This window comes from Primulina tabacum, chromosome 10, assembly GCF_025594145.1.
Source record: "Primulina tabacum isolate GXHZ01 chromosome 10, ASM2559414v2, whole genome shotgun sequence".
Classification (NCBI taxonomy): domain Eukaryota; kingdom Viridiplantae; phylum Streptophyta; class Magnoliopsida; order Lamiales; family Gesneriaceae; genus Primulina; species Primulina tabacum.
The window spans coordinates 6,605,963-6,678,051 of record NC_134559.1 but is presented as its reverse complement, the minus strand read 5'-3'; the positions used below and the strand labels follow the sequence as shown (position 1 = coordinate 6,678,051).

Sequence of the window (72,089 nt, the reverse complement as noted above, 5' to 3'; positions counted from 1 at the left end):
GCAGGGCAGCTAACATGATTACGCCACCATTTCTTTGACAAACAAATATTCGTGGCCGTCTCCTTCAACGGTTCAACCCATATTCAAATTTCCTGCAATTCTGTTCCAAGGTTTACCAATTGATTAATTTGTAAAAAAAAAAAAAGAAAAAGGACAAGTGCAAAAGATTTGCCGAAATACATACATGCTTCTCGGATAGTCGAACACACGTATATTGTGATAGAAAATATTATTGTTTTTACTATCAGTATAAATGGGCTACTCCACCAGTTCTTGTTTTAAAAAGCTCTTCGCAGCTAAATGGTTCGATCTTCAAGTACTCTTCCATCATTGGTGTTTAGGACCTAAAGATTATGGTCGGATTCCTTGTAATTTATTCACGATTAACATATTGAACTGGGTATATTATGATTATTCTTCGTATCTATCACTTCCTTGTTGGATTCCAGTGGGTGGCATTAGGAGGAAAAACGGGACTACTTCCATCCATCCATGCAACTGACAAGTGACACCATCATTCTCGATGACAATGTTTATACCCAAAAAAAAAAAAAAAGCAAAAGCATCGAATCGTGAATTAAAAACAATCAATTGACAGATTTTATTCACGATACACAATAAGTTTACACTCACAGAAGTGTTGCCATTGAATCAAAAGAAAGAACAAGTTTACAATATGAAAGAATTCCTTGCTCAACCGAAGAAGGTAACCAAGATTAAATGCAAGCCCAAAAATGTTTATTCCCACTCCTCTGATGCAAAGAAAATATATATATGGCGCACATAAAATAATTTCTACTAATTATTACACAATGAATTTCATCTATCTACTTCAAATGCACAACATATGATTACAATAAATGAACCTTGATTCATATATAGGACCAAAGGATAACCCAAGCCTAACCTCATTATATTTTCACTCCTAGAATTTCCGACGATAATATTGCTTGTATTTAAATGAGGCCGGAATATGGATTGTAGGCTTGAACCGGCATACCTGAGCCGTAGGAGTGGCCGGTGGCAACATGGGCATTTCCAAACGGATTCATGGCTGGTTGTTGTCCCATGATCATCAAAGGTTGTTGCGGTTGTCCCATAAACATCATTTGTTGTTGTGGATAAAACATAAAAGATTGTTGCTGATTCGCCATAGCCCCCATTTGAACAAAATTTGGCGCAGCAACTACGTTGGAGGAATAGAATGGGTCGTGTGCGACTTGTAGCATCATAGAGTTGGCCATTGGAGCTTGATCCCATGGATTGTAACTCACATTCTGCTGGTTATTTCTTCTGATTGCATCATCGTACAGGCTATCTAATGTAAGTTTGTCCAGCCCTCCAGCCTTTGTCAACATGAGTGGAAAACACAGAAGAGGGGATCTCATAAGTGAACTTTTAAAACAAAAAATAAACATTTTATCGGTGAAGTAACAAAAAACATTGAGGGAAGATTTGAGTGATACCAATTTACTAGAGGAAGTAGTGCTTTCATTGGAGCTTGGAGCCGTAACGAGTGCCAACTCCCAGCCTGAAGTTCCGTTTGTCAAGTTCGGTCCATTGGAAGCTGGTTGTGGGGGAGAACCTACATTATCAACGAAGACTTTACTCATATCCACACCATTCAGAAACATATAAACCTTGATTGGTGTCCATATCTGGAATATTCAATGAAAAAAAAGATGATCTTATTTACGTTCTGTTTCTCCCCAAAATATATTTAAACTGAATTTTCAAATCTTCCAACGCAATAACTTACTTTCACCATTTATCAAGACAGTATGTTATCATATTTTAACACAACATACTAAATATTGATAATTTATGCTGTGATGGACAGCACTATGGGATAATTTCTAAAGAACCATTTGCCATTTACTGTAAAAATTATCATATACCAAACATTTATCGTATTCCAACAGAACATTTTCTCGAAAGTTTTTCACTGGAATACAACAAAAGAACTCCAGAAAAGACCATACGAAAAGTTCAATTAAAAAAAACTCACCAACTGGTACAATGGCTAATGCCAAAGCATTCTTCTGGTCTAACTCTGTTGCAGCAGGAGTAGGATCATTCAGACCCTGTATCAAAGACAAATGTGGTGATTGGTAAAGGCTTGCATTTCTTAAAATAGGCATCTCCGAACTAACGGAGAAAAAATAGTCTTTTCCTATATCTTAATCACTTACGAGCAAATCTGGTGGCGGTTCAACAACTGGAGCTTCCACTTTTACCGGTTCTGGTGGAGGCGGGGACGGTGGACGCTCTTCTTTCACCTCTGGACTCTTTTTGTATTCTATCGCCAGGATCTCCTTGGGCTTATCATCAACCTGTTTAATAGGGTTCAATTATTTTTTGATAGGGTTCAATTAACTGTAAAATATATTTGGAAACGAACTTTCCAGCGGAATACATCAATTCAAGTAATGGGACAGCTTTAAGATGTCATAGAACTTCTCCACTAAACAAGATTTTACGAACAAGGTGTATCATGCAATATGCTCGCATGAGTTTAGACTTGCAAGCGAGACTCTACAATGTGGACTGTAAGCAAGTACTTCACATTTTACCTTTTTGCCGTATGAATATGATCAGGAAATGTTGCTAGAAAACCATTTTTCTCTTTCCGATTAACAGATGCAAAGACGGATGTTGAGTGATGGATATTATTTTTTATTGACAAAACAGAAATTAATTAATAAATATAAAATGTATACCGAAAAAATAAGACATTCTTCTAGACGGTCTCTCTAAAATATAAATGACATCCCATTTGAATACTATGTCTCCACATAAACAAGTTTAAACATTATTGACTGAGGCTAACCATACCAGACCCTTGCGAACTGCTGAGGAACGTGGTGCCTCTCTCACATACTCCTCCATGGCTTGAAGAAACGATGCAGGGGGCTATACAACGCACAACGAACAAAGCAATGAGATAGATATATAGGTCATAATGACTTACAAGAATCACAAACAAGTAACTACGAAGTCAAACCTGTTCAATTTTTATGTATCTTTCTCCACGTTGAACATCAAGGTTTTTACATACTTCATAGAATTCGGACAATCTTTCAGCCTTGAGAAAATCGTGATAAAATTAAATATATCATGACCAAATTTAATTCTAGAGATATTCCGAAAAGTAAAAATACCAATCAAGTTATCTTTAAGTTTAATGGTTGTACCTGCACGCTAGCTCTCCTGTATATATCCAAAGCCTTGAGAGCATCAGGCTTTTGCATCTCAAAGAACTATCAGAAATTAAATCGTCAGTACTTAGTAATAAAGTATTCGGAGAAAATCAGAAAAGCAGAGTTCACAAGGTACCTTGTCCACCAAATTAACAGTACCATCACTAATGGCATTGTAAATTTTAATACTTTCCGAAGCAACCTAGAGATAAAGAACATCAGATATGAGACTTATGTCGCTATGTCCACTGCAAGCTAGTTATTCAGAACATTAACATAAAATATGAATTAATTTACCATTGCAAGGGCCAACTGAATGACATGATTATGAATTGCCGCTCCTTGTGGCTGCATGACATCAACAACATACAAGTTCAACTATCTGATAGTCCACATATCGAACCAAGGTCATGGATCAGACCCTTAAAGCCTATGTTACTAAGATGAAATTTAGAAAAAAAATAAAAAAATATATATTTACCTGGCACCCAAGCACACGAAAGAGAAGTTGCTGCAAAGACGGTAGATGCTCGAGCAACTCTGGTGTGTCCAGATCTTTGGTTCTCTGAAATAAAAATTGCATTTAGCAGTAATCAAGAGAACAAATGACAAAAAAATATTCGTTTTCATGCCTCACTGGTTCAGACACAACGAGATTGTGATTAAAGTTCGGGAAAAAATCATCAATTACAAATTTCTGTAATTAGCACTGGCCTCCATAAAGTACATATTCTAACTCATACCATTACCTGACCTTAATATTAATCAGAGGCTTCAAAACTTATTCTAATGTGATAGGAATATAGATGTTAAAACAATTTCAAGCGGAGAGATATTATTGGAATTAAAAAAGAAAACAAAAGCGACAGGAAAAAAATAGAGTTAATGTAAAATATAAATAAAACTAGAGAAAAGGATAGATATCTCACCAGATGATCAGCCTCTATGTCATATTTCAGTATTCTAAAACACTCCAGCCTCTCCTCCAAATATAACGCATAACAGCGGACCCAAGCAGAATAATCCCAGGCTGTCCAAGTGATGCAGATGCATTTTATCGAAAAATAATTATTTCGTGTAATTCTGAAGGACTAATCCAAAATAAAACCCATACCATTTGGACTGGAGTCATCCTTGAAATGCGCTAAGTTAAGAATGTGGCCTCTGCTCCGACCATAATTGATAAGTTCTTCCTGGAACGTAGGATCCACTTCCTTTAATGCACGATGAATAACAATCAAAGTTTTCAAGGCCACCTGCAAAACAAGATCCACGAGACTAAGAAAAAGAACAACATATTCAAGAGCATCATGCGGAATCTCAATAACAATTTTGTTTCTCAAAATTAGAAGCTGAATGTATATGTGAACGGACATGCACAACATGTACCTATACAACCAAACAGAGAGATTAAAAATACTTGGCTACTTAACCATTTACCGTACATATAAACCTTCAGAACTACCAATATAGTAGATCTAAACCTACAAAAGCATCCTTTGCTTATCTGCATCACTATTCTCAACTAAATAGATAATGAGTAGAAGCATTTCTTAGAACAAGCAACAAGAAAAGATGTTTCATGGAGTGACCACTGGAAAGCCAAATAGCTTAGTGAAATAGCTATAGTTTTCTAGAAAGTTAAATATTAGGTTCATGTTATCTCGGATGCGTGTTGAATGGTTTTTTCTTTTAATAGAAAACAAACTAGTTCAAATGCATGCTAAATGAAAAAAGGGTCAAGAATCTGTGTCACATGCATTCTCGGTCTACATGTTTGCTTCGACAATTGATTTTAAGATGCGTGAAGGTGAGATGCCCCAAATTTCCCATCTTTTCCCAGTAATAATTTGATCAAAAATTCTGCTCTTGAAAAATGATCATATCTTTCCCTTTGTATCGGAGTTTTTAAGTTAAAACTTCCTATGACTTCCCCATTAATATTATAACAAGAAGCAGCATCCGCAGCATAATAGAAGTAAAATCATATACCCAACTCTCGTTCTTAGTTCAACAGCTACACCAAACTATCACTGTTAGAAAAGGTCAGAGAACTTAATATTATAACATATTAAACAAAAATCGTGATTAATGATAATTTTGATTCAGATTAAAATCATTTCCACGGACGCCTACCGCCCAATTTTGAGTCTTTGACAACCTTCTTGCAAGAGCATGTATGCAATATGCAACATCTGCTCGTGGCCGTGTCCCCAACACACAAGAAAAGACAGCTGAAAATAACAAACCATGGTCAGCAAATGAATCCTCCTTTAACATCCAATCATCAGGGAATAAGGGGCAGATGGGCAATATCTTTTAATGAATGCCCACCTCTAACGTGTTTCTCTTTTGCAGGAAGTTCGACGTGATTTGTCGCCCTAACAACAGCAATGTCCACTTCCTGTATGAGCAAAAACCCAACTAATATAAGGAAACCTGATGATTAAAAGTAATAATTTTTTAAAAATGAAAAAATATGGATAATTACCTTGTAGTCACTACTAATTTTTGCCAAATTAACAGTGGTGGTATCCTTAAGTGCACCAATAGTTTTTCTTAAACTGCTCTGTGTTCCCCCGCTAGACATCCTCTATCTTAACTATGAACTCTGCGGGGAAAAAATCCAAAAGATAAGTAATTACCACTCCCAACTTCCTTTAACCAATCTTGACTTACAATTAACCCAAAAATATTGAACGTACATAATCGATTACATGGAAATAATTCAACAAAACAGTCTGTTCCTGATATGAATAAAAATTTAAGCTGTCCTCATCAAAATTAAGAAAACAAACTATCAACACAAGATTCCAGATTATTAATCTTTTAGTACATCTTTACATAATAGGAAAAAAAATAAGCAGCAAATTTAAACTAAACATCACAAGAAAACCACTTAACAAAATTTCTACAACATAATTTCAACAAAGCAACACAAACCCACAAAAGATAAAGCACAATACCACCAAGAAAATCAATCTGATCATGAAACGCTGGGTCAACAAGAAAAAACCAAAAGATCGAACATAGATCAGAGTCTTCCAAGTATTGGAACATAAACCCACCTTACTGAATCAATCTTTCACCTCCCACACACACGCAAACAAAAACTCAAATTTTGAATGCAAAGACAAAATTTAAAGATAAAAAAACCAAGAAAAGTCAGACCCTGAGCTCAAAAATGAGGGACAGAGAGAGAAAGTTAGGGAGCTAGTCTTTTTCCTTGTTGGCTGTCAGTCTGTACCGAAGAATTTTATTCTCATAGCTCGTCGGCGTCAATATTATGAATATTATATTATATATATATAAACAAACATATACATATACATATACATATACATACACACAATGTGTGTCTGTGCATATAATATACGTTTCCAGCAGGCTATGCAGATGCAATCAGCCAGTTAACACGCGCATAATATACATGAATTTTGGCAAATCTTCCAAATGGCTCATAAATTTATAGCCTTCGTTCTATATATTTATTTATATGTTTATTTACCTAAAAAGATAAGATGCCCATCTATGATCTAGCATTGTAGTTAGTCATTTTAATAAATGATAGTTATTTTTTAAATAGAAAGAAAGCGAAGATCATAAACTTATATCTTCCCCAATTAACTTCTTTTTTGTATCTTGTCTACATTTAACTAGTGTCTCTTGATATGTGATGTGTGTATATATTTTTTATGTCAAATATTTTTTTTGTAAAAAATCTAAATATTATAATAATTATATATTTTTTATGTCAAATATTTTTTTTGTAAAAAATCTAAATATTATAATAATTTTTTAAAAAAATTATTATAATAATTTTTATATTATAGATAATATGATAATTTAATTAAAATTTAAAAAGTATACAAAAAGATATATTTTTTTTATTAGGATATGTTATTTATAAATTAGATTAAATTTATTAAAATATGTTTTTATAACATTTTTCTTTAATAAAAAGGAGCATTTTTATAATTTGAGAAGATGAATATTTTTGTTTATAAAAAAAATGACTAGGTCTCATTGAGACGGTCTCACGAATCTTTATCTGTGAGACGGGTCAACCCTACCGACATTCACAATAAAAAGTAATATTCTTAGCATAAAAAGTAATATTTTTTCATAAATGACCCAAATAAGAGATAAGTCTCACAAAATACGACCCGTAAAACCGTCTCACACAAATTTTTGCCAAAAAATATAGTAACATCGAATTTAGTTACTCTAAGTCCCTCGATTTTAATAATATAGTACAATATAATTTTTATCAACTAAAATATATACATATTTAATTTATTAATTACCTCTTTAATCTATATCTTGATATTTAGAGTGAGTTTATTTTTAATAAAATAAATATTATAATAATTTATCATTATAAGTAACAAAACATATTTTTATTGTCTGATACTCCCTAAATTAGATGATTTTTTTCTGACACCCGAAGCCAATATGTACAATTTTTTTGGACTTGGGATGAATCTAAAATAAAGAACAGAGTATTAAAAGGGGGTCGAGATGGTGTCCCGCAATATTTCCTCCGATGTTCAAGTTAAAGACAAGATATATCCTAAAAAGACACCTAATGGCGCTGCCAAATATCAATATATTGAATTTCAAATAAAATTTTCAAACTTGTAATTATATGAGAAAATTGTGGGGAACCACATGCATATAACTCACGCGTCTTCTCGACTGGTGGACTCTCTCTCCTAGGGCTAGCCAAATCGAGAATAGCTAGCCCATGGGACGAGATAACAACTAGGAGCTCCCCTACTTTATAGCTCGCCTTCTTACCTACCGAACCTCCTAGCTCACTTCCGCACATCCCACACCTCATAGTTCATCTCCATCTTTGTCACTTCCTTGGCTACAATTGACACAACTTCAACTCCAACTACTTCACCACCTTGCCACATCCTAAATCCTTAGCACACCACTAGCTCCTCTACTAGGTCTCCCCTCAACTACCCACCCTAGTGGACCAGTTCTTCAGGTTAAAGATGGGCTCGATCCTACCATCCAGTTATGGACACATTTTGTGGCTCGAGCATGTAATAGGCTTACTTGTGTGGTGGGGTATAACTAGTATCCTCATCCCAAGTCTAGATAAATCGAAGATTCAATGCTTCATAATTGCAATTCCACAGCCAGGACCCTGATAGTTACTTGAAACTCCGAGTTTTAGCCAAACAATGCATTTTTCCACCCACCCTCACGAATGACCGAAAAAGATAAGAGGAATTAGTACTTTCAAAACAACTTTTGTGCATCCTTGGTCGCATTTTATACCATCCATATGATTACCTGAATCCTTATTTAAATGAAGTACTAAATAAAACATGATTAAAGAGTTGTTAATTAAGCAATATTAAGGAATTAATTAATTGAGGATCAACATATTGGGATCTATCGAATATAAAGCAGACTATTATCCCGAAAAATCCAACTAGACGAATGAGATTATAACACATGATAGATAAGATTGAGTTCAGATCTTCTGAACTAGTTCGGATGCAGCCTATAAATAAAAGTTGATTTCATTTGTTTCCAACACTGCTTCCCCTCAGTTTCTGTCTCTCGAGTTCTAGCCATATACCTTAAATTTTTTAGCTTGTTTCTAGGTAGTTTAGTGTCGAGAAGCTTTGGAGCTAGTGTAGCCTCGAGGAGGGGTCGGTGAAATGGGACACACATGTCGAGACGTCATCAGCAGACTGACGACGTATGTAGGCATAATTCTAAAGCTTTACATAGGCATTCGAGGATTATTAGGAAGAATTTTGAAGCATATTTAATGATTCTGGATCTTGCTTGATGGTGATTTCAATATGGTGGTCTAGGCTCAGACGAATAAACTTTCGGTCATATTGTTTGAGTGAGGTATGTGATGTACTGACTGAAACATCCAAGCATAGTATACACACTTATATGTTGCATATTTATCTGTTGCATGATATATGTTTTACTGTTTTGACATATTATGCATGACATATCACATCGGGTCTGATATCTTTTAAGATATACCTCGTTTATTAGGGCCGCTCAGTCCTATTTTGTATTATGCACGTTGGGTATCAAGAGCGACAGAGTCCGACAAGACCTGTGGGCTCTGATTACCACACACTTAGGTGCATCTAGACTAAGCATGAGATTCTAGTCTCGATCCTTGATATCCAATTATATTGCATTTTACATTCATTAAAACCGTTGTCTTTTGGGGGTCAAAGACAACGATTTTTAGGGTCAATAACAACGGTTTTCATAAAACCGTCGCTAATGTTAGCGACAGTGTTATCTAAATCGTCGCTAATTTCAAATTAGCGACGGTTTAATTTTAACCGTCGCTAAAGTTAGCAACAGTATCATGTACAACCGTCGCTAATTTGAACTTAGCGACGGTTTAGATTACACCGTCGCGAATCTTAGCGACGGTTTAGCTAAAACCGTTGCTGATATTTGCGACGGTTGAAATCCAACCGTCGCAAATTTAAAAAATTATTTCAACCGTCGCAAATTTAAAAAATTCGATCTCGCCTAACATTCCCTCCATTTTCTTGTAGTGAATATACTCTTACATTCTCGTATTGGGTATTTTCGTTCACGTTCTTGTTTTCATCTTGGATTCCCATTCCCCAGGACATGTCTTATGTTGGACGATTCGAACAACCAGGGTAGTGGCTAGAGTAGTTGGGATTTCGGTGATGATTTAGTGGAGGTTTTATTTGGTTTCTTGTATTCTCGTGCATGATTATGATTATGATTTGATTGTATTAATTATTAAGACTAGGATTATTGTTATATTTTTTTGAGTTGTAAGATTATTAAGTTATTTGATTTCCGCTTTTTAATTATTGTTATCAAGTTTAATTATGTATGCTTATTAGTTTGTTTAGTAGTGGCTTGGGTAAGGGATCTACAATCTACTCTCTATCTGTTTAAAGATTAGATTTCACTGGGACTCTCTTTATAAGTATTATTTATCACAAATGGCGCCGATTGATATTCACTAAAATAAGAAGGTTCTTTTCTGAGACCCAAAGACAAACCGTATCAATGATCCTGACACAGGCAGAACCTGAAATCATGAACATAGTGTCAGAAAAGAACCAAGAGTGTGTCCCATTGTAGCACACTCCACACTCATCATATCCACAGCACCTTAGCAAACTCCTAGCTCCTCGGCTCATCCTTAACTCATTAGCATACCGTCGTCCCTAGCTTCTTGGCACATAATCAACCCCTTTGCTCATCCTTAGTTCCTTAGAACCTCAAAGACTCCTTAACTCATCTTTAGTTCCTTAGCACGTCCAACATTGCTTAGCATACCTCTAAGCTTCACTCCTCACCTGCCACACTTCATAACTCGCATTTTTATCTGGTGCACCTTATAGCTCACTTGCATCTTTATCATCATCAACGTCAGCATCTTTTATTAATCATATTACTCGTCAAATAAAATATAAGTAGACATATAGATACATATTTTCTTTATTTTTTCAAAAACTAAATCAAAAGATTTTTTTAAATGGTACAATTTTTTTTAAAGATAAATTGTCCAGTATTTTTGAAATAAAAAAAATTTATTAATGATCGGACCTTAGTGTTTGGGCTGTTGTACGATTTAAAATATTTGAGTCGTACTATTAACACTAATTATAAGTTTTAATAAAGCGATAAACTTCGTACCACTGTTATATAATTAATATTACAAAAATAAATAAAATACTTTTTTGCAATTGATGAATTTGAATTAAAGGAAGATTTTGAAATATCAACTGAACTATTTTGAATTGTGTCCAACTTTCACTATGTCCCACAAACTTTGTCTCATCTTTCTTGAAACTTAGATTTAAATTTTAGTAATCGTAATTTTTAACTTTCACCTGGGGTTGATCAAAAGTTGAAAAGGGAATTAAACACGATAATCGAGCTTCCACATAAAAAAAAAAAAAGAATTATGTTGCGTGTGAATCCAAAAATTTGAATGAATTTGATTTCAAATTTACTTTTTAAATCTATTATATGATTATCAATTTGGCTCAAAAATAGAAATACAAAAAGATTTGAAATATCTTGTGTTGCTCGATCAAATATACTTTTTACCTTATTTTCAAATATACTTCACAACTTAGTCATTTGAAATCATCCCACAAATCTAGATCCTTCAACTAAATACAAATATTTTCTGAATAAAGAGTTCATATTTACACTTCATTTCTTGTTAGTTTTACTTCATTTGTGAATAAATTTGACACATATTTTACACATTAAGTTGAGTGTGTATAACACAAAATGGAGGGTGGATATAAACTATCTTTTGAATAATATCGCAATAAAATATTTTAAAGATTGATGGCATACATTGAACTAATCATATAAGTTATATGATCAAGTAGGTCTCCTATGACGTCTCACGTATCTATTTTCGTGAGATGGATCGAATCGATTGATACTTGGAGTGAAAAGTTACACTTTAGCCATAAAAATCAATATTTTTTTATGAATTCACTAGAGTAGGAGATATATTTAATAAAATTGACATATGAGACGCTCTCATAGAAGTTTTTGTATAATCATGAAAAGAGGTTTTCGAATTTGATATAGAATTATTATGTATGCAAGTAAAATATGATTTTTTAGATCACAAAAACTCATATGAGATTATTTCACGGGTCAATTTTATGAGACATGTCTTTTACGTTACCCGACCAATGAAAAATATTATTTTTTATGCCAAAGATATACATTTCACTATAAATATAGATTGAATCAACTCATCTCGTTTATATAAATATGTGAGAGTGTATCACAAAAGACTTTTTTATTGTTGCTTGAAATGCTAATTCCCTTCGCTAAACGTCTACTTGTGGTAAAATTAGGTTCATATATTTTTGTGATTGATGAATACGTAATTATATGATATTGTATTAATCACGTAGTTTGCAAAATGTAGATATTTTTCCAAAAAAGCGTAACTTTAATGAGCACGCGTTTTGTCTATATAACTATATCATTCATATTGTTTGATACTTACTATATTATAATAGTTTAAAATGGGGTTTCATAGTTTGTTTTTTTGTTTTTTTTTTATGTCAAAATTATTCCAATTTATAATTCTATATAATGTCCAATATTGAAACAAAAAATGTAAATTCACTAAAATATAGTATCTCAATATTATTCAAATTTAACAGTAAAAAATTATTATAAAACAATAAAACATCATAAATTTAAATTTTGATAAAATCATCATATTTAAACAATTATTTTAAATAATTATTGGAGAAAATCATCTCTAAACTTTTTAATTTTAATATAATCTCTATAGGCAAAAATTAATTGTTATTAAAATATTATGCATGAATCATGGGCCAAATGTTAATGTAGTTTTTGTTAAATGAACACTAAGTTTATTTATAGACAAGAAAAAAAAAGAAATATCCGAAGTTTGCTTTAGATGTAGATACTTTAATAATCTTAAATCATATTTCCTTCGAATACATCAACCATGGTTGAAGTGTAACAATTGTCTCGACGTAAAAAGCGATCGAATCATCACGAGGTACAACTGGTTTTATACCCAACATCACGGGTTCACTTCTCAGAATTACAAGGAGTTCAATTATTTGAAAGAGATTAGTAAGATATAATAATTAGTAGCTGCTGAAAGAGCGATTAAATAGTGCCGTTTATTACATCATTTTCACATACTATAATTTTTTAGTAAAATAATTAACATTTGATCGATCTTACGTACAACTAATATATAGTCCTCTAATAACTCAAATGCAACATAAGTCACTTTTCCATTTACATGATATGATAGTTACAAGCTGAAAGTTTCAGAGTCTATCTATTTCCCTAAAAAAATAAAAATAATAAGAAGTTTTTTTTAATTAGTTTCTTGCATAAAACATAATATCTAGAATGTTATAAATCGTTTACTTTTGACTTTCTCTTCTAAACTTGTCCTTAAAACGATAGTAATTATATTTTTCTTCAGTTTGACTTCGCAAATAGGAACTATATATTATTAATTTAAACCATGCTACTCAAATTATTATTATTGAGCACACATAGTTGGACTTTGTCCTTTCAAAAATAGTGGCAAGAATCATATTATATATATGGCTGATAAGATCACGATAATTAAGGCCCATGTCCCACGAACGACATATTATTAATTATTATTTAAAAATATTTAAGTATCATGAAATTTTGTTAAGAGAGTTCACGAGTCGTGCTCAAGCCTATGATCCGTCTCGGACCTCGAAATCTTTGCTCTAAAAGATTTTATCTCCATGTAAGTGATCAAACAAATCTCTCGCGAGTCGCGAGTACCATCATCATGTAGTTGGCCAATTCTTATTTTGGGAAAAACTCGTTTGTGGTTTTGTGCTGACTTAATTAACCAGTCGACCATGAAGATTATTTCGAACCATTTAGTTCTAAGGTCAATAAATTAATTAGTAAGGAATATTAATTGTATCCCTCAGATCTCAATGACTACTTGTTTGATCTAAAAGAATTGTGTTACAAGTACAACTACCATTTTAATTTCCTACCGAACTCACTATTTGAATCAGTACTGTTTGTGAAAACCAAGAATATTGCATTTTTCATGCATGCATAACTCGAAAATTTCAAGTCGTGTATGCCAAAGAACTCGAAATTCATGCACCATAAATCTTGACGATAAAAAAAATCAAAGGCTAGAGAAAGATGCAAATTTATAACCACCCTTTTCTCACACACTTTGACCAAGCAATTCAAACCTTGAGGGATTCGAAAATAAGGCCTGAATTGGAAGGGTTTCAACCACCATATTAACATCTAATAAGCAACCATTTTTAATTTGGTGGTTTTGACTCTCTCTCTCTCTCTTTACTTAGAGGGCATCGCACCTTATTTCAGTGCTATATATGTCCTCACGTTTCATTTATGACATGTTTTAATGCTTTTTTTTTCGAGTTTTGACCATGTCATGTCATGTCTTGAACCAAGTTATGGCATGTCCTACGACATATCACTTCCATATAATTATGTCTATATGTATATTCTACCTTTAGTAAACCCTGAGTTTACATGTATATATGTTTTGTTGTGTACGATCAGCCCCCACGTTACTGATTATTTCCCCAATCAATCACCCCTTATATTAACTTCAACAGATAAGAACGAAGATCAAGTATAAGAGGATGAACAAGACGTGTTTTGGGGTAATTCATGAAATGGAGGTTGTGTTAAAATGGAGGTTGTGTTAAGGGACGGATCCAAGAATTAGAGTTGTCAGGTGAGTTTGAACTTAATGTAATAAATAATATATATAACAAAAAAAAGTCATTAAATTTTATTTTTCAATGAGTTGTGCCCTAGAATTATAGAAATGGCCAATCTTTGTGTGTGGAAATGATGACCTTTAATGAGTTGAGTAAAAAAACTCACGTAGATAATAAAAAAAAATGTAAATCTGGTTTTGAGACAAGAACGGACATGTCTCGAAAATGTTTGATCGAGTTTTAACTCGGTTCATTGTCATACCTAGTTTCACCATAGCAAGTTTTTGGATTTTAGAATGGCCAGTAGGCCTTTTCACCATTTATAAAATTTTTAGGTATGTATCTATATATATATATTTTTGACACAATGTTCACTCACCATGTCCACTTCCCTACTTGGCATTAATTTGTTTTTGCAAGCAATAATTAGTGAAAATATGATTCTTAATACAACTTTAAACTAATCAATTCAATCATAGAATTTTTATGAAAAGTAGCTTTGCTTAAAATAAGATGCTTTGTATATTAAAATAATATGAGTATATTTAAATTAAAAACCATACTTTTATTAAAATGTGAATATAAAAAATAATAAATTTTTAGAATATAAATTTCAGAAAATTTTGATGTCGAAATTTATTTAGTTATTTTTTAAGGTTGTTAGAATAAATATTTTTTATACAAATAAGTAAGAAAACATCTTCGTCTAGAGAGATTAAATAAGGCGGGCCACGCCGCGAAACAATTTTGTCTTTTTGAGATTTGTACCGCGGCCATAAGGGGACTGGGCCTCAGAGATTAAATATTTATATTATGCGGACAAAAAGAGACTATTTATATATTATATTCAGTTTTGATATGCTCCAAACCTACCGTGCACACCTATGTGAGCACCGATGAATTGTCACTCACTCATTGGATGCGCAATTTTTCTATACTTCATCTCATGCATCCAATGGGCGATTGACAATTCATCGGTGCTCACATAGGTGTGCACGGTAGGTGTATATATATATATATATATATATATATATAATGTTTGATATCATACCTCGATTGAAATAAATTTTTAGAGGTATTTATATAAATTTAGACAATTTTTTCATTTTATGTTTCACGTAAAAAAAAAAAAAACCCCGTATATCAAGCATGCTTTTAAAAGGAAAATACAAAAATAATTTCACATAGATTCAATTTTCAAAATATAAGCCCCTAGCTCGTTTTATAAACAATATTTCTATCATGCTTAAGAATATGTGTTTATATAATATCTTCAAGTGTGAAAATTATGCAATGCTTTTATTTTTCTGAATCATGCAACCATATATCATAAATGATGGTTGGGTGCCCATTTAGGTTTTTATTTATTTATTATTTAATTTAGCATCTGTTTTTATTTTTACTTTACGCAACATTCACAAAATTAAGTAGATTTTGATCTTCGATAAAAGTGATATAAATTTAACATAGGAATTTTAATGGATTAAACGACTCCATTTTGTTAAAATTCTGAATTACATTGATTTATATACAAAAGATTCAACCATAACAAAATATTACTTTTTATATAAATATTGACGTGGTTGACCTGTCTCACGAATAAAGATCCGTGAGACCGTCTCACGAGAAACTTATTATATATATATATATTTATTTATTTATATATATATATATATATTTATTTATTTATTTATCACACATCAACAAAACTAAATTAAGCTCGAAAAAAATATACCAGAAAATCAATAATTATTAAACTTGAGCAATAATAAAAGAAAGAAAAAACTGTATTTTGGTTTGTATGTTTGCTTATTTAATAACTATAATTTTGGTCCTCTGTTTTCCAAATTCACTCATATGTCCGTTTGATTTTTGATAATTTTAGTCAGGTTTCATCAAAAAAAAATGTTGATGTGACCTGCACACATCAGTATTACGTAGGAAAAATAACTAAAATTGCTATATAAACAAAAGACGACAAATTAATTAAAACTGAAATTACGATGACATTAACTATGAAATAATAAAAATAGATATTTAAGAAATTTTCTGCAAAAGAAATAATGAGTAATATGCCCACAAGCATGTACTCTCCAAATATCTCCACCCCACCCCCCCCACCGATAAAACTTTATAAATGCACCTGACCTATCCTCACACCTAGCAACCCACTTTAAATTACCAGAAACAGCTCACAATAATTTCCCCACTTTGGTTGTGTGAGAAATGGGGCGTTTTGCTAATTTTTTCTTGGTGTTCATGCTTGTCACGCTCATGGGTTAGTTTTCTTGCCTTGTCATTGAACTCATTAATTGTGCATTTGTACAATTTTTAGAACTCGTTCCTTCCGATAACTTGATGTTTTCATATATGGGATGGCCTATATATTATTTAAGTTCATACAAATTTTTAATCTTTTAACTCGTCAAAAAGTGTGTGACCGAAAGCCCACACCGATCATTGCTGATGTGCTTCGGCTAGAATTGATCAGACCAAATGTATTTTCAAAATATTGTATTAAGATCAAATTTTCACATCCGAAAAGCTAACTTTAGAGGACATTTTTTTTGCTAATGAATTGATGTAAAGTTGCATAATAGGGATAGGGCCAATGGTGGGAGACGCGAGGTTATGCGAGTCCCAAAGCGTGCGTTTCAAGGGACCCTGCGTGAGCGATGCCAACTGCGCATCAGTTTGCCACACCGAGGGCTTTCCCGGCGGAGACTGCCGAGGATTCCGCCGCCGTTGCTTCTGCACCAAGCCTTGTTGAAACCTTAATCTCCTCTAAGAATATAATATAATAAATCAAATTCTTGTCTTGATTTGGTTATGGGTTTTGTATGCATGCATATCTATCTGTCGCGTGAGACCATTAATTTTTCTTTTCGATCGTTTGTGTTGTTAAGGATCCATGATAGTCTCTCGTGTGGAGACTAGTTCATTATAAGGTGTAATAATAATCCATCTTTATGATGGTTGATATTGTAAGATGCAGATTTTAATTTTGGAGCAAGGCTTCTTATATCCCATTAATCGGCAAAAACTTGTGTGAGACGGTCTCATGTGTCGTATTTTGTGAGACAGATCTTATTTAGGTCATCCATGAATAAATATTATTTTTTATGCTAAGAGTACTACTTTTTATTATGAATATCGATGAGTTAACTCATCTCACAGATAAAGATCTGTGAGATCCTCTCACAAAAAATCACTCTCTATTAGGTACTAAAGGACTAAAATCGTGTTCGGAAATTTTCCATCTATAAGACACGTAAATATATTATAAAAATATATATAAAAGAGGAAAATAATTCATGATATTATCAAGTACTTTGGACAAGGATGTGGCAGCTAAGGCTCGAAGGTTCCTGACTCATTTTGATTGGACAATTCGTCTTCCACCGCCGAAAGTTAAAAGGTGCCTTGGCATCATTTAGAAAACGAGGTATCAAAATATTTAGTGAAAGGTGTCGATGCTGGTCTACGCGTAGGACATTTGAGATATCCAAAATAATTGAGAATGTGAAACGAACGGTTCACCTTTGATATTGAAATTTTGTTATTGTACTGGTTAGAGAAGTAAGAATATGTCAGACTCGTCCCGTCGTATAAAATAGATAGATAAGATTGAGAGCTAATTCATCTCGTCGTATAAATCAAATAGATGGATAAGATTGAGAATTTTTAACACAACAAAATGGAAGGTCGGCACAACTCGTAAGATTAGACACAAAAATGACTAATTCGTCGGGTCAACACACCACATTACTCAAAATAGATGAATTGAGTCGATAATATCTTGATATGATCCACCCACTTGTACGTTTTGACATGTCTAGTAACACGGGAGAATAGTAGCCAGAATGCCAAAATTTTAGTTATCAATCATGTCTAGCTCTTAGTAAATATATACATGTATACATTGAAACTCGTTCATGAATAAAAGAAATAACGAAGGAATATGCTCAAATAAATGTACTCTCAAATTAAATAATGAAGGAATATGCTCAAATAAATGCACTCTCGAATTATATCTCAGTGACCCACCATTCACCAAAGCCTCAAAACCCTACAAATAGAATAATATTGTAGAACATGATTGATATTTGTTGTAATTTAGTTGGATTTGATATAACTAAATGAAACTCTTGTGAAATGCAAAAGATTTAATTAAATATTATTGGATTTTGCTTATACGGACAAAAATAGTTTTTTTCTATTTTCAAAATTCGTAAAAAAAAAATTCCAAAATGCAGTACATTCAATTCACACACTTTATCATATAATTGAGAAAATTATTTTGAAATAAAATTTAAATAATTTTATATAACAATTATGTAATATATATATTTATTAAGGATCTCGATTATTTTTTAATTCTAAAAACCTAATTTATCATAATTTGATGGCTTTGTTTCAAATTTCTTTTAATGAACTTTATCTTTTTCATTATTAAAAAGTATTTAATAAAAAAAATAAGTTTTCTTTGTGTCTATAAATTAATTTTCTTGTGTATCATAATATACAATAGACGTGTATTAAATTAGAGATATAAACTAATCGAGTTAGCTCGGAAATATTTGATTTGAATTTGAAATTATAGAACTAGAACATATTCATATTTTTTTACAAGCCGAACTATATCACAAATTATCTTGTTCAATAGAATGCGAGCCGCTCATGAACTTTTGATTAATATTTTTAATATATTTATTCTATTACAAAATTTATATTATAACATATTTTTTAAAGTAAATAAACATATTCTTAATAATAATTTTGATATGTTATCTACCTACCATTATCACCTAACGTACTCACATATGATGTGACATTCACCTATTAGAAATAATTAAGCATATAAAAATTATACATCTAATAGGTGAGTCTCACTTTAATAATGGATACATAAATAAATACGATGGATGAACAATATATCAAAACTGTTTTTAAGAACGAGTACTAAACATTGGACTCCAGGACCAGCCCATCTTCACTCACTCTTGCTAATGTCTCAAGGCCGTAAAGCTAAAAAGTTTGTTTCGTTTCGTTTCTTTTCTTTAGTTCCTCTATGAAAGGAATATTGTATTTCGAATTCATTTAAGATATTATTTTGATTTTGCACTTCTAGACAAATTTAATAGATTTGTTTTCCAAGATATACTGAATCCTACTATTAGGAATGATTTAATTAAGTTGGAAACTTATCTATAAGATATAAGATATTTACTTTAAATTAGAGTTTGATTCCTATTAAACGCTAGTTTATTTGATTATAGGTGGGAATGATCTATGAAGATCTAGGTCAAAGAATGGACTATATATATAAGAGGGTCAATTATCAATAAGGGGTGAGATGCAGAAAAATACCTTGACGGCGACATGAGCTTTGCTGAAGCATATTCAGTTCTTGAAGATTTGCATAAGAAACAAGGGTGGTCCGTCTATCGAGTGACCGTGTTGCCGATTGGTGTTGCCAACACTCAAAGAACAACACTGACGCAGAGTGTTGATCGAAGAGTGGATTCATTTGGTTTTTAAGCAATACGTGTTTGTTTTATGCATCTAGATTTGATTTGTGTTTTTTATGCATATTTTAATTCCTTGGAGTGTCAAGTAATTTAGCTTTATTTCTTTCACTAGTATTATTTTGGTGTGAACAATTTACATAAGTTTTCTAGTGAAATTTTTGTCATGAGGCGCCGCACAAGTCTTTGTACTTGTGCATAATTTAATCCAAGTATTTATTTAGTAAAGTTATATCCGTGTTAAATAATAAATTTCCGCTACTATGTTGTGTGCAGTGTTGACAACACCGAGCACAACACCCAATTCTAATATACCAGTTTTTAATATTTATTTCATGTTACTTTATGCGCAAGTATTCTTTCAAGTGGTATCAAAGCCATCACTTGATACACTAAGTGATTGATTCTGGTTTATTGCTGTCTTTACAGGAAAAACATCGATAGCTTAATGGATCCACTAGCATCTAACACTGTTTTTAGACCACCAGTCTTAGATGGTTCGAACTATGCTCTCTGGAAAGTCAAGATGATGATGTACATCAAATCTATCGAAGAAAGGGCATGACAACGAGTCTTAGATGGTTGGTCTCCACCAAGGATAGTTGATGATGATGGAGATAGTAAAAGTAAACCAGAGAGTTCCTGGTCCAATGATGAAGTTCAAACCTCGAACTTCAACTCAAAGGCGCTCAATGCTATATTCACCTCTGTTGATGTCAACATGTTCAGTCTCATCACCAACTGCATTTCAGCCAAAGAAGCTTGGGATATTCTTCAAAAGCACTGCGAAGGATCTAAAAGTGTTCGCAGAACCAAACTCAGGATGTTAACCTCTAAATTTGAAAGCTTAAGGATGGAGGAGAACGAGACTATTGTGGAATATGATCGCAGATTGCGTGATATTGCAAATGAGGCCTTTAGTCTCGGTGATCCTATGTCAAACGAAAGACTGGTTAGCAAGGTCCTGAGATCCCTTCCTGAGCGTTTTAATATCAAAATCTGTGCTATTGACGAATCCAAGGACATCTCTACACTTAATCTGGAAGACCTAATTAGCTCTCTCAGAACATTTGAGATGAATCTAGACCTACAAAAAAGAAATACTGGGAAGGCTGCTGCTTTACAAACCACTGATGACTCTGTGAATAGCTTGATTCAAGAGGCAAAGGATTCTGATCTTGGTAAGGAATCAATCTCCTTAATCACAAAGAAGTTCGGCGACTACCTAAAAAGAATGAGAGATAAGAAGAAGATTGTACCAACATCAAGAACACACTTTGTTCCTTTTCAAAGAAATAAAATAACCGCCCCATCCCAAGGAAATTTCAGATCAAGAAATGATTCATCAGGTCGAACAGAAACAAACAAACTTGATTCAGTCCAATGTCGAGAATGCTCTGGATTTGGCCATTATGCAAATGAGTGTGCAAACCGACTCCGCAAAAATAAAAACATGGCAGTCTCCTTAAGTGACGATGACTCCGATGAAGAAAGCGACTTGAAGGAAGGTGATGACTGCACTTCACTTTCTGTCATTCAGAAAGATACATGCAAACTGCAGGTCAATCCTTTTGGTGTTGCCACCGGTGTTGCAACACCAGGCCGCAACACTGTGTCAAAATCACTGTGTCTTAATGCCAAATCAATGGTGAATCCTAAATTTGAAGAAATCCAGGAATTTGACCAAGAAGAACTCACTATTGAGATTGTGCAGATGATGTACGAAGAACTGTATGGTGATTGGCTCAAGAGGAACAAGATAAATACAATGCTTTCAAAAGAAAACACTGATCTAAAAAATAGTCTGTCTCGCCTTGAAGTCTTGCTGAGTAAGAAAGATCTTGAACTATGTAAAGTCAAGGATGACCTAGAGAAGGCATCGAAGACACTTGCTAAATTCAATTCAAGCTCATCTAAACTTGATGACATGCTAACTATGGGAGGACGGAAGAACCGGTCTTGGATACGTTGAAAGTATATATGAACACGGTGAGTTATCCAATGCTGGTTCAAAGAATACAGTATTTGTGAAAGGTGTAGAAGAATTCTCTGTCCCCTCAATTCTAGATCCACCCATGAAAAATGTTCCAATTCTAAAAATGACCACTGAACAGAAGCTGAAAACACCAAGTTCAGTGCTCTCACCTTCAAAAGGTCTCCATTCATCAAAAAAACCTCAAGTCAAGAAGACTGTGCCAACCTCTCAACCTAAGCAGAGAAAGCATCATTTCATCTGTCACTACTGTCGTAAGTCTGGGCACATCAAACCTTTCTGCTACAAACTCAGAAATGACTATCTCAGGTGGCATTCAAATCGGGTTTTGCATAAGGTGTTGACCAACACCAAGTTCAACACCGCAGTCAAAAGTTCTTCCACTAAGAAAATTTGGGTACCAAAAATTGTTATACAATGCAATGTCATTTATACCTCGCTAAAAACTAACATTGCAGGAGCATAATACTTTGACAGTGGGTGTTCCCGTCACATGACAGGTTCTAAAGAACACCTCATTGATTATTCTGAACTAAAAAGTGGACGTGTAACTTATGGAGGTGGTGCCAAAGGGAGAATTGTAGGCAAAGGAACCCTGAATGTTGATGGGCTTCCCACATTTCACAATATTCTACATGTTGAAGGACTTAACTCGAATTTAATAAGCATAAGTCAACTTTGCGACGATGACTTACATGTTAGGTTCAACAAAAATAACTGTAAAGTTTTTAATGATGCAAATGTTTGTGCTATGTCAAGAACGCGTTCTGCTGATAATTGCTATATTGTGGGAGAAAGTGATAATTGTCGAAGTGCCAAGGTAAGCAATTTGGATCTATGACATCAAAAACTGGGTCATGTGACCTTCAAGACCTTGAAAAATCTCTGTAAGTATGAAGCTGTGAGAGGTATGCCTAATTTGTGTTCAGATAATGCATATATCTGTGAATCGTGTCAAAAAAGAAAACAAACCTGTGTTGCGCACCCGGTGTTGCAACACTTTGGGACAATACGGTGTCTTGAACTTCTGCACATGGATCTAATGGGTCCAATGGATGTTGAAAGCTTGGGTGGTAAGAAATACTCACTTGTCTGTGTTTATGATTTTTCTCGTTTCACTTGGGTAAGCTTTATAAGAGAAAAATCAGATACTTTTGATGTCTTCAAGAAATTGCATGCCAGAATAACTAATTTGCATGATGAGAGAGTAGTTAAAATACGGACTGATCATGGCAAAGAGTTTGAAAATTCTCTTTTTACTTCCCTATGCGAAAAGAAAGGAATTTCTCATGAATTTTCGGCTCCTAAAACTCCTCAACAAAATGGAATAGCCGAAAGGAAGAATCGAACTCTTCAAGAAATGTCACGAGTCATGCTGAGTTCAAAGAATGTGTCAAAAAGGTTTTGGGCTAAAGCCTTGAACACAGCTTGTCACATTTCCAATCGTGTGTTTTTAAGGAGTGGTTCCACCATGACCTCCTATGAAATCATCATGGGGAGGAAACCAAACCTCAAATACTTTCATGTTTTCGGATGTATTTGCCACGTTCTAAATGATCGAGAACATCTTGCAAAATTCGACTCCAAAAGTGATAAGTGCTTATTTCTCGGATATTCAATGAATAGTCGGGCTTATCGTGTGTTTAACTTAAGAACAAGAACAACCATTGAATCTATTAATGTTGTTTTTTATGATCTTGCAGGAATAACAGGAAAATCTAAAGAGGATGATACTGAGGGACTGCTGGATTCAAGTGAGCCATCAACCAGCATCGGTGTTGAGACTGGTGTTGAGACCAATGAGGCAACACCATGTACAACACCGCCACTAACCAGAACAGAAGCCATGGAGAATGAAAAAGTCGATGATGATGATGTGATACACAATGAAGGAAGAAATATTCCCAGCAAAATTCAGAAGAATCATCCATCATCACAAATTATTGGTGAAATACATGAAGATGTGCAAACAAGGAAAAAGGAGAAGGTTGACTACCGTAAAATGATTGGACTACTGTGTATGAACTCCACATTCTCCCAGGTAAGCCACTCTTGCTTTGTGTCTTTAATTGAATCTAAAAATGTGAATGAGGCACTAAAGGATGAATTTTGGGTCAATACCATGCATGAAGAACTAGAACAATTTGTCCGCAATGATGTGTGGGACTTAGTCCCCAGACCTTCGAACGTCAATGTTATTGGATCAAAATGTATATTTAAAAATAAAACAGATGAATCCGGTAACATTATTCGAAATAAGGCTCGATTGGTAGCTCAAGGGTATACACAGGTTGAGGGGGTGGATTTTGATGAAACCTTCACGCCTGTGGCACGAATGGAGTCTGTCCGATTGTTACTTGCTGTTGCATGTCATATGCGTATTAAATTGTATCAAATGGATGTGAAAAGTGCTTTCTTGAATGGCATTTTAAATGAAAAGGCCTATATCTATCAACCGAAGGGATTTGAAGACCCTCACCACGTGGACCATGTCTACAAACTGAAAAAGGCCCTGTATGGACTGAAACAGGATCCACGGACTTGGTACGACAGGTTAGCTGACTATCTGATAAACTTGGGTTTCAAACGAGGTGAGGTTGACAAAACCCTCTTCATTCAAAAATTGAAATATGATATTTTGATCTGTCAAGTGTATGTAGATTATATCATTTTCGGTGGGTCATCTCAAATACTTGTGAATAACTTTGTGGAATGTATGTCTTCTCAATTCGAAATGAGCATGATAGGAGAACTAAACTTCTTTCTTGGATTACAAGTTAAGCAATTGCATGATGGTATGTTCTTGTGCCAGTCCAAGTATGCAAAAAATTTGATCAAAAAATTCTCTACCGACAGCTTAAAACATGTGAGAACACCTATGGGGTCAAGTGAAAAGTTGTCTAAGGATGGTGTTGCCGAAGGTGTTGACAACACCGTGTATCGCAGCATCATTGGGAGTCTTTTGTACTTAACTGCTACTCGTCCAGATATTATGTTCAGTGTGTGCTTATGTGCTAGGTACCAAGCAGATCCTAAAATTTCACACCTCAAAGCAGTGAAATGTATACTAATATACATTGCAGGTACACTAGAATTTGGTTTGTGGTACACTCATGACACAAACACAAACTTGGTAGGTTTCTCTGACTCTGACTAAGCAGGTGATATAGATGATAGAAAAAGCACCTCGAGAGGGTGTTTATCTTGGAAATAATCTTGTATCTTGGGCTAGCAAGAAACAAAACTGTGTCTCCATATCCACGGCCGAATCTGAATATGTGGCAGCTGCCAATTGCTGTTCTCAACTCGTGTGGATGAATCAAATGATTAATGATTATGGGTTTCATAGTGACATAATGATTGTGTATTGTAACAACTCTAGTGCCATAGAAATTTCTAAGAACCCTGTTCAACATTCTAGAACTAAACACATAGATATAAGACATCATTTTATTCAAGACTTGGTTGAAAAAAGTCTTATACGACTGGAGTTTGTCAGGACTGAAAACCAGCTAGCCGATATCTTCACGAAACCGTTGGATTTTGACAGATTTTTCAATCTTCGGAAATCTCTCATCATATGTGTACTTTAAAATCATTTGTTCAGTGTTGTCCGTGGTGTTGCCAACACCATAGACAACATCCGTTTGTGCATGACTATTACTAGGATATTAGGCATACTGCATATTCATAATCATCCTATTTATTTGTGCAATGACTGAACAGTGAAGGCAAATTTCTGAAAGGTACCCTCTGAGTGTTCATACTTCCAATCGTATGTTGAGAAATAGATTTTGCTCAATCCAAGACATTGAGTAGTTGAGGACATTCATGAAAATCGTGATCTTGTCTAAAGTGAAAAAATGACTTGGAAAATGTGAGCATAATGATAAAAACAGAAAAGAGGAAAATAAATAAAAAAAAAAGTTTAGAAGAAAATGGATGTGGGGACCCGGACGCTAATTCAAGTCTTAATCATTATTAAGGTCAAATATAACAATTAAGAAAAGTGGGACTAAAATTTTTTTTTTCTTTTTAAATTATAAGTGCGGAAACGTAATGTAAATCTATTTAATATACATGTCAATATAAAAGTACAAATCATGTACTACAAGTCTCTATCTCAACTAGGTTCAACGACTATACATCCAGTGCTGAATCCAATTCTGCTTCTGGGCCAGGATCTCCACGCTAACTATAATATCTCATCCTCTTCCTGATCCTGATCATGTCTCACCTGTTGTCATGCACACATACAAACAAGACAACAGCCGGATAACTCCGGTGAGAATTACATTCTCAGTATAAATCATGTATACATGCAATCATAACAGGTATAAAAGCATGAAATAGATATTCATAACATGTATCAAATCAGAAATGTAAATCAACACAAACTCTGAATATAACATGTATCAAATACGACACATAAATCAACACAAACTCTGAATCACACTCAGTGACTCATGGACTCTAACTCGACTCGTCCTAATCTAGGGATCCCGATCGGAATAAGAACATACAACCACCTACACTCCCGATCGGGGTGGTGGCATGTTCTTATTCATGAACTTTGGCTCTTTCCATTTCGAACATCAGTAATAGAAGAAACTCCAATTCTATCCACTCCGATATAGCCAAACGTCCGGCGTCTTGGCAAATCAGCCACAGACTGGTCCTATCGACCCTGGCGTCCATATCGAACATCAGTAATAGAAGAAACTCCAATTCTATCCACTTCGATATAGTCAAACCTCGGTGACAATGTGCAATGGGCCAGTGACGATTCCATCAAAATCAGGCACCTCTGTCACGAGATCAAATGTATACGACTAGGCACATCCGCCTATGACTCAATACATACATTGTCTATAAATCCATAGACCAAAGATATCAATCACATTCAATTGCAAATAACAATGCAATAACATAAAGTATGTGATTTTGGGAAACTCAAGTCGAATCCAACTCGAGTTGTGCAATCCCGCATCAACATCAATTTATACATTTCGTTTCGTTCTGTCGATCTGACTCTGTCGAAGTCTCGAACTCCCTGCCTATCAAATCAATCTGGCAATAACAATATCGAATACACTGTATCAATGTATAACTTAATTCAAGACCTGTTCTGATAAATACGCAAATTAAGACATAATCTGATCAATGTCAATGATATCATGATACAATCTCAATCAATACTGGATCTGATCAAATCAATCTACTGATGTTTCGACTGCATAACAATACAGTCTCGGTAACCCCGTCGATCTCAACATCACAGATATAATACCACAACTCATAATCGATATTAATACGAATCATAATCTTCAATAATCATAGATGACAATCGCAAATCTGCATAATCTTGATCATATCAACTCTAAAAATCATAACAATTATATAATCAGTCCGTTCTTCGATCTGACTTCAATTATATACTGATCAGTATACCCAGAACACAAAATATCAGTCAAATCACAATTTCCCCAATATCATAATCTCAAACGATATCCGAATTCAATAAAACTTACGTCCTGTTGTAGCTGTCGTCGCTAGGAACTCAGTACTGAAATCATATTACAAATCAGACGGGCGGATTTCTCGTAAATCATCAATTGAAACCAAGGTGAAGTTTTAAGATATTTCTGAGGATTTCTTCGATTCTTCCTCGTAAAAATGCTGAGTAATACAATATATATACCTCCCAATGCATGGCAAGAAAACGTGGCTCGTTGCATGTTCTGCACGTCTCACCGCGGGTGCGCTCGCTTTGCACCGCGGGTGCACTAAGCGTACTGTATCACATCCAACAATTCAGAAGACACAACCGCGGGTGCGGTGCATTTTTGACCGCGGGTGCGGTGACTCTACTGTACCAACACCGCGGGTGCGGTCACTTTTATGGCGCGGGTGCACTGACTCTACTGTACCACCTCCAAAATTTCAAAAGAACCATCGCGGGTGCGCTGGCACTTTTACCGCGGGTGCGCTGGCCTTTCTTCTCCAACACTATACTTTGCAACTAAACTCAAATTGCACGTCGCTTCTCCATGTCTGTTCTTCCATTCCCTATTCATAATACATGGTAACTCAAAAGTATTAAGCTAAAATCTCGGGCATTACAATGGAAAAAGCTACCTAGAAGAGTCCATTGAAGACCGTTCCTCTAGTGTGGGAGCTACCACTTCTAAGTAAAAAATTAGTAATGGAAAAAGCTACCTAGGGGAGTCTATTGAAGACCGTTCTTCTAGTGTGGGAGCTACCATTTCTGAATCTAAATAAAATTTTATGGAAGTTTGAAGACAGTTCTTCTAGTGTGGGAGCTACCCCTTGTTGTGACTTGAATTGTCTTTTACCGTTGGATATGGGGGTAAAATTGTGATTAAGTAGGATACATTTCGAAAATGGTAATCGTTGAGTTCGGAAATTTTTACTGTTGCTGTGCAACGTTCCGGAATTAAAAATTATTTGTTACCGTTGCTGCAAAATTATTCGTTACCGTTGCTGCAAGGGTTTTTATACCAAATCCATTGAATTTTAAACAATTTCGTTTTGTCATCTTCTTTCGGACTTATCAAATTTGATTATTGCTCCTTGTTTCCTCCCTTAACTGTGACAATTGTCCTTCTTAATTTACTGTCTCACACTCTCCCTCTTGAAAACAAATGGCAGATCATCAATTCGATCCTCAGGACCTACAAAGTGAAATGGCGGCAAGTCACGGTGTTTCTCCTCCGGCGACAACACCTCCAACAACACCACCTTCTGAGAGCCCTCTTGAAAACCCATTGCAGATGGTAGCTGTTGACACAGAAGCTGTCCCGTTGGAAAAAATTCTCCCTGGATAACCTGGAAATCCATTGGATGTTGAAAACCCCATTGATAACGAGATTTATCGAAGTGATTTTCCCACTCAACCTCCAATTTTTCGAAGGCAATCAAAGCGACAAGCAGGGTATAGCCCAAACATCGATGCACCAAAGAAACCACGACTGGCAACCTATTTTACTCTTGATCCAGACTTTTCGTCCGGAGATGACTCAAGTGATGATAATTTTGAGTTGGTTCATCGGAAGCAGTCAGCTCGTACAAAGAAAACATCAGCTCCGTCATCCTCCTCCGCTCCTCCAACTGATAAATCTTCTGAGCCCCCTAACGAGGTATGTTTCTCTTCTGAGGATGAACAATCATTGGCAGAATTCATGAACAGTTTGAAAGAGGAGAAAGTCGGGCAGGCCGTGGGGTCTGCTGGGGATGAAGCCTCACCAGTTGTCTCTGAGGAAATTGAAACAAACTCTGATTCTGACTCTGAAGCCAAAGAATCTGAGAGTGCCCCTGCTCCTGAAGTTGAACCTGAAGAACCTACTGATGGTGTTGACATAGGTGTTGAAGATAATGTTGACAACACAGAAACTATAGACTACAATCTTGCCCACTCCTTCTCGACAAGATTTTACTGTGAGGCGGCTGTTAGCAGATGGGCTCTTTATGCTCATCGAGAATTTATCGAAGAACTAAATATCGACTTCGAGGCGTACGGAAGGTATAACGTAACTACGTTTTTGCAAAATCGAAGGCTGAGTTCTACTGTTAATTCTGTCATGCCTTATGCAAGAAGACCGATACTTGAATTCTACTGCAACTTGGTCTCTGCTATCAGAAATGGGCGTTCTGTCAAGTACGGCAGAGTGTTTGTTCGAGATATCATTTACGATTTCTCTCCGTCCTCCATCAATGAATTCTACAAAACCCCATCGGAAGACGATATTGCTGACCTTCCTCACATTGATACAATCACTTCTGTTCTTACTGGCGGAATTGTCACTACATTTCCATACCTTCCTCAACGCCTTTCTGCAGCAAACCTGACTTCGTTTTACTCTGTGCTACACAAAACGGCGATTTGTAACTGGACCCCATCTACAAACTCTACTGTGGTTACACGACCACAAGCGATTGTCTTGTTCACTATAGGCACCGGACGTCCTTTTAATTTTGGACAGTTGGTCTTCACCACTGTCATGTAGTTTGCTCAAGGACATATGAAGTCTGTAAAATTGCCATTTCCCTCTCTTATATTGGGGATCCTTGAATCTCAAGGGTTTGTGCCTGATGAAGATGATCAGCTAACAGAGATTGGAGAACCGTTAAAAATCTCTCATGCTTTTCTCCGAGGAAATCGGAAAGTGGACCTTCCCTGGTCGGCCAACGTGGAAACTGATGTTGCTGCCCTCACTGCGGGTGTTGCTCCTGGTGTTGCCCCTGGTGCTGGCAACACCACTACTTCGTCCATCTCCAACTCTGATGACTATATCGTTTTGATGGTCCCCGAGGTCCATGAACAAATTGCTTTCGGTCTTCGACAGATTCAACAGGCCCGGGATACCATTGCCTCTGCAACCAAGCTGATCAGCCAATCCAATGCCACAATTTCCTATTATGAGAAACTGATTCCGGATTATTGGCTGCTCCTCGAGGTAGACGTACATTCTGGCCAAAAAAGGGGAGATGGAGATGGAGATGCGGCACCTGGATCGGAGGCTGGTCCCTCGAATGCTAATCAGGAAGACAGTGATAATGAGGAGGACACTGATGAACAAGCTGATTAGGCTTATGAGTTGGTCTTGTTTTATGTTTACTTTGCTTTTTATTTTTGTTCCATATATGATGTCGAAGTAATGATATCGTGTCTTTATAATTCAGGGGGAGAAGCAACTTACAACTCAGGGGGAGTCGTGACTCAGGAGGAGTTGGGTTATTTGTGTCAATTTTTTTTCTCGAGAAGTTTTTGTCCAGAATTGCAAAAAGGGGGAGAATGAAAGGAATATTTTATTCCGAATTCATTTAAGATATTATTTTGATTTTTCACTTCTAGACAAATTTAATATATTTGTTTTCCAAGATATACTGAATCCTACTATTAGGAATGATTTAATTAAGTTGAAAACTTATCTATAAGATATAAGGTATTTACTTTAAATTAGAGTTTGATTCATATTAAACTCTAGTTTTCTTGTTTATAGGTGGGAAGAATCTATGAAGATCTAGGTCAAAGTAGGGACTATATATATAAGAGGGTCAATTATCAATAAGGGGTGAGATGCAGAAAAATACCTTGACGGCGACAGGAGCTTTGCTGAAGCATATTCAGTTCTTGAAGATTTGCATAAGAAGCAAGGTTGGTCCGTCTATCGAGTGACCGTGTTGCCGAATTGGTGTTGCCAACACTCAAAGAACAACACTGACGCAGGGTGTTGATCGAAGAGTGGATTCATTTGGTTTTTAAGCAATACATGTTTGTTTTATGCGTCTAGATTTGATTTATGTTTTTTATGCATATTTTAATTCCTTGGAGTGCCAATGAATTTAGCTTTGTTTCTTTCACTAGTATTGTTTTGGTGTGAACAAGTGAAATTTTTGCCATGAGGTGCCGTACACCTCCCACCATCGACCTACTATAAGACAAATTTGGGTCCCAAAGGCAAAAACTCACTGTAAAGTTGTCTATACTTCATTGAAAACTAATACTGCAGGTCATTGGTACTTTGATAGTGGAAGCTCACGCCACATGACGGGATCACGAGAATATCTCACCGATTATGTAGAGCAAAAATGTGGTAGAGTGACTTATGGAGAGGGGGCTAAAGGAAGGATTGTTGGAAAGGGAACATTAAATGTTGAAGGACTACCAAAGCTCCACAATGTGCTTCATGTTGAAGGATTAAATTCGAATTTGATAAGCATAAGCCAACTGTGTGATGATAATTTGCATGTCGAGTTTGATAAACATACTTGTGAAGTTTTTGATGAAACTAACATGTGTATTATGACAGGTACAAGGTCTTCGGATAACTACTACCAAATAGGTGAGGAACTTTCATCCAAACATGCACAAATCAGTGAACTCAACCTTTGGCATCAAAAACTCGGTCATGTAAATTTCAAAACCTTGAAGAATTTGAGTACGAGGTATGCCTAACCTATCATCTAGTACACCATATGTTTGTGGAGACTGTCAAAAAGATAAGCAAACTCGCGTGTCACATCACATGTTGCCCTACTTTGGGACAACACGTTGTCTCGAATTGATACACATGGATCTTATGGGTCCTGTGGAAGTGAAAAGTTTTGGAGGTAAGAAGTATTCCTTTGTTTGTGCTGATTATTTCTCACGGTTTTCATGGATAAGTTTCATTAGGGAGAAATCAGACACTTTCAATGTGTTTAAAAAATTGGTCACAAGGATTACAAACTTTCATAATTTGAAGGTGAGAAGGATAAGGACTGACCATGGTAAGGAATTTGAAAACTCCTCATTCTCATTTTTTTGTGACAAGAAAGGTATTTCACATGAATTTTCTGCTCCAAAGAAACTACAACAAAATGGGATAGCCGAACGTAAGAATAGAACACTTCAAGAAATGGCAAGGGTGATGTTGACTTCAAAGTGCATTTTAAAGCGTTTTTGGGCAGAAGCCCTTAACACCGCATGCCATATTTCGAATAGGGTGTATTTAGAAGTGGTTCAACCATGACTTCTTATGAAATAATCATGGGAAAGAAGCCTAATTTGAAATACTTTCATGTTTTTGGTTGTATTTGCTATGTTTTGAATGATAGGGATCAACTTGCAAAGTTTGATTCAAAGAGTGATAAGTGTTTGTTTTTGGGATATGCCACTAATAGTCGAGCCTATCGCATGTTTAATTTAAGAACTAGGACTATTATGGAATCCATTAATGTTGTTTTTGATGACCTTGCAGATCTCAAAATGAAAACAGCTGAAGATGATGTGGATGAGTTTCTGGAAATTCCAATATCACTGGAAAATGCAGATGTTGCCCGAGATGTTGCAACACCTGACACTGAATTCACTGAAGATGCGGACGAAACGAATAACGATGATGATGCAGTAGATGACGGACAGAATATTCCAAGTAAAATTCAGAAAAGCCATCCATCATCTCAAATAATTGGAAGTATGCATGAAGGTGTCCAAACTCGAAAGAAAGAAAAAGTGGATTACCGAAAGATGCCTGGACTTATTTGCATGAGCTCCTTATACTCACAGATTAAGTGAATATCTACTGGAAATTGGCTTCAAACGAGGTGAGGTAGACAAAACTCTTTTTATTAAGAAATCTAAAGGTGAGAGTCTTATTTGTCAAGTTTATGTTTATGATTTATCACAATTTTCATGGGTTAGTTTCATTAGAGAGAAATCGGATACTGTGATAATTCTAGTACAATTGATATCTCAAAAAATCCAGTAAAACACTCTCGAACAAAACACATTGACATTAGACACCATTTTATTCGAGATTTAGTAGAAAAAGGATTGATTCGAATTGAATTTGTTGGTACAAATAACCAAATGGCTGACATATTCACAAAAACATTAGTTTTTGAGAGATTCTCCAACCTTAGGAAATCTCTCAGCATGTGTTCTGCCTAATCATACATAGATGTTGTCTCAGATGTTACAAGATCTCGGACAACACCTAAAATGCATGTGCATTTCTAGGACTTAGACATACTGCATCTGCATGCATACTGTTATATGATGTGTTATCACTATGTTGCATAAATCTTCTGGTGCACTTACAATTTCTTGTTCTATCTAAACTTAACACACTTGGATATGCTTAACAATCTGATTAAATCACAAATTAGTTGAAGGATGATCATGTACTCCATGACATTGTCTCATACAAAAAGTGACTTGAAAAGATTTAGTACAAAGAAAAATCAATTATGCATATGCTCTGTATCAGAAGAAAAGATGGGAAAAAGCTACCTAAAAGAGTCCAATGAAGACTGTGTTTTTAGTGTGGGAGCTACATCTTCTGAATTTAATACAGAAGGCAAAAATAGAAGAAAATGGAAAAAGCTACCTAGAGGAGTCCTAAAGAAGACCGTTCTTTTAGTGTGGAAGCTACCACTTCTATGATCAGAAAGTTGATAAGTCTCTAAGTGTGCAAAAAAAATCGAAATATATTTTGAAATTGGACGTGTTGTCAGAAGATGTTGCCAACATTTGTGACAACATTTCATTTGTGAACATATCTCATATTTGTTTTCATGTTTCTATTTCTGTTACATTCTATTATTAGGCATAAATAGGTCATGCATAAACATAACATTGAGAATATTGTTGGTCAAGAGGGTATGCGTATTTTAACAGAGAAAATTCGATGAAAATCCGGATTTTGCTAGAAATCCAATATTTGTGATTTTTGATGGTTCAGTGGTGTTAAAATCGATGTGAGTTTCAATTCTAGAAATTATTTTGAAATGATTTTGGACGCAATTATCTTAGTAATTTTGGTAAGTGAGTACGGGCCAAAGCTGATCTGGTCTCCTACGAGAACTTAGTTTATGACTATCGTCTGGCTATGGAGGTAGATGTCCATTCTGGACAAAAAGGGGGAGAAGACGTGACTCAAACTCAAGGGAGTGTGAATTGAAAGGATCAAATGATACCATCTATCTGATACCTTTGCTTGATTTCGTTTTTAATGTTCTGCTTTGTTAAGGTTATGCTTCCCTGATGTGTTTCTATTTTAATGAACTTCTAATGATTTTTTTTTTTGCATGTGTTGTCTCAGGTGTTGCCAACACAACAAACAACACCCGTACTAACTTGATTTTATTCAGTGGGAGAAAAATTATCATATTAAGGGGGAGTTAACTGGAGTTCAACTGAGAAATTGAGTTTGATTTGATTTTGTCCAGAAAGGCAAAAAGGGGGAGATTGAAGGGAAATATAATTTTCATATTGAATTGATTTCCCTAATATTATCTTTTTCTTGTTGATTTGATTGAGTATAATATTTAATTATGGTTTTGCCTTTCTAGATAATTATGTTAAGATTTTATTGTGATATAATATTTTCCTTAAGTCTAATTTCATTCTTGATAAAATTATGTGGAATATTGGATTTGACTTTTCTAGATATTATATTTATGATAAAGATCTTGAAGATATTATATTATTGATTTAACTCTTGATTTTTTTATTTTGTAGATTTTCTTGTGAGATGAAGTGAATTATAAATAAGAGATATGGAGATTAAAAAGAAGTGAGAGAGTTTTAGTGGAGGAGTTCACGTGTAGGATTTTCGTGGAGATGATTTTCTTGGGAGCTTAAAAGAAAGAATTTTCGTGGGAAAAATTCAGAGAGTTTATGTGTAGAATTTTCGTGGAGTCGAAGTGTTTTTCGTGGGAAGTTTTCGTGAAGAGTTTTCACGTGAGAAGATTTTCTTGGAGTTTTTAGTGAGTTTTTCTTGCGGCTTCTTCCTCCCGGTCAATATTCACTTCTGTGTGCACGTTCAGAAATTCAGAGAAAACCCTTATTCGAGAAACGTGCTGTGAAGAGGGTGATAGAGTGTTGCTGTGAATGTTGAGAAAATCTGCGGACAACATCTGGGAAGAAGTTGACCGAAGATTGCTTCTCGTGGATCTACTTTTTTAGCAACGTTTTTGCTTTCTTGTTTTAGTTTTATTCTAGTTGTTTGTTTTAGAAAGCATTTGTTTTCTCAACTTGTTGAGGAAATTGATTTTTGTCATAATCACTAGTGTTAGGTTTTTGTAAACGATTGAGTTTTATAGTGATTAATTTTTGCCATAAGGCACCGCACAAGTATAAATACTTGTGCATATTTAATCTCGTCCATCTGTTTATTTAAAGTGAATTTGTGTTACAAAATATAATATTCCGCTGCATGTTGTCCGAGATGTTGTAACATCTGGCACAACATTTAATTCTGATAAAACACGAATTTACTATTTCACATCGTATACTGATATTCTTATTATTTTGAGCATCTGTCGGACAAAATAATCCTAACACAACCGATTAATGATTAAAATCCAATATATTTCAAGGAACAAAAGATGATTATTTTCCATATAGTGAAACCCGTAATGTTGATATAATCATTTTAATCTGGTTTATTTAGACAACTCTTAATACTAGTATTTCGGATTGATGCTCCTGCTGGAAATCCTGAGTTCCCTTATGTTTGTTATTGCAAAATCTTGAGTGTAGGGTGATATTTATTGGATCGGATCAATCAGGAAGCGATCAAATCCAATATAGAACCGATTCCGATGCTAATATTGAATCGGATTGGATTGAAAATCGATCTAGAATCATTTTATTCTGGTTTGACCCTAGACCAATTTCATAAATATATACAAAGTAGATAATTAATTTTAAATAAAGAATTGAGAAGTGAGGATCAGGGTGTGTTAATATAATACATTTTTTAGTAGTTTATTTGACATATAATTTACTTAGGTCTACAACGGTTGAAAAATATTGATTCAAAATTAGTTCCAGTTCCAATTGGTTCAGTTCAGTTTCTGCTTTGGATTGGGGTTAGACTCTCAATCCGATTAATCTAGAACCGGTCCAATCCGATATCCTACAAGATTGATTCGGTCCCATCACCCCATAATCCAGAACAGGTTTAATCTGGTCCGATCCTAGAGCATGCCTACTTGGGTGTGTAACTTCACAAAACATTTGTGCATAAAAATTTGGTATTTATTTTAAGCCAACCGATCGTTGAAGAAGAAATTAATTGAAATTATTTTGTTGATAACAGAAGCTGCAGCTACGTACATGATACAATCCTACGATTATCATCACAGTTACTTTTCATCAGTTACAAGAAGACCCATTGATGAGAAGCAGCAATCACCTCTTTTATGAAGTGATCAATATGTGACATTTAGACCACTCTGCAGTTCAAATTATTTGTTTTGTAACCTAATCACCAACTACAACTTTCGATAAACTATAGAAAGATGATAAAGAATAAAAATTTTCCCTATCCATTTGCAGCTTGTGTAGATGAATATTTCAGAAATGAAACAATAGACGAAGACAAAGAGAAAACATTGGAGGATCCTATCTACAAGGGCTACAGAGCTGTTCTGGATTCAAAATCCATTGATGAGACACTGGTAATGTATAGGCGCACATAGATTCAAAACTACAGATATGCAATTGTTTGTTCATCTTTCTTAGATCATTTTCTTCATGAATGCACAGGCTTTGCATGCTAGTTGGGAGCCACCACATTCAATACACTGTTACAGGTTGCCATGGCAGCAGTACGTCAAATTGGGAGACGTTCTTCGCCATTTCGGGGATACAGTCGTGGCTCTACATGGATGCATTCAAACTCAAATTCAGGTCATCATTTTGATTACAAGTATCCTTTGTAGCCTTTTCTTGGACTATATCCAAATCCCAATGTATGCCTACCAAATATGTTGATTATTTGGCTACCCGTTACGCTACGTTGAGCTGTCCGCGAACCGAGATAAAGAGTGTAGCTCGGTACGAGTCAAGATAGAGTAGTACCTCAAGACGAGATCAAGCACTGACGTCTCAGAACCCCATCTAAGTATAAAAAGTATTTAATATAAAAGCAGCTGGAGCAACTTTGTTTTTAAATATTGTCTAAATCGCTAATATTTTAAGATAAATTGCTTGTCCTAACTTGTTTTATAGAAGTTCATTGAGATTTCGTAATTCTTCACACAAATATTAAGCTTTATCTAAAAAAATTTGAGCTGCTTGAGTTTAAGCCCAAGTTACTCAAAAAATGCCCGAATCAATTGCAAGCTCGAAAATTACTGCTCAATCAAGTTCGAGCTCAAACTCTAAGCGTTGAACTTTTTTTTGATTGAATTTGTCTAGTTTTTTGTTCAGTTGTACTACACTTAGATGTAACATATATTGTCAACTTCTTATTCACTCAATTTATAACTTGCATAACTCAAAGACTCCACGGTCTGTTCGAGTTCTTTTCAAAGATCCATGCATTCGAGTAGCTGCAGAAGTAACCAAAGCATTATTGGAACTAGCTGAAAATATTAAAAACCATCGCCAATGCTCGCCCGAGATTCTATCCGACCACCTACACCAGGTCCTGCAAGACTTAGATACCGCCCTAAAATCCCAGCCGAGGCTCTTTCTCGGATCCAAAGCCACCAATGCCAAAACCAATATGTATGCCTTAGCAGCGGCCACCGCCAGAAAAAGTCTTCCCAATACTACGGATCCCTGCTATCTAGCGTTAAAACCGATACATCATCATTGCTCAAGTGGAAGTCACAAAGGGTAAGGGAACAAGGGAAGGAGGCCGAAAAAAAGATGTTGAGGCCAACCTTGAGCAAGATTTCAATCATGAGCCTCGAGTTCTCAGAGGCACTTCCATTTGCTGCCTTTGCCTCCTTATTAGTCGAGGCAGTGGCAAGGCTCGATCTCGTGATAGAGGAGGTTGAAGAGTTGGGGAGGGTAGCTAACTTCAGGGAGTATAATTCCAGTAATGATCAAGTGGTCGTGATTCGCAAAAAACCTGGGATGGGGAATTCTGCACCATCGAAGAACAATTTGCCTTCCCATGGATCAGAATGACGGCAACATTTAAAACACTGCTAGCATACTTATCAGTTATCCCAATCCATATGGGTTGTTTTGGAACTTCTGAAAATTATTCATCTAAACCATATTTATTATAAAGGTAAAGGTGTAACTGCTAGTTGAATCAAATAACTTGTTATGGTATTTGAGTTGCTGACATATTCCTCGTCACATCTTCAACTCTTGCATTTGTATAACAGTGAGTAAAAATTACATAATCTTTTAACATATAGCATGATCCAAAAAGAATTGAAAACTACTTAAAATGTTATTATCATGCACCATGATTTTATTACATAATCGATTATTCATGTGTAAAAGGAGTCTAGCTCTATTCTTTAAACTCTAGCCCAGACCAACTTTCCCCTAAACATCTTACAGGAGATGGAGACTAAAGTTCGAGCTAAACTCGAGCATAAGTGTAAAATGATCTGGTAAAGACTTTACGGAAATTGGGTCATTTACCCCCTACTCTAAGTCTCTTACCTTGCTTGGGCCAATTTCTTTTCGCTATCTGCACATATATTAATACGTACGCATTTTATGGCCCGTCTTGTAGAATCTGCGCAAAGTAGACATGATTTAAGGTGGGAAAGAGGGTCTGCCCTGCCCAGTCCTTCCCATCTTCATGACTATCAAAGGCATGCTAAAAATAGCACATAATGACACTCTTGGGTATAACATGTTTCTCAGCATATGCTAAGGCGATATTTATACACGTGAATATGTAAATGTAAAAATAATTTAGTATGATAGAAATCTAACTCAATAAGCATACAATAATGATGTGTAGAGTCACCAGATATTACCTGAAACACTTTGGACTATTGAACTGAAGAAATTGTCAAGAAAAATGCTAAAGTTGATTTCCTGAAAGCATTTGCAAAAAGAAAAGAAAGATACATGGCCAGAGAGAGAGACCTGCAGGCATGTGGACTTCACATAAAACAACCACCTAGATGGCTAATTCAAGAGGCTTACAAAGATTACATACCTAAACAGGGGAAGTCGCAAACCATCACCGTCAATAGTCAGATAAAGGAGTAAACTAGCAAAACATTGGATTATAAGCACAAACAATGGCACTATTGTAAACAAACTTCTATTTTAGTAATGCCAGCTGTATGACAAGGTTCAAGTGCCATTACACTTCATAAAAATGAAAAAGAATTTAAGTGAAACAATAGAAGCACCGTCCACAGAAAGTTGAGCCATTATCTTCATGGAATACATTGATCTTGAGATGGTGATACTGTTCTTCTTGTTTGATCCAATGTCTCAGTTAGGAGACAGCCGAGCGATTGCCTTCGGATTCATCTGGTCATTGAGATTTGTGACGATAAGTTTATTTACGAAAGATTTGTTCGGAATATGATTTTATTTTTTCATAGGAATAAAATATCTCATAGATTTGGTAGGATATAATCTTACAGATTTGGTGGGATATTATTCTGGTCGTCTTTGCCAATTTAAAGGTGTATCAATTGTTAAGTTTAAATATATACAAAAAAAGAGATGATAATTTTCTCTCATTTTATCGTGTTGTGTAAATTCTACAATCTGCTCCCAAAGGGCTATGGAGTTCGAGGCATTTGCTTCATGGAGTAAGATGATATACACAGTTGTATGGTTGTCGTTTTTTCCTCGTTTAGACATGTTCAGAATTCATAGATTTCTCCACAACTGACAGTCTAGAATAATATAATACAGGTGGATGGTGTCAATGTATTTTAATAAATAAAACCAAGAAAAATCATAGAACCTGTTCATAATTAGAAAACTGGCATCTTTGCCAGACCTGAATGCATACCAGGCCAACAGATGAAGAATGAAAGTCCTGTATGCTGCTCTTGAATCCAAGAAAAAGAAGAGATTGGAACAACATTTGATTCGAAGCCAAGGTGATTCGTTGAGCTTCGAAATCACTTAAGGGATTAGCTGCAATTCCCTAGATAAGCTTACGTGATTGAGGGAGCTGAAATCTCAATCTTTTCCATCTGCTGGTCACCAAATGTGGGTATAAATTAAGGATGTGTTCTGGCATGAAGTCATGCCTAGTCAATATACCAACAACAGGAACTCTCTGCAAAACAAAATAAATAAACAAATGGCATTTTAATAAAACTGGTGAAGTCGTTTAAAAAGATCGAAAGTGAAATATTAAACTTAAATTATATGTTATCCTACAAGACTGCAATACCCGTGAAAGTAAAGATGCTCGATCAATACATCATGACTAGCCATGTACTAAGATGGTCACAAATAATTTGGAGTCACATCCCCCACAAGAAATAAAAATACATGCTCTTGAATCTTGATAGCCTTAGAAATTAGTGAACTTCCAAGCAAACAGTTACATTAGCACGGGTACTATGAAGGCATTTTGTTCCTCAACATGTGTCAAATGGAAGATTAGTTCATACTCAAAAATGCCCAACTGATATTTTTTAGACTACCTGGCAAAGGAAAATAGGTTATATAAACCAAAATAACGTAGAAATAATATTGTTTACCGTTACCAGAAAAAGAGAACAAGGATCAACAAAATGGTGTATCAGTTATAAAATAAAAATGTCTTACATCAGAAATCTTGGGAATAACCAACAGGTGCCTCAAACCAACTTGACGAAAAAGAATGAGCGCCTTAGCTAACGACATAGTCTCTACAACAGTATAGGGTGATGTATTTGTAAAGGGGTGCAAGTCTATGAACATTTCCATCTCTTCCTCAGATAAATCTACATCTTCAATTTTGTCACCAAGGCCCAATCCCTTCTTCGAAAAATCACCAGCTGAAAACTGTGTAGAGGCATCTGAGCCAACAGGTGCCGGGGTTCGCAAGAAAATCTTCGTTTTTAATAATGTGATAAGATGAGCGCGGAGGATTAAACCAAATAAAACTGGAGAAACAGAGAATGGGGGCTCATCCACCACTGGAAATCCATTGTGCCTTGTCGTTTTGAGGATATGGACTATATTACTTACTTTCTCCATTCCATGGAAGATCCGAAGAGGGCCGGTAACCACATCACCAACTGTCAATTGCCTCATATATGGCTCAACATGAGATTCTAAGTAAGGAAAACCCTTTGATGCCACAATGAGGTCGTATATATTTCCATTGAATGCATCAGCAACAGTTTTGGAGATGAGAAGAACAAGCATACTAAGTGGTAACAGTAATAAATTATTTGTGAGTTCAAGAATAATTACACATAAGGAAACTGTTGTCCTCATAGTCCCCCCAAGAAGAGAAGCAGAACCAAGAACTGCGAAGAGGCCATGGTTGAGATTCGAGTTAGAACCAACTAACATTCCAACAAATCGTCCATAAGCTGCACCTGTCACAATAACTGGCACAAAGAGGCCTGCAGGAGCCACGATACCATAACTGAAAATGCTGAGAAAATAGCATGTGACGAAGAAAATAAACATTGATGCAAGATGAAACTCAGAGTCTGTGTTTTTGCTGAAGAGATTTTTGATAGCATCATCATTTGTATTAAAAAAGAGGCTGGCAAGATCATTGTAGTGACCGGGCTGGCACTGAAATTTCTTGTAATTTCCAGAACGGCCAATCGTTGGACAAGGCTCTGAAGTATCAGATGGGCATGGACGACAATATGCAAGCCATGGCAATCCAAATAGAAGACAAGAAGTGAAAATGGAGATAGAGCAAGCCAAAATTATCTTGTAAGCAATTCCCTTCCTGGCACAGACAAAGAAGAAACAATTACAAATCCCTATGAGTATAGGTTGGTGGATTAAAAAGGACATTTAATCACTTCATTATCAAATTGAAAAACAAAGAATCAAAAGCAAAGACATACTCGTTTATCATATTATAGAATCGGAGAATTTTATTGAGTAAAAGATTGTAGGAACTTCCAACAATGCCTCCAATAACTCCGAGAAGAAGAACGGGAGGTACATCCCTCAGGTGATAGGATATATTTGCTGAGGTGACATCAAACATTATGAGACCCCCTTTACCAAATAGTCCGCATTCACCCCTCAAACAGACATCAATCAGAGCTCGAAGGACAATTGCAACAACAGCTGTAGTAAAGAAAGCTCTCCACAGCAGAGCACTTCTCCACCTGCAGAGAAAGTCAAGTATAACTAATCTTAGTAGCACATGATACAATACATTCTCAGAACCACGCATTGTTTACCATTACACATACCTCCTGCCCAATTGTCATGTCCACATACATATTCGTCATCATAGATTAATAAACCATTTTTTTCTCACTTGCACCTCGGATAAGGCTTAGTATGACCAAATTGCAAAAAGGATACGTACCAAAAATTTGATTTTTAGCTAATTTATATCAAAAGGTCACGCACAATTGCTAAATTAATCCAGGCTCCAAAGTTTTCAAATTAGATATTGAAAGTTGGCTAAATAAGAACTTAAATGGAAACAGTTGAGTCGACCAAAAGAATGATAATATCAAGTAGAGACAAAGTAACCAGTAAGGACAAGTCAAACAAAAGATAAAAGGTAAAAGAGAGACAAGATAACCAATATGGATGATGTATCTGGTAGGAATGGAAGGAGTTGGAACACTGGCAAAACCAACATAAACAATGGAGACGATGCACAAAGCGGAAGCAACATGGCCTATAAAGCCAATAATGCTTAAGGTGGGTGGATGAACGATTGACCATGATCAGCCATTTAATGACTCCATGATGACCAGTAATGACTACGCAGCAAACATGTACACCACAATAAACACCTTTTCACAATAACAGTTTTCTCGTAAGTATTTAGTAGTACTGACATGTTCAGATTTTACGGAACTGAAACATGGGCACCTAATGATAAGACAATGTTTACTAAAAATAACAATATTTTACCCTACAAATATGGGATCGTTATTTCACAAGTAAAAACTCGTTTCTTTGATCCTCGTATACAGTTTATACACAAGAATTAAGGAACGAGACACCTCAAAGTCACAGAAAAACAGCAGTAAGCAAATTTCAGGGAAATTCTGATATTTTAAGTTTTGGTAAGCAATTATGATTACACCTCTAGAACTTTAGGAATAAGATACCAGTTAAAAGATAAAATTGCCACATTAGTTACAGCAAAAGTAATAAATAAACACCGTAAATGTAACAATACTGAATAAATACAGATAGAATTTACGACACACATAGAAACATGACATCAAATACATGCTAAAGAAGCATCGTCAATAAATTAAAACAACAATGTTAAGAAAACCACAAATAACAAACAAAATTCCACCCATAGAAGCATAAACAAGAAAAACAATCCATCGATTCTATTCACACTTATTTTATCCTCTCAGTTCTGACGTTTTGAAATTTTTAATTCAATAAGTAGCACTTTCAATATAGATAACATGTATGCGATATAATCAAAATGCCTAGCATGATTACATCTTTCAGAGATATAGGAGGTATATTGATCAACTCAGCCGTATGACATCAATTTTCAAGCTAACAAGGCAAAAACAACAGGGAAACTTAGGAACTTTTTGTCCGAAAATTTAATATCGATCCAGAATCCTAGGTGAGTTAAAACAATAGCACCTTTGATTCTTGAAATAGTACCAAAAAAATCCTAATCTAGATTTGGGACTCAAGGAAAGCTAAAGGACATAAGTCAAGTTATACCAAGATGCCAATTCCTCAAGAGCAAACAACAAACCACCAACTGGAGCACGAAATGCAGCAGCTATTCCTGCAGCAGATCCACATGTAACAAGATCTCGCCTGTCTCGATCATTGTTGAAAACCCGCAACCACTTCCAGGTAAACCCAAACTTATTTGACCCACCCTCACCTATTATTGCAGCTACGATGGCACCTGTATGAACCATTGGCCCTGCCTTTCCAATGTTAAGTGATGATGACACAGCACATATGCTTCCAACAATCTGTGCACGTGTAAGACATTTTAATTTTTTGAAGAACACTTAACAATAGTGGATTTTATATCTCAAGCAATTAGCAATCTACACAAAGATTTTCTATTCACTTTTGAAGTACAATTTAATCATACAGATAAAAAAAATCTTAGGTTCCATTTATTTGGTTTTCCATAGAGATTATTTTCCACAAAATCCAACTGTTTAGTATCATTACCTCTCAGAATCAAGTTGCCTCACTGTCACCATATCATTCCAAAATATACATCCAACAATTTCAAATTTTATAATATCTCACATTTAAAATTTAAACCAAACACATTTTCAAATAACAAACATCACATCGACTCCAAAAGTTTCCAAATAAAATTACTTTTCAGAAAATTTCAAAAACTTCTAAAATTGAGTCGATGATTTTGATCATTGAACATAGCCCAGCTAGTGCCAATTAAGTTACGAAATATGGTTAAAGTGATTTGCACATCATTCGGATGCTAATTTCAGTTAGCACATTGTTAATTTTAAAGCATTTTGGAATCATATTGAAATACGATCATGAAATCCAGTAGGGACAAAGTAAAAAGAAATATAAACAGTATACTTGAATTGAAGAGGGCATAAAATTAACTTAGAATGGAGTCATCAAGAAAAAATTAGGTGATTTGGTGACAAATGAAACTCTAATTTTTTTTTTGATCAGAAACTATCATTTATTATTATAAAATTAATTTAGGTTACATAACATCGTGGATGAGCAATCCACAAAAGAACTCATGAAATACAATCTAGAGACTCTTCAAAAGCGAATAAAACACCAATCCCTAGCTAGGCCGGATAAATGCAAATAATGATACATTGGTACGATCAGCGCCCATCTCGCTACTCTAAATCTGATTTTCTCCCATAAATCCTCGCAAGAGTCTTCCATGTCGTTGAAAATTCTGTTATTTTGCTCCGTTCATATCGACCAAAATAAACAGTGAATAATAATGCACGAGAAAACATTTCAGTAACACATAAACGGAACATTCCTTTGAATATTATTATGAGGAGAGTATGTTATCAGTGCCAAAATTATTCATTTTGGCTACCATTACAAGTTTATATTAGTTTGTGTTGATCTGAAGGACTAAAGAAATGCCAATCCAGGCACTTGACCTAAGCAATTTGAATTGTAGCCTTCTTTCACTTAACAGAATTTTTTTCATTTTCACAACTATTGAATCCAGATATCCTCACAGAGTTGGTTGATCAATTTCAAATTACACAAATTCCTACTAAGAGACAGAGAGAGAAATAGGAAGATAAAGAAAAAGAAGCAAGGTAATTTAAACCCAACTATGCAAATCCCAAGGTACCTTGATGAGCAGAGTTCGCAACGAAAATATTGCTGGTGCATCTACACCATTCAAATAAGCCTTAACCTCTGGTATTCCTGAACCGGCAGCCTCAGGTGCTATAAAAGCAGTGATCAAGCACGCAAATAATGTCAATCCAAAATTTGACGATGCAAATACAAGGAAAGCCACCGTATACCTGATCCAAACTCAATATATATGCATTAGTTCAGATGCAAAACCAACAAAACACGAGAGAGGTGGCAAGGAAGAAGCAAACAAAAATAAATAATACCCAGAATCCAGATACCATGGAAAAATTATTAATTATAACATAGCTATAGGTTTAAAAGTTTTAAAAGCAAAACATGAAGTAATAATTCCATATTATTGGATAAACCAAAGCTTACTATAAAAATCTTTATCCAAACATAAGTACCATGATTCTAACTTTCCGGCCAACTTCATACATAAAGTGCCAAGATTCTTACTTTCTGGCCAACATCATGTTCGAGGTAACGACAAACTTGATTCCAGCTATATTTTCTACAGCAAGGTTGTTGAAGAACCCAAGCAGACCGACTATAACTCCAATAAGAAAACAAAAAATCCATTTCATGAGTATATATTGAAATATCTGGGTCTTCCCTCTGCTCCTCCAATCTTGTCTGAAAAAATCGTTCTCTATGATCCTATACAAAAAATTACTTCAGTTAGACCTTGAATTACTGCAAAATCATCAAGAGCATAGGCAAACAACGCGACACGGTCAATGAATCTTAAACTACATTCTCTTTAAGATAAGGTTGTATTATTGTGAATAAAAGTATTCGATAACAAAATAAAATGAGAAAGGAATCACATGGTACAAGGGGAAGCAATTCAAATATGCGTAATCACAATCATTTCTTGCAATATTAAAATGACATCGATAAAGCTAAATTTCAGTGGATTCATTAAAATTTATCAGGCTACAAAGCAACAATTTCACACCATTCTTTCAGGTAAGACATGGCAATGCAGTTAAGTCGAAAAAATGAACCCAAATGCACAAAGCCCCATCAACGGAATAATGTTTCAAAATTTTTAACTTGAATAAATGTTGCAGAAGGGTCTTTACATCACAATGGAAAAAACATCCTCATTAGTCATTACACTTGAAAAGGTAATGAGTCCTAAATACAAGAAATATACTTATTCAAATATGAACCCGTAATTGTTCCCAGAAATTATCATCCTCACTAATAACATTGAAAGGAATCTCTAGCAAATAATAGGAAAGAATGAGTGACAAAATCACCCTGCGTGTAGTTCCGAAAATAAAACAAGTTATGTAGTATAAATCTTTTAAACAATTACCTTAAAATCATATTTTGACATGATAGTACGTTATTATTTGGTTAACAGTATATAAATGAGGTAATTTGAGCATACAAACTTCTTAACACAACATTGCTCGATAAACTTCATAAATTCCTTTCAGCTTTAAAATGTAAACTGAATAATCGAACAAATAGTGAAGTCAAGTATGCATACACAGCAGCATATATTTTCAGCACACGCCATTTTCTATGTAATTCTCCGTTGAGCTAACTCGTCCAACATAAAATGCTCGTATTTCCATGAAATAACAAAGCAATTGAAATTTAAACCATTTTAACCCATCACAGGATTCACATAATTCTTTTCAAAATCAAAATACAAAGAACGTAGAATTGAGTCAGCGTCGACTAGATCAAGAAAATATCTGTCATACACTCGTAAAAAATAGCAAATCTATTGAGGTTCATCCTCCCACACAAACTTCAAGTCAGCGTCCAAATCAATTGAAAAGCAGGGCATAGTATACACCTCTCTTCTAACCACTGCAGCGGTATAAACATACGAACACTAATCCAACACAAGCTGACAAGCATCCGCATTCGCATACAAAAATAGATCGTGCATGAACAAGAGAGGTTACTCGTAGTCAAGGCTTTCAATTGGACAGAGATCAGAGCCGACAATGGCAACTTGAGAGGACGTATTAGACTGCGATCGGCGCAAGCGCAGGCGCGTCGACTCCTGCTGCAGCTGCTGTTGATAACGTAACAGCAGCGGCTCCTCCATCACCGCCGGAGCCTCCTCGTCCTCGGCCGAAGTCAAGCCGCTCGAAACCGCCATCTAGCAGTGTGATCCACGGAGAAGAAATGGCATTGACTGAGCAAACGTATAATAAAATCAATTATTCATAAAACAATCAAGGTGTGACAATAATGCCAAGAAGTGGGGCCCGTTTTCTTCCGTACATTAGCCATTTTCTAATAAATAATATTATTATTATCATCGAATTTATATTTAAATTTATTGAATTTCAATTTAAAAAAAATTATATATATATATATATATATATATATATGAACTGCGATTATAATCAAGCTCAAATTTATATTCAAGTATTTTGGGGATAATTCATAGTTTCGTGTCCCTCACTGCGTCTCCATAAACATTTCTATCATTACTTATCGCGTCAAGAATTAACAAATTTTCGACAAAAATTTGTGTGAGACGGTCTCATGGGCGTATTTTGTGAGACGGATCTCTTATTTGGGTCATCTATGAAAAAATATTATTTTTTATGCTAAGAGTATTACTTTTTATTGTGAATATCGGTAGGATTGACCCGTCTCACAAATAAATATTCGTAAGATCTGCTCTAAATTTTTTTAAAAATTAAACGATACTGGAACTCTAACCCAGATTTCAATATGACTTTCCTCGAAATTCCACCCAAAAGCCGATAACTGTGTTCTCATCTCGGCATCTCAGGCTAAGATCGCCAGCTTAGTAAAGTGTTAAACTTAGGATTAGAGATTTTATTTCTCAGTATCATCAGTTCTTTGTTTAGTTCTTTTTGAACGGTTAACATTTATTTGAAGATATGCACATACTTCTTACAAAAATACTAATATGATTCTAATCTTTAATTTTATTTTTTTGATGATTATTATATTTTAGCTGTAAAAATATTTGTTTTATGTTTTTTTATGACAATTTCGTACATTTATAAACAAAATGTGAATACACAATGTCAAAAATATTAAAATTATGAAATTGGAGTCATTTGAGCCTTTTTTAACATAGAGTGCTATGAACCTAGTTATTTTTCATAGGTTTGATGATCATGAGGGAAGATTCATGATAAGGGCAATTATTTTAGATAATTCTGAGTGAATTTTTGTTGCCGCAACCGCTCACATGCGTAGAGATAACAATGGATCAAGTCGAAATCTTATCACATATTAAACCCGTCTTGGGGGGCGGGAGCGGGTTTAGACCTACCTAAACAGGTCCTAATTAGCGGACCCTCTCCAAACCTGACCCGTTCATGTTTGCTTGCGATCAAGTAGTGACTGTGCCAACTAGTTCTATGGTCTAGAAGAAGGAATTGATTGTCCAACTAAAAGATTTGCTTATGGATAATCCATTTGACGGCATTCAACACTTGCTGGATTTTGTAATAAGTTGTTTTTTATGATCGTAATAGATTTTTTCTTTTCAAAAAAAAAAAATGATGAGATGAACTAAAAATTTTAAATCCAAACATTAGCTTTACTTATTTTTTTCGACAAAAATTAGTGGTCTAAGGTACGTTTCATAATCCTTTATTAAATATTAAATAGGTCTATTGTGAGACGGTCTCACGAATCTTTATCTGTGAGACGGGTGAACCCTACCGATATTCACAATAAAAAGTAATACTCTTAGCATAAAAAGTAATATTTTTTCATGGATAACTCAAATAAGAGATCCGTCTCACAAAATACGACCCGTGAGATCGTCTCACACAAGTTTTTGCCTTAAATATTATGCCAATGAATTTTTTTATAGAGTAGGTCTCTTGTGAGACGGTCTCACGAATCTTTATCTGTGAGACGGATAAACCCTACCGATATTCACAGTAAAAAGTAATATTCTTAGCATAAAAAGTAATATTTTTCATTGATGACCCAAATAAAATATTTGTCTCACAAAATACGACTCGTGAGACCGTCTCACACAAATTTTTATCATTTTTAACATTAAATTAATTTTAAGGATGACACTTTATTAAGGAAATTTAGACAAGTGGGACTACAACAATATTTATATTTATGTAATGATCCAGTTGTAAACTTGGCCCACACAATTTTTCGAAAAAATTTCCTACATGTTGGGATCGTTGTGAAAATGTAAAAATTTATGGTAAAAAGTAAAAATCTCAAACTCTCAAAATTTACCAAACTACACACTTTATAATATTTTTCTCTCTACTCAATTGTGATTTTCTTCACAAATGAGAGATCTATTTATAGAAAATCTTTACAAATAATCCAAAAATAAAATACATCATTACCTACATCATCACATACTAATTTTCAATATTTACAACTCTTATTTTCAACATTCAAATATTCAACATTCAAATATTCAATACACACATTTTAAATATTATTTTCCAATGCTCCCCCTTGTGATGATGATCATGATACGATGATGTCTTCATTACGTGTTTTTGTACTGCCTCGTTAAAAACCTTACTTGGAAAAACCCATTGGGATAAAAACCATAGTAAGGGAAAAAGAGTGCAGTCACGTAAACTCTCCCTGATGTTGACATGAACAATTCTTCACAAATTTCGTAGATTGCGCATCCCAATATTATATATATGCTTTCTGAATATTGACGTAGGAAGTGCCTTTGTGAAGAGATCTGATGAGTTTTCACTTGATTGAATGTGACGAACATCAATACATCTATTCTTCTCAAGCTCCTTGGTGAATGCGAAGAACTTAGGAGGAATATGTTTAGTTCTGTCGCTTTTTATGTATCCTTCTTTCATTTGAGCAACACATGCAGCATTATCTTCATATAGTATCACAGGCTTCTCATCAGATGATAATCCGCATGAAATTTGGATATGTTGGGTCATTGATTTTAACCACACACATTCACGACTTGCTTCATGTAGTGCAATAATCTCGGCATGATTTGATGAAGTTGTTACGAGCGTTTGTTTCTGAGAACGCCAAGATATTGCAGTGCCTCCACGAGTAAATACATATCCAGTTTGGGAACGTGCCTTGTGTGGATCAGATAAGTATCCAGCATCAGCATAACCAATTATACTTGGATTAGCATCTTTTGAATACAAAAGTCCCAAGTCTGTCGTTCCTCGTAGATAACGGAATATATGTTTAATTCCGTTCCAGTGTCTCTTTGTTGGATATGTGCTAAATCTTGCCAACAGATTCACGGCAAAAGATATATCAGGCCTTGTACAATTTGTAAGGTACATAAGGGCACCGATGGCACTTAGATATGGTACTTCTGGACCAAGAATTTCTTCATCATCTTCACATGGACGGAATGGATCCTTTTCTATGTTTAATGATCTAACAACCATTGGAGTACTTAAAGGATTTGCTTTATCCATATTAATACGTTTAATGATCTTTTCTGTATAATTTGTCTGGTGAACAAACATTCCACATTCTTTTTGTTCAATTTGTAAACCCAGACAATACTTGGTTTTTCCAAGATCCTTCATTTCAAATTCTTCCTTCAAGTATGACACAACTTCTTGAATTTCTTTATTCGTTCCAATGATGTTTAAATCATCAACATATACAACAATAATTACGCATCCGGATGTTGTTTTCTTAATGAAAACACGAGGGCATATTGAATTATTTACATATCCCTTTTTCATCAAGTGATCACTTAGTCGATTATACCACATTCGACCTGATTGCTTTAACCCATATAATGATCTTTGTAATTTCACAGAATAACATTCCCTGGGTTTTGAACTTTGTGCTTCAGGCATCTTAAATCCTTCAGGGATTTTCATATATATATTACTATCAAGTGATCCATATAAGTAAGCTGTAACAACATCCATAAGACGCATTTCTAAATTTTCAGATACTGCCAAGCTAATCAAATACCGAAACGTAATTGCATCCATCATAGGAGAATACGTTTCTTCATAATCAATTCCAGGCCTTTGAGAAAAACCTTGTGCAACAAGTCGAGCTTTATATCTTACTATTTCATTTTTCTCATTTCGCTTTCGAATAAAAACCCATTTGTATCCAACAGGTTTTACACCTTCAGGTGTAAGGACTATAGGTCCAAAAACATTACGTTTATTTAGCGAATTTAATTCAACCTGGATGGCATCTTTCCATTTTATCCAATCCTGCCGATTTTTACATTCACCAAAAGATTTTGGTTCATGATCTTCGTTATCATTTATGATGTCGATTGCCACATTATAAGAAAATATATCATCAATTTCATCTATATCTTTTCGGTTCCATATTTTTCCAGTATTAATATAATTGATAGAGATTTCATGATTCTCGTCAGTTTGTGGTTCTGACAGAACATTTTCATCATCATGTGTTTCTTCAGGAACACCATTCTCTATTTTGTGATCATCATGTGTTTCTTCAGAAACGTCATTCTTTATTTTGTGATCATCGCGTTTCTCTATGAATTTTCTTTTTCGAGGATTTTTATCCTTGGAACCGACTGGCCTTCCACGCTTCAGGCGTTTAATGACATCATGAGTATCTTCCATTTGTTTCTTTGGAATTTCAATTCGAGCAGGGGCATTTGCAGCATGTATATATGATTTAGTTACCCCTTTTGTGTCTGCAAATGCATCTGGTATTTGATTTGCTATTCTTTGCAAGTGTACAATTTGTTGTACATCTTTTTCACATGGTTTTGTTCTTGGATCCAGATGTAACAATGATGATACATACCATGTAATTTCCTTTTCGGTATGTTTCTGTTCTCCCCCTAACATTGGGAAGATTTCCTCATTAAAATGACAATCAGCAAAACGTGCTGTGAACACGTCGTCTGTCTGAGGTTCAAGATATCGAATGATTGATGGACTATCATAACCGATATAAATTCCAACCTTTCTTTGAGGTCCCATTTTCTTTCGTTGCGGTGGTGCAATAGGCACATACACCATACATCCAAAAATTCTCAGATGAGAAATGTCTGGTTCTTTACCAAATGCAAGCTGCAATGGGGAGTATTTATGATATGCACTTGGTCTGATGCGAATTAATGAAGCAGCGTGTAAAATTGCATGTCCCCATATAGAAATAGGGAGCTTTGTTTTCATAATCATTGGTCTAGCAATCATTTGCAGACGTTTAATCAATGATTCAGCCAATCCATTCTGTGTATGTACATGAGCAACAGGATGCTCAACAATGATTCCCATAGACATACAATAATCATTGAAAGTTTGGGAAGTAAATTCACCAGCATTATCAAGTCTAATTTTCTTGATTGTATAATCGGGAAATTGATTCCTCAATTTTATTATTTGAGCAAGTAATCTTGCAAATGCAACATTTCGAGTTGATAATAAACATACATGTGACCATCTGCTGGAGGCATCAATCAATACCATAAAGTATCTGAATGGTCCACATGGTGGATGGATTGGTCCACAAATATCACCCTGAATACGTTCAAGAAACATTGGTGATTCAGTTTGGATTTTGACTGGTGATGGTCTTATAATAAGTTTTCCAAGAGAACATGCTTTACATTGAAACTTATTATTCTGAAAGATCTTCTGGTCTTTCAGTGGATGACCATGTGTATTTTCTATAATTCTTCGCATCATTGTTGAACCAGGATGTCCCAATCGATCATGCCAATTGGTTAATATCGAAGAATTATCAACTACCATGTTTGATTCAATGGGACTTATATGTGTATAATGCAATCCAGTAGGGAGCATTGGTAGTTTTTCAATCACATATTTCTTTCCTGATTTATATGTGATAAGACACATATATTTCTCATTCCCTTCATTCATTGTTTGAGTATCATACCCATGGGAATATATATCATTAAAACTCAACAAATTTCTTTTCGATTGTGGTGAATATAAAGCATCATTGATCAAAAATTTTGTACCATTAGGTAACAAAAATTGTGCTTTACCACATCCTTTAATCAAGTCTACAGGACCTGATATTGTATTCACCGTTGTTTTTTTTTTGTTTTAGTTCCAAGAAATATCTTTTATCTCGGAGGATAGTGTGCGTTGTACCACTATCGGGTATGCAAACTTCAGCTTTGCTCATAGCATTTTTCATATTTGAACTTCAAAAAAATATGCAATGAAATAAATTACTTGCAATATATATTTAAATATAACACAAATCATAATTATACAATAAAACATTATTCTATGAATACATGAAAAATAGATTATTGTACATTTATATTCTACCATTATATTGTTCATTTTCAGAGAAATCGTTGAGAAAATCTGCAGCATCAATATTGTTCATTTCTATCCCACCAACATATTGATCATTTCCAGAGAAATCATTCATAAAATCACCAGCATCAAAATGAGTTGAATCACTCAAACGGTCACTGCGTTCAGTGAAGTTGGTCTCCTTTTCTTTCCCCTTTAATGATTCTTTATAAAGTTTACAAAGGTGCTCAGGGGCTCGACAAATTTTGGACCAATGTCCTGGAGTACCACATCTGTAACAAGAACTTTCATATCTTTTTGAGTGCTTCTCATTAACACTTGTATTCTCATGATGCCTTTTCTGTGGATGGTTTGAGACGTTCTTTTGAGATGAGTTATAAAAATAACTATCTCGATTATTTTCAAAACCACGGCCTTGACCACGACCACGGCCAATTCCACGTCCACGTCCACGACCTCGACCTCGACCAAAACCTTGTCTTTGAATTTGATTTTGGTTTCCAGGTTTAAATTCATTTTTACTTACAGCATTTACTTCTGGAAATGCTGTTGATCCAGTGGGTCGGGACTGATTATTTCTCATTAATAGCTCGTTGTTTTTTTCCGCCACAAGAAGACAGGCGATGAGTTCAGAATATCTCGCGAATCCACGTACTCTATATTGTTGCTGTAGAGTAATATTTGATGCATGAAACGTGGAAAATGTTTTTTCAAGCATCTCAGATTCTGTGACCTCATGTCCACAAAATTTTAATTGCGAGATTATTCTATACATCGCCGAATTGTAATCACTGACTTTTTTAAAGTCTTGGAATCTCAATGTATTTCATTCATCCCGGGCGGTCGGAAGTATAACTTCTTTTATATGTTCGAATCTTTCTTTTAATCCCTTCCACAAAGCCATGGGATTTTTTTCAGTCAGATATTCACATTTCAATCCATCGTCGAGATGTCGACGCAAAAATATCATGGCTCTTGCCTTTTCTTGTGACGTGCATATGCCATTTTCTTTAATGGTCTCGCTTAGACCCAATGACTCAAGATGCATTTCTACATCTAGAGTCCATGGCATATAATTCTTTCCCGTGATGTCGAGCGCAACAAATTCGAGCTTTGTTAAATTTGACATGGTGGTACTAAAAAAATTACGATGCATTTTATTAGTTAATAATTATTGCAATACAAAGTAACGAATAAACAACAAGTACAAGTATTTGTAAAAATAAAGAAAACGCACGAGGAGGATATTCTCCGATAAATACAAGACTCGTGAGTATGACAACCAAAATAATTAAAAATATCCTTGAGAAAGCCATCTTCTTTTTTCTTCGAAAAATTTGATGATGAATAATTTTTAGAGAAGAAGAGAAAGTTGGAGTGATGTAATGTGTTTGTGAGATCATATTTATAGGGCAAAAACTAGCCGTTTTTTACCATTTATGACCGTTGGGGTACAAAAAAAATAAAGGTATGTATTTGTATAATTTTATGGTAATAATATGATATATATAATATTAGACATGTTTAAATAATTATGTATATCATATCATAATATTATAATGAGTGTCATAATTTATTTTGTTTAAAAACCTTATAGGCTTTTATACTTGTCGTATCCCTTACCGGGAGTGTGGGATGTCGTCTTAACATCCTCCCAGGATTTATAACAAGTTTATGAAAATTTTATTTTTATTATTTCTAATAATAACATTATAAATACACAATAAATAAATAACAGTAAAATAAATATAATTATTTTTGTTACTTTTTTCTTCTGTTTGGAGCTTGGAAAAGTATGTAGGACTTTTAGAGCTTCGTGCTGATAACGTGTTGTGAAAAAGTAAAAATTTATGGTAAAAAGTAAAAATCTCAAACTCTCAAAATTTACCAAACTACACACTTTATAATATTTTTCTCTCTACTCAATTGTGATTTTCTTCACAAATGAGAGATCTATTTATAGGAAATCTTTACAAATAATCCAAAAATAAAATACATCATTACCTACATCATCACACACTAATTTTCAATATTTACAACTCTTATTTTCAACATTCAAATATTCAACATTCAAATATTCAATACACACATTTTAAATATTATTTTCCAATGGGATAACGTTTTTTTTGAACTAATTCCCATAAGTTATTTATTATTGTTCCGAGTTATGACTCACTATAATCCATAAATACACTAAAATCCATAACCAGAAAAAGAAAAATTTGTGAACTATTGATTATGCACTAGATTTAATTAAATTAAACTAATTGTGAAGATAAATTGTTATAATTACGTTCCGAATCAAAACCTTATCTATAACTTGAGATTTTGATGACATATTAGCTATATGACGTCTTTTTCTCGCTGTGATGAACAACGATTTAGTGTTGTTCGGAGAGATTTAGTGGCAATGAATGACTATCACTATTTTTCGATTGATGTAAAAATATAATCATTGATCGTATACTTTTGTTGATTTCAGATACCAATGAAGGTTCTTAGAAGAAAATGGATTTCGAAACTTGATATTTCATTCACCATTTACTTCTGATTTTATGTATGAGATTTAACTTTAAAAATTTGATTAAAAAAATGAGGGATAAACATTAATTTTTGAAAATTTATGGTTTTTTTTAAATTTGAAATGATTTAATATTACGCCACCTCCACCAACAATAATAGTCGTAATTTAAAAGATTCATAAATCGCGACCTTTCTATTATGTATATTTCGTGAAGAAACTCTAAAAATGGAAACTTCTTTTGGTACATTTCGTGTGGATCCCTTTCTGAATTTGTAAGTATGTATATTTCCAATAATTACGAAAGCAATCATGTTACCAGATAGTCAGATACCACTACCATGTACAAACTTGACTGCTAGAAACAAATTAAGAAAACAACTTTTGGAGTAGGTGTAAATTTCTTGTTTACCAAAATTTATAATTTTTTAAAAAGTTTGTATTTTTGATCTTATATATATTTTATTTTTAACAACTTTAGTATCTTCTTTTATCAAATTTCAATCTTAGTTGTAGTTCTCGACAAAAATTCAATCATTTTTTATTATAGTACTGACGTGACATTCACATATCAGCTATGTGTAAAGTAGGTTTCTTGTGAGACGGTCTCACGAATCTTTATCTGTGAGACGGGTCAACCCTACCGATATTCACAATAAAAACTAATACTCTTAGCATAAAAAGTAATAATATTTCATGGATGACTCAAATAAGAGATCCGTATTACAAAATACGACCAGTGGGACCGTCTCACACAAGTTTTTGCTCTATGTGTAGGTGGCACATCAGAGCCACATCGCTATCACACTAGAAAAAGATTAAAATTGCACACTAAAAAACATAGATAGCATAGCGTACTAAAACTGAAATTTGACGATATAGGTAACCAAAATCGGAAAGAGGTAAAATATATAGGATCGAGAATACATTTTTCCCATTTTTATTATTGTTAATAGTCAACTAATCAAATTTTAAATAAAAATTAACTCGCCGAATAAAAAACGAAGAGTTTTAACGGTTTTTTCAATACTATATGTGGAAAAATTCTCCTACGTGACATGGCAAAATAAGGATCATTTGATCCTCAAATCATGGAGCTGTGAGTTGAGTCCCTAATCCTGTGCCTATTTGTAATTTCGTAAAAACCAGAATGTGAACCGAAAATATAAAGCAAACATGAAACATTTGACTTCACTTTCATGTTCAGTGGACTCCTAATCCTTGTCTTATGGCTTGTGAAATAACATGCTGCCACATAGCTCCAAGTCCTCGGCCACAAGGATGAAAAGTTGTCCTCCTAAAATCATCTTGGTTAGTGAATTTTGATTTAGCCATTTGACCATTTCTAGGGATTGTGAGTATAAATGGGGGAAGAAGTTCCCACTATTTGCAAGCTTTAAGGGATTCTTGGGCTTTGTTTGATGGGATACAAACTAGAACTCGTTGAGTTCAATTTTAGGAGGAGGGTGATAGACTACCATACAAGCAATCCATATGGATCTGACTAAAACTTGCACAGCAAGGTCATGAAATCGATGAATGAAACGATATTCGAGATTGGGGAATCCATTTCTTCTCGAATGTAACTAAAATTGCCACAAGAAGAAGGTGATGCACCAGCAGATACTTCACTTTATTTACTTAATCCACACTCCAATGACATAAAAATCGTCCTACCAAAAGTGATTTGTTAATAGGAGCGAATATAGTGGAGCTATAAGCATAAAAGCATTGATGTCAAATACAAGAATCGTGATAAAAAGCCTTTTTTCCCCCCCTCAAATATGACATAAAAGGATTGAACATAGCATCGATTACACGCTCATGTAGGCTTTTAGGATCTGTTCAGGAGATGTGACCTTGTGTCCATAAGAAGCAAATCGCTATCATTGACTGTGTGCCATTATGGATATGATTGAATGGAGATAGTTCTTCTTCAGCTTTCTTCTTCGATGATTGTCTCCCCTGCATCACCCCAGTCATTTGGTTTAACACATTTTTTTATGAATAAACAAATAAGAGGTGGGCTTTCTCATGATCTGAGCTAAGAACATAACTCTATATCCTGATGATACATAACTTGTACGACATCGAGGGAACAAGCGAATTTAACTTGGCACGAAGTTATTGAATATAATTTAAATGACTTGGGGGCGATTAAATTTAAGCCAAAGCATATTGAAGTGGATAGATCCATATAATGACACCAACTGGTTTGAAAAAAAAAATTGGATTATGACGGTCTACATGCAGGCAAAGAAAAAGATATCTCAACCTCAGATATTATGCACTTTACTCAAATTACCAGTACTGATTGTGTAGCACAAATGAATCTGTTGGCACCCTTTTGCCATCATCATTCCGATTCCAGTGGTAAAGTGCGTGTGTTCTGTTTTTTATCTCTAAGGTGGAGTGTCCATAACTGGCTTCCCGAAAAGCAGAATAATCTGGTTGGGGATCTCTAAATCTGCAGAGGCATCAAATTCGATTAAGCATATAAAAAATGTAGTTCCGATGTCAAGTGAAGATTCTGAGGAGAGACCAACTAAATCAATCTAACATGCTGTGCCATACCTTAAAGCTAGACCTTCCTGATTTCCTCCATCTCCAACAGTAATGTACACAGGAGCCGATTTATCTGGCACAGGGTAGGAAGCTCCAGTTGATACATTGTATTGAATGTTTGAGATTCGGTACTGAGAGTAGAAAAGCCCATCAGGTAACTCATCATAAACACAAGGTGTAATGATAACGTGGGGAATGGAAACTTTTTTACTAAGAGACAAAACGGTAGTAAAGAAATGAGCAAATAAAGAGCCTCAAAAATGAATCACGTGAGGGCGAACAACCTTTCAGGTTTTACTAGAATAACCATGAGACAGTTTGACAAAAATTATCTGCCTTGGCAAAATCCAACGTCATAAACTTGTATGGATGGTCAGCTTTGCATAAATACAACAAGTAAATGTTAAAAAGGAAAAAAAGGTATAGTTGGATGAAGAGACAAACCGATCTTTCGTAGGCATGGACATGACCAGCAAAAACAACATCGACTTTATAGTGACAAAACCAGCTCTCAAAAACAATTCTCATGCTTTCTCCCTCCATGAAATGAGCAGCATTGCTATTGTAAATTGGAGCATGCATCAGGACAATAAGCCAAGGAGTCTTCTCCCTGTCTACATGTTTCAACTCTTGAGCAAGCCACGTCCACTGAGGAGTATATTTAACTGAAATTGAGAGACATAAAGTGATTTATTCATGCATAAAAATTAATGGGAAAAAATCAATGCAGAAGAAGACTGTCAGATGAAAATGACTAATAAACCATTAATACACTACCGCAAATAACTTTTTTTTCAAGTTTATTTTAGAATAACAGATAGAAGAAGAAAGTTAGAATATAATCACAGTTTTCACAACAGTCATCAACTGTTGGCGTTCAACGTACTAAAATTACATGAAAACCAACCATTCCTTGCCATATGAGATAAATTCTATTCATTTAACTGTAATCAAAGATAAGTTGGAAGCATGAATGTGAAAATGATATGCTATAGTACATTGTAACATGTAGTGAATACTAATTCACAAGACCGAAACCATGGGGAAGATTGATAAATTCTTGTGAAACATGATATGTAACCTAATAGAATGCATAATTGAAAATTGTGACCGTATCAAGGCTTTCCTAACCAGACAATTGATTACTCAGCATAGGAGGGACCAAACGTGCTAGCACCCAAGTATATAAGAAATGTAGTAGATGCTCATCAAGCTGAAACAAGAATCCAAACTCTTCCTTTAAACAATATAGATAATTCTCCATTGTTAGTAGAAATTAATCCTATTTCATGAAAGTAACACAACTACAATCGTGGTAATCAAAACTTACCAAATGGAGAGTAGCTAGACAGGACAATTACGTGAGCAGACGCCCGTCTCACGGCATACCAAAGTGGGCTACTGCTCTCACTAGCAACATAAGGTGTGGGGTATCTATGAAGATAATTTCGAAATGGAATTACTTCCCGCTGAAAATTTGAAAAATAAAGGGCATTAAGAGAAGTTCTACAAATAGCATATGGAAGCTGTTATCATGTTGCCTCTATTTGAGATGTTTTCTCACAGTTCTCGTAAGAGAATCGGAAAAAGCATCTCAGTACTTCACTACTGAAACAAAAAAATCTGATTTAGAAAACAACCAGTGACCATCAATACGAAATGCCTACATCTTTGCTCAATCGGTAGAATCCAAATGAAGATAATTTTTTGACAAGAAACCGTCTCTTAAGTAGTTAATTTTTTTTCTAGTGGTAAGTAGACTCTGACAAGAACAGAATATAGCACTAGATATTACCTATCTTCATTGACTCAAAAAAAAAATACTCATCTTCAGGCAATTAAATTGAACTGGCAAGGATTTTGCAATAGGAATATATGTTCTGTAGAATCACGGAGGGAATGGAATAAAAAGGTTGAAATTAAGAAAATTAATATCAATAAAAGAAAAAGTAAAGTCAACATCCCCCACTCCCTCTCCCCACAACTAAAATCGTAGATAATTATTTTTTTCTAGCTGTCTTTAGTCTCTGCATTCTGCATATTATTACCAAATGTGGAAAGTACTCTATCTCATGATTTCCAGCCGACCAGATCCATGGACGATAAGCTGCACTACGCTCAACAAAACGACCCCATGAATCCCAGCGGATACCAACATCATTATAATCGTATCTATCAGCATAAGAAAGATCGCCAACAAATAAGATAGCATGTGCATCAGTCTGCCCACAATGCTCAATTGTTGAAAGGGAATTATATGTTTGACCAAGATCACCTACAAAATATAAAGAATATGATTCATAAATGAGCATTCCATAAGGAAAATAAATGTAAATCATTTCATTAAAAAAATTTATTCAGCTCACATGCCATGTAAAAAAAACTATAAGATAATGGTGGCATAAAGATCAAGCTCAAAAGCAAGAATATGCCGCCAACAATTACAGGTTTGAAAATGATGAATCGTATCCCCCGAAATATTCCATGAAATTTGCTTGCATGATTCTTGGCTCTAAGTCAGTCATGCTTAACTGAGTCTCAACAATTTGATTGGGTCAACAGATGGGAATGTCACAAATGAATTTTTGGTCATACAAAACAAGATGATCAAGCAGGTAAATGAACTTCCTAAGGAACCATCGCTCACCCAAATGTCATCCCAAACCCATCCATACCTACCGAAATCCCTCGTTTTCATCAGGGTCGATTTTAGACGAAATAAAAATTAAAAAGGACTCATCACAACAAAGCTCAAATCTTTATCAAGCTGTCCATTTTAACCATTCCAACCCAATGCATCATTCTCAAAAACAGAATGCTTTAGATAAACAAAGTTCTTGACTTCTTGCTACTATAACTAGAGGAGATTTCATGAACCAAACATCAATCAAGTAACATTAATAATTTTGCAACACCTCCTTAAATTTGCGAACTAAAATCAAATTGGTAGCATAAAAGTTAACTGAAATATGATGGGCACAAAAGACTGAAGATGAATGAGTGCTTTGAATGCAAGAACCCATATAATGTTTTTTTTATAGCTTATGGAAAAGTTGTTCAAGTACACTGGCAATTGAGCACCAACCCACACCACTCCCCTTACCCCCTCCCCTTTTTTCATCTCTCATTAAGTCAAAAAATAATACAAGTTTCGTGAAGTCTTACATCTCCAAAACTGGGATCTCATTAATACTCTGTTAACCACTAAATGTCATATATTTTTGGATCTCGTAGACTCATTTCAAGAGGACTCACGCTAAAATTTCTTATAGTCTAGAAGACCTTAAATGTCCAAATTATTTTCCTTAGAAATTTCTATATTTCATTCATAATATCAAGAGCATCAGATTTCATTCCTGGAAGTTCTTCAGGGAGAGATGATATATGGAGGAATTTAAAGTATTTTTGTCGAATCAAGTTTTCTGTGCCTGTCACAGAAACGATAGAATCCATAATACAACAGATAGACGAGATAACTCAGAGTTCACTTCCTTAAATTCAAGATAAACCACAACTCGTTCACCATTGAACATGAAATGAGCTTCAAGTAAACTGAAAGTTGATTTTTCGTCCGTGCAGAGCACATTGTAACAGACTGTAATACACACGAAGCAGAACTTCAACATAAACCTTTACATATTTGCAGTTTAATCTTTTCTCACTCGTACACCTAATACAGATTTTTCAAAAACTCTAGGACAATCTCAATGTGTACAGTGTATCCTGGACAGTTCAGCTCTTATTTGCTTCCCATAGCTGTTTAACATAACTAGGTTGGGGAACATATTATTGACCTTGTCTGTGCAAAGACAGTTTTCATCAAATACTGAACCGGCTTTTCAAGGTACAAAAGCCCATTGCAGTCTGCTGACACCAAAGGTTGTACATGACTCAGAAAATCCTATCAAAGATCTAGAGAGATGAATAATTTATTTTCTTAGCAGTATATTTCCTACCCATCATCTCTCAAGAATGGCGTTAGCTAACTTGGGTATTAATATAAAAGAAAAACTTACCAATAATTCCAAATTTGTAAGAAGCATCTGGATCAATATCTGGAGGTGTTTGGAACCAAAACCTTCTGGAAGAATCACCACTCCCAATCTCATAGTAATACTTTGTAGAGTACTGCAAAAATAGCAGCCATCTTAAACGAGTAAAGAGAACCTGTTGTGCAATAGACTACAATATGAGTACTTTGGGGCATCTGTTATATACTGAAATCACCAAATCTAGGAAAGCAAATGTATCTTCTGATTCAAACACATACATGCCTACCGTGTTTTACAAGAAGAGAAGAAAGAGCTTCTTTTTTTATTTTACTGAATCTAGGTGTCAACGTGTTGCTGTAAATAACAAAATTCAGTTCACTGGTACCTGAAGACCATCAACTAGACACTGATGAATATATCCAGATTTATAACTATAAAAGGTATAGTTTTGAACTGTTCCATCTGCTGTGAATTCATATTTTCCCTCTGATAATCCATATCGAACTGTGTTGGGCCCTGGCTCGTCAGTTGTCATCCATGAGATTATGACAGCCTTTCCATCATAATCACCTTGTGTAATGTGCACCTGAAAATACAAATCAAAGCGTGTTAAAACACCATTAAAACATAGGAAAACACTAAGTAATTCAAAAAAGAAAATGGAACTGAAAAATTATACGTCCGATTGAGTGAGTCCGATATTACCAAGCGTATACATTCAGCAATCTTCAACAAATGATTTGAAGTTAACCAGAATTTTCATGTGGAGAATCACAAAGACTTGAATCTTAATCATTCTGTATGGGCACCCTAATACTTTAGAGAAAGTTATTATACATTCATTTTATTCATATTTTACCACCATCCTGTTGTAACCCTGAAGTACAGGTTACAAAAATTTATACAGACGGTGCTGAGTAACAAAGAAAAACAATGATGTCCTTGAAATCTTTTGATAAATATTGTTTCTCTGATTCTCTAAGCAGTCAACACTAATATACTCTTTGTCAAATGGGACCATGTGAATCATCTAGAACATGCAGGCTTACCTGCTGTGGAGCATTGTAACCTTTAGGCACTGCAAAAACTTCATTGTCCAAAGGAATATCAACTGATGGCCACTCATTACGAACAAAGGCACTAGTCACACCAGCATTTGCATTGCTTATGAAGCTGTACAAAACAAAAGTCGAGAGCAGAAGAGGCACCAACATCGACCTCATCCCCTTATTTTTTACTCAGTCGTGATTACATCTACCACATCCAGAAGCAAATACTAGAATCATTACCACGAAACACCAACTCGGGAGAACAAATGAATCATCACAGAAGAATGAAAAGAATACCGAAAATTCATAGAATCTCATATAAAATAACCATAACCTTCTGTATTCAGTGGTTACAGGTTTCATACCCAATAGAAATCCTGGAATATGTAATGTCAAAACCATGCTGGCAGAATATTTACGATAATGCCATAATCCCGTAATAAACAACCCAACCCCCACTCTTATTCCTGCGGTAAAGTCTTTTTCCCCAACATCCACTTGATTATATTTACACACAGAAAAACTTTTTATTAAATAAAGTGAAACACGTTTCTTCTATTTGTATTTGTTAAGCGTGTTCCTTATAGCATAAGCGTGCATTTTTGTATTGATATAATAGGGTACATCGTTGACGGTTATTGTAAGACATTGGATTCATTTCTTTAGAAAGCAAAGTTTTCACTCCTCTCGTTTCTTAGCTTCCGGTGTTCTTCAATTTCTAATATGGTATCAGAGCATAAATCAAATTTTTGAGCTGTAACTCTGATTGTCTTCAATGGCGAGAGGGAATCAAGTGCCAATTCCGTCTCCAGCTATAAGCTCGAACAATTCAGGTGGTCGGATGTCCTTTGAAGATTCGAGCAGTGGTATCAGAGCACTGCTTTGAGGTCTATACATCATGATGTTTCTGCGATTCCTGGTCAATCATTGGTCTTCAATACCTCGAATGCTGCTGCTGTGAGAGGTGCCCCTACTGTTAAGGGAAGCACATTTGATAGGTGTATTTGTTCACATTGCCACTTTCCTAATCACACTGTCGACAAGTGTTACAAGTTGCACGGATATCCTCCCAGTCATCCAAAGTATAAGCAAAAACAGAGTGAAGGAAAGGTCCATGTTAATCATGCTCGCAGCTGTCCTGATGACGTACTGTCCACAATTGGTGAGAATCTGAAACCAGACCATTGCCGACAGCTGATTGCTTTCTTAAGCTCGCAACTTTAGCTTGGTGACAACAATACTTTGGTTTCATAGCACCAACCTGATATTACACCTTGTTTCACCGGTACATCCTCATTATCCACTGATCATGCCCCTATTCTTTCTTTGTCTTGGATCATAGATACGGGCGCCACACACCATATTTGTTGTTCCTTGAGGTTATTCCACGACTCCAAACCGTTCTATTCTAGTGTCACATTGCCTAATAATTCGAAAGTCTCTGTTACACATATAGGTACAGTTAGGTTGTCCAGTGAGTTAATCTTGAAAGATGTTCTCTATGTTCCCCATTTTAATTTTAACTTGATGTCCATCAGTTCATTAACCAAGCAAATTCCTTGCTCAGTTTCTTTTCTTCCTGATTCTTGTCAAATTCAGGTTCTCAAACAGAACAAGATGATTGGGATGGGTAGAAGAATGGGTGATCTATACATTCTGTGCCAATTTCCAGCTCCTGCTTCACTTTGTAATGTTTCCTTTTCCAAGTCTCAAATTTGGCATTATAGATTCGGACATGCTTCTTTTCCCAAGTTGTCTGTTTTGGGAAAGATTTTGGGCATTAATCCCATCAATAATGCTGATATGTTGAATTGTGACATATGTCCTTTGTCAAAACAAAGACGATTGCCTTTTATTTCAAATAATTCACTATCCAATAACACTTTTGATTTGATTCATATTGATATCTGGGGACCCTTTAGCCCTTTAAGTGTTGATGGTTTCAAATATTTTCTCACAATTGTAGATGATCATTCTCGATATACTTGGGTTTATTTGCTCAAGTCTAAATCTGATGTGTTGCATGTATTTCCTTCTTACTGTCGAATGATTCATACACAATTTGATAAACGAATAAAATCAGTCCGATCAGACAATGCTCCAGAACTTAAGTTTCTAAATTTTTCAAGTCCGAAGGGATAATCCCATTTCGTTCTTGTGTGGAGCGACCGCAACAGAATTCAGTTGTGGAAAGAAAGCATCAGCACATCTTGAATGTGGCTCGAGCTTTATTATTTCAATCTCATATCCCTTTAGACTACTGGAGTGATTGTATTCTCACATCCATATACCTTATTAATCGCACACCTACTTCCCTTTTATCAAATAAATCTCCATTTGATTTGCTCTTTCACAAAAGTCCCTCCTATTCACACCTCAAGGTGTTTGGTTGCATGTGCTATGGTTCAACCCTCCTTAGTCATCGCACAAAGTTCTCTCCTCGAGCAATAAGGTCTGTTCTCCTTGGCTATCCCCCTGGTTATAAAGCATATAAATTGCTTAATCTTCTCACCAATGAGATTTACATATCTCGAGATGTTACATTTCATGAGAATGTTTTCCCTTTTCAATGCGAATCTCGTTCTCCTGTCGACTCCAATATCTTTGCTGATTCTGTGTTACCAACTCAGCTTGGTTTATCTCCACAACCTTTGGATTCCCCAGTTATAAACTCCAATAATGAGGTTGCTGCCCGTCCACATCGAAATTCAACCAAACCTGCATGGTTGAGTGATTATCATTGCTACGCTACTACATTCTCTTCTTCTTCCTCCACCTTTCACCCTTTATCTTCTGTCCTTAGTGTGCATAAGCTTTCCAGTTCTTACCAAGTTCTTGTTAATAATATCTCTTCCATTGTTGAGCCAGACACTTTCTCCCAAGCTGTTATGAAACCAGAGTGGTGCATAGCCATGGATGCTGAATTGCAAGCTCTAGAAAGTAATCGAACTTGGTCTATTGTTTCTTTGCCACATGGCAAGAGTGTTGTAGGATGTCGTTGGGTGTATAAAGCCAAATTTCGAGCTGATGGTTCACTAGAAAGGTACAAAGCCCGATTGGTTGCTAAGGGATACACACAACAAGAGGGGGTGGACTACTTTGAAACATTTTCACCCGTGGCCAAAATTGTAACGGTCAGAACCTTGCTAGCATTGGCTGCAATTCGCGAATGGTCCCTTACCCAACTCGATGTAAATAATGCCTTCTTGCATGGTGATTTGGTTGAGGAGGTGTATATGGCACTACCTCCAGGATATCACCGCCAAAAGGAAGATCTTCCCGCAGATGCAGTTTGTAAGTTGCATAAATCTTTATATGGTCTTAAGCAGGCCTCACGTCAATGGTTCTCCAAGTTTTCATCCACATTACTCACCATTGGTTTTCGTCAATCACATGCTGATAATTCTTTGTTTACTCGATCAAGAGGTGATATTTTTTTAGCATTATTAGTCTGTGTTGATGACATTGTTATTGCGACGAACAATGAAAAAGAAGCATTAGATTTGAAGATATTCTTGGATAGTCATTTTAAACTGAAGGACTTGGGCAGTTTGAAGTATTTTCTAGGGATCGAAGTAGCGAGATCTTCTCGTGGTATCTCCATTTGTCAACGACATTATGCTCTCCAGTTGCTTACTGAAGCAGGTCTCTTAGGATGCAAGCCTCGCACAACACCTTTGGATGCCAACTTGAAACTCAATAATGAAGATGGTGACCTATTAGATGATCCTTATGTTTACAGAAAGCTGATGGGGAAGCTCCTGTATTTGACCATCACAAGGCCGGACCTAGCTTATTCCGGTAACAAGTTAAGCCAGTTTGTATCCAAGCCTCGACACTCACATTTGCAGGCTGTCTATTCAGTGCTTAAATATGTAAAAGGAACGGTTGGTCAAGGTCTTTTTTATGGTAAGTCAACCTCACTTAAGCTTAGTTTCTTCTTTGATTCGGATTGGGCAGCCTGTCCAGATACTCGGCGTTCAGTTTCTGGTTATTGTGTTCTCCTTGGTGAGTCCTTGGTTTCATGGAAGTCCAAGAAGCAACAAACCGTTTCCCGATCGTCTGCCGAAGCCGAATACAGGTCAATGGCCAATGCTACTTGTGAGGTGATTTGGTTGTTGTCGTTATTGAAGGATCTTTGTGTCTCTTGTCATGAGCCTGCTGTATTGTTTTGTGACAGTCAATCAGCCATCCATACTGCGTCTAATCCTGTTTTTCATGAAAGAACGAAGCATATTGAAATTGATTGCCACGTTGTGCAAGAGAAACTTCACAGTGGACTCATCAAGATCTTGCATCTTTCGACACACTTGCAACTTGCTGATTTGTTCACTAAATCTTTGCTGCCAACTCGTTTTCGCATGCTCTTATCCAAGATGGGGATTCACAACATCCAGGCTCCATCTTGAGGGGGGCGTATTAAATAAAGTGAAACACGTTTCTTCTATTTGTATTTGTTAAGCGTGTTCCTTATAGCATAAGCGTGCATTTTTGTATTGATATAATAGGGACCATCGTTGACGGTTATTGTAAGACCTTGGATTCATTTCTTTAGAAAGCAAAGTTTTCACTCCTCTCGTTTCTTAGCTTCCGGTGTTCTTCAATTTCTAATACTTTTAGCTCCCAAGAGGACATCTAGCATTAATTCATCAAAGAACATAAGGAATTTCCAAACATACATGGAATCAACACTCGAATAGTGACAACTGACAAAGTAAAGAACAACCCTCGATTTCCCAGGCTAATAAAAACGAAATAGCTGAAAATAAACACAAATACAATGGATTGCATGCTCACAGATGCAGCTGATACTTGCACAGATGCAATAATGAATAATTTTTAAACCAAGCAATCGTAATAAAACGTATGGATTACCTGAAAGCAGGGGGAAGGCTGATGACCTCGCTTCCAATCTAAGAGAAGAGTGGTGACGATGATTTATCCGCGGATAAGAAGCTGTTAGCTGGGGTACAACGCTGGATCAGTATGTAGACTCTTGCCCGATTCTCATTGCTTGAAAAATGGGCCAATGATTGAACAAAAACTAAGCCAATTTTAGTACGGATTTTAAAACTGTGAGAAAAAAAAAATTAATATTAAAAATATTAATTAATCGATTTGTTTCATGAATATATAAAATTAATTATTTAATTCTATATTCATTTTATTTAGAAATCTGATTTTAATTTTTAAAATAATATTGGTTAACATAATAAAAATAAATAAATCAATTTATTAATTTAACCACTTTTTAAAAAAATAAAAAAGACTATATTAACAATTTCCAAAAAAATATTAAGTTTTGTATAGGTTTGTATTGAACCATGGGCTTTACATGTACCTAAGAAACTAGTTCTCAATTCTCATTCTAGCCTATTTGGGGAAAAAAAACTTTTGAATAGGTATTTTATGAGACGATCTCACGAATCTTTATCTATGAGATGGTCTCACGAATCTTTATCTGTGAGACGGGTCAAACCTACAGATATTCATAATAAAAAGTAATACTCTTAGCATAAAAAGTAATACTTTTTCATGGATGACCCAAATAAGATATTCATCTCACAAAATATGACCCGTGACACCGTCTCACACAAGTTTTTGCCAATTTTTTTTTTTGAAAATTTGTAAATTCGGTTACAAGCCAAATTATCCAATTTTAAATATGTTCGGTTTCCGAAAACAGTTCGGTTGATTGGGAGTCGATAGTTGAAACAATCAAATTTGTATATCTACATATAGTCAGTCTGACACTAATATTTCAAATTTGGGATATCAACACCCAGTTGTAATTTACGACAAACCCTACTAACTCGATAATGTCCAAAATGTCATTCTTTGTATTTTCATATTTTTAAATATGAAAGTTGAATTTTTTATTTTAGTCAAAAGAGTTCGTCCACGTCCCATTTCCTTCTCCCCCATTGTCTTCTCCAACTCCAACATTTCTCTAATCTCTTCATATTCTCGCTTTTGAGATATTTCTCATTGTGAGTTTTCCTATTTGCCGCTAACATGAACTTGGGATATTGGACTTTGAATTTATGGCCCAAATTCACTTGGTCCAAAAAACTTGGGCTATTGGACTTTGAATTTACGGCCCAAATTCACTTGGTCCATGTGGGTCCATTTTTTTGCGCACAAACCACCTCGTTCCCAATCTCGTTCTTCACCTCCTCCAACTTCCAAGCCGATGCTGCTTCTGCCCCTATTCTTTCCAAATCTTTTCAGCCCTAATCTGAGTATTTAATGAATCCTTGATTGACGAGTGAAGACGAACGAAGAGTTATTTCCTGGTTTGGATTGGGGCATTTTACCCGCGAAAGTGAGTTATGATTTGGTTGAATTTTGTTACTATGTGAATTGTCTGGTTTATGTTTGAGCTAAATTGACTTCAGTGGTGTTCCTGTAGATTTTCTTGATTCATGGGTCATCGTCTTCTTCGTTGGGTCCTTCTGTAAATTGTCTCCTGTACTTTATTATACTGAGATTCTGCGTTACAGTGAAGAGTGTCAGTCGTCGTGGTCTTTTTGTAGTTTTTTCTTCACATAATTTCACGTCGTGGGGACAAAATAATCATTGTGGGATATCGTTTGCTGTAAGAATGCCTTGAGTGAAAGGATTGTATAATGAACACCTGTTATTCAATGTAAGCGGCAGACTGATTCTGGAGCATTAATGTGAATGTGAAATTGATGGGACTCAGACCCATGTATCTCTATGTATGTATATGAAGGACTGCAAACGGGGTGATAAACAAATGAATAAGCTTGCCTTAAGTTAATGTACAAAGTTAAAGGACCAACAAGATCTTCCGATGTGTTATATTGAACTCGAAAGTGAGAAATGGGTATCAAGAAACAGGGTGGGTTTTGCTGTTTAATTGTGTCGTGTGGCATTCTGAGGACACAGCTTTCATTTTCTTTCATTTGCAGTTAAATTTGTTCTGAACTAAATACAGAAGAGTTGCTGTTTCAAATGTCCAAGGGTGGTGTTTCTCGACTATTGCGCATGCTTGCTACTGTTGCGGCTGCGGGTCTTGGTGGATCTTTTGCTATTGGTTTTCTGACCTCTTCCGTGTCTGAACAAGCTACCTTGCATAGAAAGGTTGAAACTGCTGGGATGGAGTGATACTCTAACTACCTTCTTCCTTTAGAACTGCCTCTAAAAGGATTTCCATCAAAATCTCTGGTGTTTTCGATATGCTGCTCTTCCCATCATATCAAGTTCTGAGTTTTTCGTTGTGTTTTTTGCTGCTGCTTCTTCACAATTGTGATCAATTTTAGCTCAACAGCATTTCTTTCCAAGCGATATTGTCATACAGGTTCACTTTTGCAGAAGAAATATGGAAGGCCTTGTGGGAGTTGTAAAGGAGTTGGATTTTACACTTGCAAGCTTTGCAAAACAAATGGTACAATAAAATGGTCTCCTCTCTATGATCCTTTGGTTATACATCCATGTGTTTGCCCTACTTGTGATGGATTCAAGTGAGTGATTTCCGATTAAAAAGCTATTCACCTTGATTAAATCTGCGAGACAATGAGACTGCAGAACTGTTATTCTTCGTTTCTTGTTATTGTAGGGTTCAGCGTTGTCTCAACTGCTTGGGAGGCGGCATCCAAGGCTAGGACGTCCATATTTTTTTCTTACCTTCCTGTTTGTAGGATGCAAGGGATGTGAAATCTGCCCGTATTCTACTAACTCATCATGTTTTTAACATTAATTTCATTTTGTTTTGTTATGTAAATTATTAACACAGTAGTTTTTTAAAGAGAAAAACAGCACATAATAGTTTTAAGAAATGAAAAAAATAATTTATTTATTTATTTCCTCAGATGACTTGAAAGAGTCTGATTTATCTTAGTAATGGTCACTTTCTTTGGATTTCACTATTAAATAAAAAAATCAAAAATTTATGTGAGACGGTCTCACGGGTCGTATTTTGTGAGACAGATTTCTTATTTGGGTCATACATGAAAATGTAT

The 72,089-nt window shown here is 35.1% G+C and overlaps 4 protein-coding genes, 1 long non-coding RNA gene and 1 pseudogene across 10 annotated transcripts; 3 read left to right on the top strand and 3 right to left on the bottom strand.

Moving 5' to 3' along the window:
* Window positions 1-577: 577 nt before the first annotated feature.
* LOC142505210 (putative clathrin assembly protein At5g35200) lies at window positions 578-6,530 on the bottom strand. Of its 4 annotated transcripts, none has more exons than XM_075618097.1 (16): window positions 6,372-6,530; window positions 5,692-5,811; window positions 5,535-5,604; window positions 5,337-5,434; window positions 4,315-4,456; window positions 4,130-4,230; window positions 3,682-3,765; window positions 3,498-3,548; window positions 3,337-3,402; window positions 3,195-3,260; window positions 3,005-3,085; window positions 2,836-2,913; window positions 2,193-2,333; window positions 2,009-2,084; window positions 1,467-1,585; window positions 578-1,346 (listed from the first exon to the last, which is right to left on the bottom strand). In XM_075618097.1, exons 2-16 carry the CDS (start codon window positions 5,788-5,790, stop codon window positions 957-959), a joined length of 1,662 nt encoding a protein of 553 aa, XP_075474212.1. In that variant the 5' UTR covers window positions 5,791-5,811; window positions 6,372-6,530; the 3' UTR covers window positions 578-956. The 4 variants fall into 4 exon arrangements, with proteins under 4 accessions (XP_075474212.1, XP_075474213.1, XP_075474214.1 ...); XM_075618098.1 differs by having other exon boundaries at window positions 6,167-6,470; XM_075618099.1 differs by having other exon boundaries at window positions 6,230-6,470.
* Window positions 6,531-16,549: 10,019 nt separating this feature from the next.
* LOC142505297 (uncharacterized) lies at window positions 16,550-17,491 on the top strand. Its single transcript, XR_012804399.1, has 2 exons — window positions 16,550-16,760; window positions 17,083-17,491. It is a non-coding gene; the product is annotated as an uncharacterized LOC142505297 (long non-coding RNA).
* A 19,326-nt stretch (window positions 17,492-36,817) lies between these two features.
* On the top strand, window positions 36,818-39,115 carry LOC142504868 (aluminum-activated malate transporter 12-like; annotated as a pseudogene).
* A 373-nt stretch (window positions 39,116-39,488) lies between these two features.
* On the bottom strand, window positions 39,489-47,908 carry LOC142506193 (putative chloride channel-like protein CLC-g). Of its 3 annotated transcripts, none has more exons than XR_012804536.1 (8): window positions 47,654-47,908; window positions 46,182-46,382; window positions 45,712-45,889; window positions 44,100-44,362; window positions 42,275-42,544; window positions 41,025-42,153; window positions 40,207-40,527; window positions 39,489-39,761 (listed from the first exon to the last, which is right to left on the bottom strand). XR_012804536.1 is itself a non-coding variant. In XM_075619374.1 (7 exons), the coding sequence occupies exons 1-7, from the start codon at window positions 47,851-47,853 to the stop codon at window positions 40,393-40,395; spliced, it is 2,376 nt and encodes a 791-aa protein (XP_075475489.1). In that variant the 5' UTR covers window positions 47,854-47,908; the 3' UTR covers window positions 40,172-40,392. The 3 variants fall into 3 exon arrangements, 1 of the variants encoding a protein (XP_075475489.1); XR_012804535.1 differs by having other exon boundaries at window positions 40,255-40,527; XM_075619374.1 differs by lacking the exon at window positions 39,489-39,761 and having other exon boundaries at window positions 40,172-40,527.
* Window positions 47,909-58,273: 10,365 nt separating this feature from the next.
* On the bottom strand, window positions 58,274-69,132 carry LOC142504808 (bifunctional purple acid phosphatase 26-like). Its single transcript, XM_075617613.1, has 10 exons — window positions 68,980-69,132; window positions 64,105-64,309; window positions 63,441-63,641; window positions 63,080-63,191; window positions 61,112-61,338; window positions 60,394-60,532; window positions 59,508-59,728; window positions 59,073-59,194; window positions 58,804-58,965; window positions 58,274-58,463 (listed from the first exon to the last, which is right to left on the bottom strand). Exons 2-10 carry the CDS (start codon window positions 64,276-64,278, stop codon window positions 58,385-58,387), a joined length of 1,437 nt encoding a protein of 478 aa, XP_075473728.1. The 5' UTR covers window positions 64,279-64,309; window positions 68,980-69,132; the 3' UTR covers window positions 58,274-58,384.
* A 1,114-nt stretch (window positions 69,133-70,246) lies between these two features.
* LOC142506141 (uncharacterized) lies at window positions 70,247-71,768 on the top strand. Its single transcript, XM_075619298.1, has 4 exons — window positions 70,247-70,429; window positions 71,040-71,211; window positions 71,443-71,591; window positions 71,687-71,768. The coding sequence occupies exons 2-4, from the start codon at window positions 71,083-71,085 to the stop codon at window positions 71,730-71,732; spliced, it is 324 nt and encodes a 107-aa protein (XP_075475413.1). The 5' UTR covers window positions 70,247-70,429; window positions 71,040-71,082; the 3' UTR covers window positions 71,733-71,768.
* Window positions 71,769-72,089: the final 321 nt, after the last annotated feature.

Coding starts and splice junctions, on each gene's coding strand:
- LOC142506141 (XM_075619298.1), top strand. CDS start 71,083: ATGTCCAAGGGTGGTGTTTCTCGACTATTGCGCATGCTTGCTACTGTT. Junction 71,212..71,442: donor AAGCTACCTTGCATAGAAAG/GTTGAAACTGCT, acceptor TCACTTTTGCAG/AAGAAATATGGAAGGCCTTG. Junction 71,592..71,686: donor CCTACTTGTGATGGATTCAA/GTGAGTGATTTC, acceptor TTGTTATTGTAG/GGTTCAGCGTTGTCTCAACT.
- LOC142505210 (XM_075618097.1), bottom strand. CDS start 5,790: ATGTCTAGCGGGGGAACACAGAGCAGTTTAAGAAAAACTATTGGTGCA. Junction 5,435..5,534: donor AAAAGAGAAACACGTTAGAG/GTGGGCATTCAT, acceptor TGTTATTTTCAG/CTGTCTTTTCTTGTGTGTTG. Junction 3,403..3,497: donor TTCAGTTGGCCCTTGCAATG/GTAAATTAATTC, acceptor CTTTATCTCTAG/GTTGCTTCGGAAAGTATTAA.
- LOC142504808 (XM_075617613.1), bottom strand. CDS start 64,278: ATGAGGTCGATGTTGGTGCCTCTTCTGCTCTCGACTTTTGTTTTGTAC. Junction 59,729..60,393: donor GTCTAGCTACTCTCCATTTG/GTAAGTTTTGAT, acceptor TCTCAATTTCAG/TTAAATATACTCCTCAGTGG. Junction 58,966..59,072: donor CAGGAAGGTCTAGCTTTAAG/GTATGGCACAGC, acceptor ATGCCTCTGCAG/ATTTAGAGATCCCCAACCAG.
- LOC142506193 (XM_075619374.1), bottom strand. CDS start 47,853: ATGGCGGTTTCGAGCGGCTTGACTTCGGCCGAGGACGAGGAGGCTCCG. Junction 45,890..46,181: donor AACATGATGTTGGCCAGAAA/GTAAGAATCTTG, acceptor AGTTTGGATCAG/GTATACGGTGGCTTTCCTTG. Junction 44,363..45,711: donor TGCGAACTCTGCTCATCAAG/GTACCTTGGGAT, acceptor ACACGTGCACAG/ATTGTTGGAAGCATATGTGC.